At 44.3% G+C, this 71,367-nt stretch overlaps 3 protein-coding genes across 4 annotated transcripts; 1 reads left to right on the top strand and 2 right to left on the bottom strand.

Annotated features, from left to right (window-relative positions):
* Positions 1-8,512: 8,512 nt before the first annotated feature.
* LOC139173891 (kelch-like protein 31) lies at positions 8,513-14,241 on the top strand. The gene is made up of 2 exons (XM_070763773.1): positions 8,513-9,716; positions 13,481-14,241. The coding sequence occupies exons 1-2, from the start codon at positions 8,527-8,529 to the stop codon at positions 14,211-14,213; spliced, it is 1,923 nt and encodes a 640-aa protein (XP_070619874.1). The 5' UTR covers positions 8,513-8,526; the 3' UTR covers positions 14,214-14,241.
* Positions 14,242-20,791: 6,550 nt separating this feature from the next.
* Positions 20,792-35,526, bottom strand: RPL11 (ribosomal protein L11). Of its 2 annotated transcripts, none has more exons than XM_070764754.1 (6): positions 35,443-35,526; positions 30,811-30,964; positions 28,382-28,488; positions 28,172-28,303; positions 23,008-23,118; positions 20,792-20,869 (listed from the first exon to the last, which is right to left on the bottom strand). In XM_070764754.1, the coding sequence occupies exons 1-6, from the start codon at positions 35,446-35,448 to the stop codon at positions 20,840-20,842; spliced, it is 540 nt and encodes a 179-aa protein (XP_070620855.1). In that variant the 5' UTR covers positions 35,449-35,526; the 3' UTR covers positions 20,792-20,839. The 2 variants fall into 2 exon arrangements, with proteins under 2 accessions (XP_070620855.1, XP_070620856.1); XM_070764755.1 differs by having other exon boundaries at positions 35,266-35,446.
* Positions 35,527-40,125: 4,599 nt separating this feature from the next.
* On the bottom strand, positions 40,126-70,348 carry CGAS (cyclic GMP-AMP synthase). Its single transcript, XM_070763799.1, has 13 exons — positions 70,177-70,348; positions 62,174-62,264; positions 61,765-61,931; positions 61,608-61,671; positions 61,248-61,390; positions 60,887-61,023; positions 59,082-59,092; positions 50,945-51,177; positions 46,913-47,199; positions 45,677-45,902; positions 42,551-42,796; positions 42,135-42,234; positions 40,126-40,537 (listed from the first exon to the last, which is right to left on the bottom strand). The coding sequence occupies exons 1-13, from the start codon at positions 70,346-70,348 to the stop codon at positions 40,126-40,128; spliced, it is 2,289 nt and encodes a 762-aa protein (XP_070619900.1).
* Positions 70,349-71,367: the final 1,019 nt, after the last annotated feature.

Genomic DNA, 71,367 nt, shown 5'->3' with positions numbered 1-71,367 from the left:
GAGTAGTTTACGAAAGACAAGGAGGGTGGGGGCAGTTCTAATCTTTGGGGGGAGTTGATTCCAGAGGGCCGGGGCCGCCACAGAGAAGGCTCTTCCCCTGGGGCCTGCCAAACGACATTGTTTAGTCGATGGGACCTGGAGAAGGCCAACTCTGTGGGACCTTATCGGTCGCTGGGATTCATGCGGTAGCAGGCGGTTCTGGAGGTACTCTGGTCCAATACTATGTGGTTAAAGGTCATAAACAACACTTTGAATTGTGACCGGAAACTGATCGGCAGCCAATGCAAGCCACAAAGTGTTGTAGAAACGTGGGTGAATCTTGGAAGCCCCATGATGGCTCTCGCGGCTGTGTTCTGCACGATCTGAAGTTTCCGAACACTTTTCAAAGGTAGCCCCATGTAGAGAGCGTTGCAGTAATTGAACCTCGAGGTGATGAGGGCATGAGCGACTGTGAGCAATGACCCCCTGTCCAAATAGGGCCGCAACTGGTGCACCAGGCGAACCTGGGCAAACGCCCCCCTCGCCACAGCCGAAAGATGATGTTCCAATGTCAGCTGTGGATCGAGGATGATGCCCAAGTTGCGAACCCTCTCTGAGTGGGTCAGTAGTTTCCCCCCCAGGGTAATGGACGGACAGATGGAATTGTCCTTGGGAGGCAAGACCCACAGCCACTCCGTCTTGTCTGGGTTGAGTTTGAGTTTGTTGACACCCATCCAGGCCCCAACAGAAGTGGGTTTTGCCTTTGTGAAATCAAAGCCAAGACTGGCACCTTCCCAATACGTGGGCATTAAAAACCTTCCCGGCCATCGTGGGTGCAGCCTTATCCTTCTAGTAGCAGAGGAAAGCTCTATCCTGCATATCTGGAGGGAGTGATGAAGATTGACACCTGCCAATGCCAGTGTCTCTCCTTTGCCTTAAAGCAATGCTTCTCAATTATTTTCCATTACGCCCTCCACCCAATAAGCAGTAAACATTTCACACACACCCCAACTCTCCGCTGGGACAATTGTGTGCAATATTCAGCATATTTTTGCTGAAAAAAATCAAGGGGCTTATCAGCGTGATTGGGGTGTAATGTGCTTAAGTGACGCCTTAATTTATTTGGCTTTGTGCTCTCCGCTGCCAACACTGGTCTTTCCTCGTCTCTCACCATAGTCACAGTGAAGCCAAGCACTATATACACTTCATCATATTTCTTTGTCTTAGCTTTCAGAAGACTTACATTTGTCTCATCATCTCCGTCTCTCTCCTCCTTTCTTTTCATCCCTGTTAAATATTTTTCCATGGGGTCTCTTATAGGTTTGTTATATGCACTTCATACCTCTTACTGTGTGCTGTGTGCTATTGTTTGGTGCAAAAAACCCCTATTACCTGTGGCAAAAAAAAAATCATGTTTCCTGGGGTCACACGCCCCCCTGGCATTGCTCCGCATCCCCTCCAGGGGGGCCCGCCCCACTATTTGAGAAGCAATGCCTTAAAGGCATAGCTGCAGAGACGAGCAGCAAACATTGGCAATCCGAGCCTGGGGAGGGAAACAGTGATTTACTTCTTGTTCTTTCATCCTGATCATCCTATTCTAAGAATGACGGATTGCTTAACCTTCCAGAAACTTGATCTTTATGTCTAGCCCTGAGTGGGGAATGTGAGGCACAGCTACTTGGCTATTTCTGTCCTGCTACAAACAGGTCTGTTACCCAGTAGCTCAGCAATCTCATCCCTCTGCCTCAGAAGGGGAGGAGGGCACAGGAACAGCTGGGGACCTCATCAGGCCAATGTTTCTCTCTAGAGAGAGAGGGCAGGATTCTCTACATGCTTAGTTTGGGACCAAATGCGGCTTGTCCAAGTTCCCGCGGTCCAGAGACTAAGCAGACTTGAGATAAACCCAGCCGGTATCCATAGCAATTAGCAATTGCATTTAGACTTATACAGTGATATCTTGTCTTACAAACTTAATTGGTTCCGGGACGAGGTTCTTAAGGTGAAAAGTTTGTAAGACGAAACAATGTTTCCCATAGGAATCAATGGAAAAGCGATTGATGTGTGCAAGCACAAAATTCACCCCTTTTGCCAGCCGAAGTGCCTGTTTTTGCACTGCTGGGATTCCCCTGAGGCTCCCCTCCATGGGAAACCCCACCTCCGGACTTCTGTGTTTTTGTGATGCTGCAGGGAAATCCCAGCAGGGAAATCCCAGCATCGCAAAAATGAGCACTTCGCTGGCAACGGAAGTTCGGAGGTGGGGTTTCCCAGCGAAGGGAACATCAGTGAAATCACAGCATCACAAAAACACCCAAGTCCTCAAAACCCCACCTCCGGACCTCTGTGTTTTTGTGATGCTGTGATTTCACTGAGGCTCCCCTCGCTGGGAACCCCACCTCTGGACTTCCGTTGCCAGCGAAGTGCTTGTTTTTGCAATGCTGGGATTCCCCTGCTGGGATTCCCCTGCAGCATTGCAAAAACACAGAAGTCTGGACGTGGGGTTTCCCATGGAAGGGAGCCTCAGGGGAATCCCAACAGCGCAAAAATGGGTGCTTTGCTGGCAATGGAAGTCCAGAGACGGGGCATCCCAGCGGTGGCGGTGGGTTTGTAAGGTGAAAATAGTTTGTAAGAAGAGGCAAAAAAATCTTAAACCCCGGGTTTGTATCTCGAAAAGTTTGTATGACGAGGCGTTTGTAAGATGAGGTATCACTGTATACCACTTCACAGTGCTTTTACAGCCCTCTCCAAGCGGTTACAGAATCAGCATATGGCCCTCAACAATCTGGGTCCTCATTTTATCCACCTTGCAAGGATGGAAGGCTGAGTCAACCCTGCGCCGGTGGTGAGATCTGAACTGTTGAACTACAGCTAGCAGTTAGCTGAAGTAGTCTGCAGCCTTCCCAGGTAGACCAGGCGGGAACCAGGCTGAGAATTCTGGGTGCCAGTTGTTGGAGGAGGACATTAGTGTATGCATTCAGCAGCTGTGTAGCTGTCAATTAATTGCCAAGTTTCTGTCCAAGTGCCGGTTGTGAAATTAACTCAGAAGATCCAGAGCAGCTCAAGACTAAATTCTCTTTAAGGAACCTCTTATCTCTATAAATGTCCATCTTGTTTGTTTGTTTATTTATTTATTTAATTTATTAATTGGATTTCTATGCCGCCCCTCTCTGAGGATTTGGGGTGGCTCACAACATATAAAATATACAATATAATCCAATTAACTACCGGTAATTTAAAAAAAATGTAAAACCCTAAAAACCATACAAACAATCATTCAATTCACTCCACATTCTGTTAAATTTATTATCTGCCCATCTTGCCACATGATAACTCTGAGCAGCTTACAAAATTAAAAGACAGAAGGGTATAACGTATAATAGTATAAATACAATGCTATAAAATTAGCCCGGCTAAAAAGATAGGGAGGGGAAATATGAGGAGGAGAGAGGAAAGAGCTGGGATCCCTTGCTAATCTATCAGCCATCCCCAAGATGTAACTACACGGTGACTACATTGCTAAAAAGGCATTAAGAGTTGTTAACCTAATCTTGCGTAGCTTTTTCTCTGATAATATTCTGCTACTAACTAGAGCAGTAATGGCGAACCTTTTTTTCCTCAGCTGCCAAAAGAGCATGGGCGTGCACTATCGTGCATGCCCGAGTGCCCATACCCATAATTTGATGTCTAGAGAGGGTGAAAACAGCTTCCCTCGTCTCCCGGAGGCCCTCTGGAGGCTGGAAATGGCCTGTTTCCCAACTTCTGATGGACCCAGTAGGATTGTATTTTGTCCTCCCCAGGCTTCAAAGGTTTCCCTGGAGCCAGGGGATGGTAAAAGTGTCCTCCCCCATCCCCCTGGAGGCTCTCTGGAAGCCAAAAACGCTCTCCCAGGGCCACTGTCTGGAACCCATACCACATCTCGGACATCAACACCCTAGAAAATGTCCAAAGATACTTCACCAGAAGAGCCCTTCACTCCTCCACTCGAAACAGAATGCCCTACGAAAGTAGACTATCAATCCTAGGTCTAGAAAGCTTAGAACTACGACGCCTAAAACACGATCTAAGTATTGCCCACAAAATCATATGCTGCAACGTCCTGCCTGTCAATTACTACTTCAGCTTCAACCGCAACAACACAAGAGCACACAACAAATTCAAACTTAATATTAATCGCTCCAAGCTTGACTGTAAAAAATATGACTTTAGCAGTCGAGTTGTCGAAGTGTGGAACTCATTACCGGACTCAGTAGTGTCAACCCCTAACCCCCAACATTTCTCCCTTAGACTATCCATGATTGACCTCTCCAGGTTCTTAAGAGGTCAGTAAGGGGCGTGCATAAGTGCACTAGCCTGCCTTTCATCCCCTGCCCAATTGCCTCTCCTTATCCCATATATCATATATCTTTTCATCCTTTCATATATCTTCTCCTCTACTTTTATATCTTTTCTTTATATATAATACTTCATGTGTATCCTCTTCAATATGTATTGTGTATTGGACTAAATAAGTAAATAAGTAAGTAAGTAAGTAAGTAAGTAAGTAAGTAAGTAAGTAAATAAATAAATAAATAAATAAATAAAAACTGTGCGAGCCATAATCAGCTGGCCGGCACACATATGCACATTAGAGCTGAGCTAGGGCAACGGTTCGCGTGCCAGCAGATATGGCTCTGCATACCACCTGTGGAACTTGTGCCATAGGTTCGCCATCACTGTACTAGAGCATACAAAACATTTGCTAGACCAGTTCTAGAATACATCTCATCTGTCTGGAACCTGCACTGCACACTGGACATTAATACAATTCAGAAAATCCTCCACTCCTCTGTTTGCAACAGAATACTTTATACCAGGGGTCGCCAACCTTGGCAGTTTTAAGACTTGTGGACTTCAACTCCCAGAATTCCTCAGCAAAGTCCAGTTGAAGTCCACAAGTCTTAAAACCGCCAAGGTTGCAGATCTCTGCTTTATACCACCAGACTTGAAATTTTGGGCTTAGACAATTTAGAACGATGCCACCTTCAGTCTGACCTAAATCAGATGTGGGTTCCTCCCAGTTTGGACTGGTTTGCCTGAACTGTTAGCAACCCGCCACATCATCATGATGGCGCCATGGAACCGGATCGGTTGATGCCGCTCTATGGAGGCTGCCATCTTTTTTTTAATTGTTTTTTTTGGGGGGGGGGATTTGGGAGGGGATTTTTTTGTTTTTTTCTCTTTTTTTGTTACTGCGCATGCGCATGTGTACTTTGCATGCACAGCCATGTCGGCACCCATGCAGGAGAAGGCAAACCAGCAGCGAGGTAAATTAGAATCCACCCTGGACCTAAATGTAGTACATAAAATAATCTGCTACAACATCCTACAACTACTTCAGCTTCAATCACAACAATATACAAGCACACAATAGATACAAACTTATGGTAAACTGCTCCAAACTCAATTGCGAAAAATACGACTTCAGCAACAACAGTGCCTGGAACGCACGACCTGACTCTGTGGTTTCTTCTTCAAACCTCCAAAACTTTAACTTTAAACTGTCTATTGTTGATCTCACCCAGTGAGGGGCTACCAAAATTTTTACTACCACACTGTGGGCGTGGCTTATGCATTTTCTTTCGACATCTTTCAGTGCAAATTGGGTGCTTTGGGGTGAAGCTCCATTTTCGCTAGCCCACTGTGTCCCCCGCTCTGTCCAGGCAGTAGCCCACCCCGGATCTCACCCCATTCCTAAGAGGTCCATAAGGGGTGTGCATAAGCACACCAATGTGCCTACTGGACCTGTCCTAATGTTCCCTTTTATTTGTATCCATTTCACGTATTCATTATTATGTTATGATTATACAATCATAATTAAATATATATAATTATAATTATAGCTATCTCATGTAGTCATAATCATGTTTAGACATTCCCCCAGAGATTTGCATTATCTCCTCCCTACCGGTTTTCCGGAAAGCTGTTAAAACCTGGCTTTTCCAGCAGGCCTAGAATTGAGACTGATGGTTGCAAGTATGGTTTTATAATACATGTGATTTTAGTGATGTTTGTTATTGGGTTTTTTACTTATGCAGTGGTACCTCATGATACGAACCCCTCGTCTTACGAACAACCCGAGATACGAACCTGGGGTTCAGAAATTTTTTGCCTCTTCTTTCGAACTTTTTCCTTGTTATGAACCCTCTGCCGCCACCGCCGAGAAACCCCACCGCCCGGCTGTCGCTTTTTGAAACAGCCGGGGGGCTTCTCAGCGTCCTCATGAACCCTAACGCCAAACCAGAAGTTCCGGGTTTAGCATTCGGGAGGCCGCCGAGAAGCCCCCCGGCTGTTTCAAAAGATGACAGCCGGGCAGCGGGGCTTCTCGGCAGCCTCCCGAACGCCGAACCCAGAAGTTCGGCAAAAGTTCTGGTTCGGGAGACCGCTGGGAAGCCCCGCCGTCCAGCTATCACATTTTGAAACAGCCGGGGGGCTTCTCGGTGGTCTCCAGAACGCCGAACCCAGAAGTTTGGGTTTGGCGTTCGGGTTCAGGAGGACGCTGAGAAGCCCCCCGGCTGTTTCAAAAGGTGACAGCCGGGCGGCGGCATTTTTTTGCGTTTTTTTTTTCCCGTTGCATGGACTAAATGATTTTACATTGTTTCCTATGGGAAACAATGTTTCGTCTTACAAACTTTTCGTCTTACGAACCTCCCCCTGGAACCAATTAGGTTTGTAAGATGAGGTATTACTGTATTGTATTTATACCTGTTGTTAGCTGCTCAGAGTCCGCTTGGAGTGATCGGCATCTAAATGCAATCAATCAATATAAATAAATAAATAAATTTCATGTATCCACAATCATGTTTATAATTTTATTTGTAATCTTATATATGCTTGACAAATAAATAAACTAAGCTAAAGACAAAACCCCATCCGTGGAGGCCCAAGCCAACTGGCAGACTCAGGTCTTTACGGAAGGTCAGGTGGGTTGGAGCTGACCTCACATGGGGGGGAGATGGGAGATGTTCCAGAGGGCAGGTGGAAAGGCAGAGAAGACTTTTCCCCTTGACCCCACCTGCCAGAATCCCTGGCGAATGGGGCCAACAGCCATGGGTACGGTCAGGTACACAGAACTGGTAGAAATATTTTGAATTTTCTTTTTTTCCCTTCTGGTCTCTCGGTATGTTTTTCCTATCGCAGTAAATGAGGTTGAATGTGTGTAATTTTAGAAGAGCTGTGTGTGCATGCAGTTTATATAGTAGATAATGTATATTTTTGTGTGCCTGTGTGTAATATGTATGTACAGATATAGCACATATACATAGAATTAAAGAGTATATTTTGGATGTTTGGTAATAGTAAGTAGATAGGGAAATTGTATCTCTTTGGGGCGAGGAGCGACCTGGCACCCTAACCCTAACCCTTGACGTGACACCAAGTTGGCCACCTTTAAGCCAGTCACATGACCTTTAAGCCATCCCTGGTCACATGACCATCAAGCCACTCTCACCTGGTCACGTGGGTGGCAAGCCACACCCGCAAAATAAGCCACGCCCACAGTATGGTAGTAAAAAATTTTGTAGCCCTTCACTGGGCAGATTCCACTCTGCGCATCTGAGCAATATTTTGCTTCTGCACATGCTCAGGGAGCAAAGTCTTGTGAGGGGATGGGCATGAGAGTGATATTTCAGTGATTTCTTTTGCTTTCATGCATGCACAGAAGCAAAAAATCACCAAAATCTCACTCGTTCAAGCATTTCCTTGCAATATTTTGTATTTGTATTTGTATTTATTAGATTTGTATGCCGCCCCTCTCCGAAGACTCGGGGCAGCTAACAACAATATAAAAAGACAATGTAAACAAATCTAATTTTAAAAACAATCTAAAAAACCCCAATTTAAAGAACCAATCATACATACAAGCATACCATGTATAAATTCTATAAGCCTAGGGGGAAGGGAAATTTCAATTCCCCCAGGCCTGACGACAGAGGTGGGTTTTAAGGAGCTTGCGAAAGACAAGGAGGGTGGGGGCAACTCTGATATCTGGGGGGAGCTGGTTCCAGAGGGTCAGGGCCGCCACAGAGAAGGCTCTTCTCCTGGGTCCCGCCAAACGACATTGCTTAGTCGACGGGACCCGGAGAAGGCCACCTCTGTGGGACCTAACCGGTCGCTGGGATCCGTGCGGCAGAAACAAAATCTCACTCAGGCACATGCATGCAAGGGGTGGGGACATGGAGCAGCGCACGCAGCTACACTTTCCCTACCAAAGCTACAGTGGGGCCCGTACTGGTGGGAACGCAATAATGGGTGGGGTAATTGAATGAGCCGGTCCTTGGACCCCTGCCGCAAAGGGCCTTAAAGGTAGCTATCAACAACACCTAACACTATGTTCTGCTGATATCCTACATGCCGCTTTGATTTTTTGTTTATGGAAATGCACAATAACTCTGCCATTAACAAACCTCTCTTGCAGGGCGCAGATTGGAGAAGGCTGGCCTAGGCTGGCTAAGATGCATCTTCCTTGACCAAGGAGCTTTTTGATATCATCTTACAGGCCAACCCTTCGCCCCAATGGCCCCCAAGAAGAAAACCTCCAAAAAGAGCAAGCCGGCCAAGAGAGAGACTCCCGTCAGTGTCACCTTAGCTGAAGATCCTTCTCTTGACCTTGACCAACATCATCCACTGGGCAGTTTGTTCGAAAATGGTTCCGACGGCTTCCTCTGCACCGCCACGGAAGTCACCAATCCAGGCCACGGCGCCAACATGCTGATGGAGATGAGCTCCCTGCAGCAGGAGCTCTTCCTCTGCGATCTCACCATTGCTACCAAAACCAAATCGTTCCGAGTCCATAAACTGGTGGTGTCCTCCTGCAGCGAATATTTCAAAAACCAGCTGAGAAAGGACCCCAACCTTCAGCAAGTGGTCCTCAGCGACATCTCCTCCTTGGGCCTGGCCACCGTCATCTCCTACGCCTACACGGGAAAGTTGAGCCTTTCCCTCTACACCATCGGCAGCACCATTTCCACCGCCAGCCACCTGCAGATGTATGCGCTGCTCAACATGTGCTCGGATTTCCTCATCCAGGAGATGAATGTGGAGAACTGGATGTATATTGCCAATATGGCAGACACCTACAATCTCGGTCGGATTAAAGAGGCCGCCGGGAGGTTTATCCGGGAACGCTTCCTCGAATTCTCAGACACCGAGCAGTTTTTGAAACTCACCTTTGAGCAGTTGAACGAATTGCTGATGGACGACAACCTGGAGTTCCCTAGCGAAGTGATGGTCTTCCAGATCGCCATGAAATGGCTTGAGTTTGACGCCAAGAGGATCAAGCATGGGGCGGACCTCCTCAAGAATGTGCGGTTCGGCACCATCCCGGCTCACGACTTGATCAACTGCGTCCAACCGGTGCCGTGCATGATGCAGAACCCAGAATGCCACAAACTTCTGGTAGATGCGATGAATTACCATTTGCTCCCTTACCAGCAAAATGAGCTCCAGTCCCGAAGAACCAAAATCCGGGGGAGCCAGAAGGTGCTGCTTATAGTTGGCGGCCGGCCGTGTTCTGCGGAGAAGGCCCTCAGCAAAGACGTGAGCTACAGAGATCCAGAAGGCAACTGGAACAAGCTGACGGAGATGCCCACCAAATGCTTCAACCAGTGCGTTGCCGTCATGGACAGCTTCCTTTATGTGGCAGGCGGTGAAGATCAAAACGACAACCGGAACCAAGCAAAACATGCCATTAGCAATCTGTGCAGGTAATAAAAATACAAAAACCGAGATCTTTGGGGATCAGCAAAGAGGTTTAATATGGGAAGCTGACTGAAGGCTGAGCCAGACATTTTACATCACTCAGTCCCAGGGGTGAATGTCTCCCGGTTCGCTCGTGCGTGTTGGTTGTTGGAGAGCCAGTGGCGAAGGGAATGTGAGGCTCCACCCACCCGCCAGGATGCCACCATTTGGGTTTTTTAACCCTCTGTCCATGCACAGAACGCTTATATGCAGAGGGCAAAAACCCAAATGGCGGTTTCCAGGCAGGTGGGCAGAGCCTCGCGCTCCCGATAGGCACAAACAAACCAGGAGCCTTTTACCCCTGCTCTGTCTACTTTATTAGGAAAAGGCCCTTCCAAAGCTCCAAGCAAGAATGTGTTTCTCAGGTCTGGTTCTCCTGCTGCACGTTTGTTTGTTTATTCAGAAATTCGGTCAGGCGGTAGGGAAAGCGAGTAGAATGCTTGGCTGCACAGGTAGAGGTATAGCAAGCAGGAAGAGGGAGATTGTGATCCCGCTGTATAGAGCGCTGGTGAGACCCCATTTGGAATACTGAGTTCAGTTCTGGAGATCTCACCTGCAAAAAGATATTGATAAAATTGAACGGGTCTAAAGACGGGCTACAAAAATGGTGGAAGGTCTTAAGCATCAAACTTATCAGGAAAGACTTCATGAACTCAATCTGTAGAGTCTGGAGGACAGAAGGGAAAGCGGGGACATGATCGAAGCATTTAAATAGGTTAAAGGATTAAATAAGGTTCAGGAGGGAAGTGTTTTTAATAGGAAAGTGAACACAAGAACAGGGGGGCACAATCTGAGGTTAGGTGAGGGAAAAAAGATCAATAGCAACGTGAGAAAATATTATTTTACTGAGAGAGTAGTAGATGCTTGGAACAAACTTCCAGCAGACGTGGTTGGTAAATCCACAGTAACTGAACTGAAACATGCCTGGGATAAACATATATCCATCCTAAGGTAAAATACAGGAAATAGTATAAGGGCAGACTAGATGGACCATGAGGTCTTTTTCTGCCGTCAATCTTCTATGTTTCTATTTGTTTGTTAATTAATTAATTCAATTTCTAGGCTGCCCTTCTCCTGAGACTCAGAATGCCTTACAGCATAAATTACATATTTAACACAGAAATCAGAATTAATCTAAAACAACCCAATCTAATAAAAAACTTAAAAACAGTTTACTCAACCACCCCATCTCGTACATCAATCTATCATGCCAATCATTCGATCAATGGCAGGGGCTGGAATAAGATGAACAGTTCAACAGCCCCAGGCCTCTTGGCACAAATGTGTTTTCAAGTCCTTCCGAAAGGCCGCGAGAGTAGGAACCGTGCGGATCTCCGGGGGGGGGGGGAATTGATTCCAGAGTGTGGGGGCAACTACAGAGAAGGCCCTTCCCTTAGGCCCTGCCAGCCAGCATTGTTTGACTGACGGGACCTGCAGAAGGCCAACTCTGTGAACCCTCCATGTTAGGAGACTGGATGTTCTGATGCTTCCTTTTAAGACCTGCATGAGTTTTGTTTCAAATTACGACCAAAACTATTTGTTAAGATAGTAACACAGTTGTTAAGTGAATCTGGCTTTCCAGATGACTTGTCAGAAGGTCAACAAATTGATCCCATCACCCTGGAACACTGCAACTGTCATATAAACATGCCAGTTGCCAAGTGTCTGAATTTTGATCCCGTGTTCGGGAGAATCCTCTAAAAATCTTCTAAAACGGCCACAAGTCATTTTTTTCCTTAACTCTGAACAATCCTTAAATTAATAGTTTTAAATCGAGGACTGCCTGTGGTTGATTCATGTAAAATTCTGATGAAAATCTAAGCAAACCACATTACATTTTACTATATTATATTAAAGGAACCGGGCCAATGAATGTTTTCTATTATTATTATTATTATTATTATTATTATTATTATTATTATTATTATTAACAATAATAATAATTTATTAGATTTGTATGCCGCCCCTCTCCGCAGACTCGGGGCGGCTCACAGCAACAGCACATGAAATCAAACCATTGCTTAATTGTAGTTTGTTATAGAAAATAATGGCTGTGTCCATCTATTAGATTAAACCAGCAGCACTTGTCAGGGCCAGTGAATGCAAAAGAAAGAGAAGATGGTCACTGACCAGCCTCTAGGACAGTGGTGGCGAATCTATGGCACGAGAGCCACAGATGGCATGCAGAGCCATATCTGCTGGCATGCAAGCTGTTGCCCTAGCTTAGCTCCAACATACATGTGTGTGTTGGCCAGTTGATTTTTGGCTCACACTGAGGATCTGGGAGGGCGTTTTTGGCTTCCAGAGAGCCTCCAGGGGGGTGCGGGAGGGCGTTTTTACCCTCTCCTGGCTCCAGGGAAGCTTTTGCAGCCTGGGGAGGGTGAAACACAAGCCTACAGGGCCCACCAGAAGTTGGGAGACAGGCCATTTCCGACTTCCAGAGGGCCTCCGGGGGGGGGGGGGGGAGCTGTTTTTGCCCTCTGTGGGCATTGAATTATGAGTGTGGATGCACCCGAGGGAAAACAGGTTCGCCATCACTGGTATAAAGTGTGGCAGGCCTAAGATGGCTTTGGCCTGAGAGCAGACTTCAGTTCCCAGAATACCCCAGCCAGGATAACTTCAAATGGAGTCGAAGTCCACACATCTTCAACCTTTTAAGATTGAGACATTGGTGCCTTGCTTTGCTTCTGGTTCCTAATGCATTGGGCATTATGCATCCAGAAGTATCTGGGAGGGAAGGCAAATCAAATTATTTATGATTGATTTATCAAATCAATCATAATAATTTATTTATTATTGACAAATCAAATTATTTATTATTGATTTATTATTATTATTGATAAATTATTGATAGTATAATATATCTCCGAGACCACCTTCTGCCGCACGAATCCCAGCGTCCGGTGAGGTCCTACAGACTTGGTCTTCTCAGGGTCCCGTCAGCCAGACAATGCCGGTTGGTGGGACCTAGGGGAAGAGCCTTCTCTGTGGGGGCACCAGCCCTCTGGAACCAGCTTCCCCCAGAGATTCGCACTGCCCCCCCCTCCTTGCCTTCCGAAAAAGTTTTAAAACTAATCTTTGCTGCCAGGCTTGGGGTCATTACATCACTCCCCCCTGACCAAGGAGTGTTTTTAGCGTGATCTATTGAGTGAATGATAATTGAATGTTTTAAAGTATTTTAGGATTTTTAAAGTTTTTAAAAATTGCATTAATTGGATCAATTGTATTACTATATTTTCTATATTTGCTGTGAGCTGCCTCAAGTCCACGGAGAGGGACGGCATACAAATCCAATCAATCAATCAATCAATCAATCAATCAATCAATAAATAAATACTTGGTTAGATAGATAGATAGATAGATAGATAGATAGATGGATGGATGGATGGATGGATGGATGGATGGATGGATGGATGGATGGATGGATGGAAGGAAGGAAGGAAGGAAGGAAGGAAGGAAGGAAGGAAGGAAGGATGGATGGATGGATGGATGGCAACCTTCAACAATGCAACCAAAGCTCGATCCTCTTTCATGTGCATTGCAATGCACATCAAAAAGGACTGGATTTGTCTGCATAGTTGTTCTGTATTGACATTTTTATCCCTGCATCCTTCCAAAATCCTAGCATCAGAGCTCTCCTCCTTTCTGCCAGCACTCCTGTGCCAAGTCTCACGAGTCCCCAAATTGATTCCACCAAATCCTCAAGAACAACCCTCCTCTTTCTCCGCAGGTATGACCCACGGTTCGGCACTTGGCTGCACCTGGCTAACATGACCCACCAAAGGACTCACTTCAGCCTCAGTGCTTTTGACGGGCACCTCTACGCCATCGGAGGCCGCAATGCCAAAGGCACCTTGGTCTCTATCGAGTGCTACCTCCCTTCGGCCAACAGCTGGCAACCCAAAGCCAACATGGAGCTGCCACGCTGCTGCCACGCCAGCGTGGTCCTTGACGGGAAGATCTTGCTGACCGGTGGCTACGTGAACAACGCTTACTCCCGGACCGTCTGCAGCTATGACCCGGCCCTGGATTCTTGGCGGGACTGTAGCTGGCTGAGCAGCCCTCGAGGCTGGCACTGTGCTGCCACGTTGGCTGGCCGGGCCTATGTCCTGGGGGGCAGCCAGCTGGGCCCCCGCGGGGAGAGGGTCGACGTCATTCCTGTGGAGTGCTATAACCCCTCCACTAACCAGTGGAGCTTCATGGCCCCCTTGACGACCGGCCTGAGCATGGCAGGGGTGGCCACACTCGGCGGGCAAATCCTCCTGGTTGGGGGATGGAACGAAAGCGGGAAAAAATACCAGAAGATGGTTCATGCCTTCAACCCCGATCTGAACGAGTGGACCGAGGAAGGGGAGCTTTCAGAAGGCACCGTGGGAGTGTCCTGCTGCACCATTGCTCTTCCCCATGCAAACACCCGCAGCTCCAGAGCTAGTTCGGTGGCCTCGGCCTCTGTGAGCATGTAAACGGAGCTGGGTGAGATGGACATTGGCGTTCTGGTGGCTTCAGAGGTGGGCTGCTAAGGTGGAACGGTGACGTGTGCTCGCCCCCGTGGCTCTGAGTGCTAGCGGAGTCCAGCGCAATTCTGCCGCTGCGCAGGTAGCGAAATCACACGCGGACACGCAGGGGTGCCACCGCGACAAAATTGCGCTGGACTCTGCTAGCACTCAGAGCCACGGGGGCGAGCACACGTCACCGTTCCACCTTAGCAGCCCACCTCTGGGTGGCTTGCAGAATCAGGAGCTTCAGAGGAAGGGGTGAAGGCTGTGTTGTGTTTGCTGAAGAGAGTTCTCATTGCACAGGTGTGGTTGTGGGCTTGCGGTTCGTGTCCCAATAATAACACACTTTTTTTTTGGATGCTCGGATTTGCCCGTAGACCTTTCTACATAACTCTTTTGGGGAACTGAAAGCTGAAACATGCCCAGACCTGATTCATCGGATGTTAATGCGTTTCAGTTCTGCAAGTGACCCTTTCTTCCTCGTTATACAATTTGAACCTTCCTCTGTCCTCACGACACAATCTGAAATCTTCACCCTTCCTCCCAAAACCCTTAGCCTTTTTTTCCTCGGGTGCCAAAAGAGTGCACATGTGTGCCCACAGCCATAATGTAATGCCCTTCCTCGTGCATGCACGCACAATCTCTCCCATTTTCCCCACCACGTGCCCGCAGGCAGTAATGGGCAGCCAAATTTTTTACTGCCACACTGTGGGTGTGGCTTATTTTGTGGGTGTGGCTTAATGGTCATGTGACTGGGTAGGAGTAGCTTGCCGGCCATGTGACCAGGTAGGAGTGGCTTGAATGATCATCATCGTTCAAGTGAACTGTTAAGTCCTCGACTTACAACCTCACCAGTGTAGCTCGCTGATTTGACAATTTGCTTCGTGTTTCCCGCGCTCTCCTTCCTGGGTTGCCCCCACCACCTCAGGCTGTGTAGTTAGGCGAACGGGTGCTGCCAGAAGCATAAATGCTGCCAGCACCACCTCCACCCGTGCCTTCTGCTTGCATCTCAGGCAGGAGGTGGCGACGTGAGGCTAGAGGGGAGCCGGGCAGGAGAGAGGGAAGCTCGTCCGAGGCCAGGAAGGAGGAAAGAGGAAAAAAGCAAGGAGCGCAGACGCAGCAGCAGGGAAAAAAAGAAGAACCGAGCCAAGACCAGTAATCCAGGAAGTGACAGCCGCCAATCAGCTGGAGCTGCACACGCATCTTCATTTCCGCCGATGGAACTGCGTTCCACTCCGTCCTGCCTGCTACCCACCCCTGCCCGCAGGCCTTACTAAAGCCTCTGGATTTCCGATAGACCCATTGGGCTGTTTTTGCCCTCGTCAGGCTTCAGGACCCTGTGGATGATACATACCTTCAACCCCAATTTGAATGGACCGAGGAAGGGGAGATTTTGGAAGGCCCGTGTGTGTTCACACAACTTCTGAATCCCTCTAAGCAGTTAGGAATGGGTGCCAGCATCCTCCCAGTGACCTGGTTCACTGTTATGTTTGCTGCTGAACCTGTAAATCCAAAGTAAAGAGGTGCTATTGTTCTGTAGTAGGAACGTAATTTCAACCATAAGATCATAATCACATCTTTATTCACCTAGTCTCCTTAACCAGATTGAGCCACGAGCTTGCAAATAATAAATATAGTCAGGATTAACGTGGTTGATTTCGTGCAATTAGCTCATTTGCCTATTTTATGGATCAATGTCATTTGCAAGCCCAGAGTAGCTGATTTGGGATGTTTTGTGAACGGAATCGCTATCATATTAATTAGAAATGACTAATATCCTGAATGAGGTGTTGAGCAAACCACAAACCACAAATAAAGAAAATAAAGCTGGTTAATGATTCTCATTAACCAAGCAGAGAAGTTTTGATGTCCTGTGAATTCGCAGCCTCCTTTATTTGCTTCTCTGCTTGAATAAACTAGGAATTATACATTATTTCTACTTTTTGGTAAACTGCAGATTCCAACAAGCCCAACCACATGGCCACTAATGAGACATGTTGACTTTCACTTTAGCAACATCTGGAGGGCCATAGGATCCCCACATCTGGTCTAGGAGAAACAATGCTTCAAATACAAGCACTAGAACTGTACAGGATTACAAAGTATTGTCCATTTATACAATCTTAGCAGCTGGTTGTGACTCCCAGTTTAGCTAACCCTTACTCCAAGCAAAGCTTTCTCCATCCCAGATTCCCTATAAAGCAGTGGTTCTCAACCTGGGGGTTGGGACCCCTTTGGGGGTCGAACGACCATTTCACAGGGGTCGCCTAAGACCATGGGAAAAGACAAATTTCCCATGGTGTTAAGAACTAAAGCTTCTCTTCTTAGAACATATTTTTACAATCCAACCAATCAGGTGTTTACAGTGGGGGTGTCCCTCTGACCTTCTTGCCAATCAGCTTAAAGCTCTGTTGGGAGAATTGGCACTTGACTTATGGTTGGGGCTCACTACAACATGAGGAACTGTATAAAGGGATAGCAGCATTAGAAAGGTTGAGAACCACTGCTCTAAAGCAGGGGTCTCCAACCTTGGTAATTTGTGGACTTCAACTCCCAGAGTTCAGGGAGTTGAAGTCCAAAACTCCCCGAGAACTCTAGGAGTCGAAGTCCACAAGTCTTAAAGTTACCAGGGTTGGAGACCCCTGCTCTAAAGATACTGGGATTAACACTTTTGTTATAAACACGTATAGGGGCCAGTTTGATTGGGGAGTGGGGCAAGGGTCTTAAACCACACAGTAAATACACTAATTCAAGGGACTTAGCAGGATAGGTGAACTTGGCTTGGGGCTTGAAAATATCTTCCAGTCCTTAAATTGGGGTAGGGTGGATAATGGCTGGATTTATGTGTTGTTTTACTTGGATTTTACTAAGCCATAAGGGGCCGGGTTCACTTTTAACATTGTGAAAATAAAACTTGATTACAGTGGCATTCTGTAACCAGCACTATTTATTTATAATACCACAAGGTGGCAAACATACTTAATACTCCTTCCCAATTTGCCACAACAATGCTGAGTTGGGCTGAGAATCACTAGCCCAAAACTACCTGGTCAGCTTTCATACCTAAGGTGGGGATAGAACTTTGTTCCAGTTTGTAGCCAACTGCTCCATTTACCATTCTACATGGAGACAGCTGTGATGGTATCAGTACAAGAATTTTTTTAAAAAGCAACACTAAGTATTGGTAAATTTTAATGGTTGTGTTCATGCAGCCTGGATATCTAAAGTTGACCATGGCTTAAGTCAATTGTCCTGTTTTTTTGTGGTTTTGCATCAAATGATGTAAAAAGAACCTGTTTGGAACAGGTTGGCAGAATACACTTATTTATTATTAATTAATTAATTAATAATAAATAAGTGTATTCTGCCAACCTGTTCCAAGCAGGTTCTTTTTTCATTTTAAATCTTATTAGAGTTTTAAAAAGTTTTTTAGTATATTAGTTGGATTTGTAGATATGTATATGGTATATTGTTTTTGACATATTGTGAGCCGCCCCAAGTCCTTGGAGAGGGACGGCATACAAATCTAATTAATTAATTAATTAATTAATTAATTAATTAATTAATTGGATTTGTATGCCGTCCCTCTCCAAGGACTTGGGGCGGCTCACAATTAATTAATTAATTAATTAATTAATTAATTAATTAATTAATTAATTAATTGGATTTGTATGTCGTCCCTCTCCAAGGATTAGCTGCAGCTCACAATATGTCAAAAACAATATACCACATACATATCTACAAATCCAATTAATATACTAAAAAACTTTTAAAAACTCTAATTAAAGATTTAAAATCATTCATTACCATTCACACAGCAAAACTTACTACACTCATTGGCCAGGGGGCTAGGGTCTAATGTACCCAAGCCTGGCGGCATAAGTAGGTCTTTAAGCTTTTATGGAAGGCGAGGAGGGTGGGGGCAGTGCGAATTTCCGGGGGGGGGGGAGCTGATTCCAGAGGGCCGGGGCCACCACAGAGAAGGCTCTTCCCCTAGGCCCCGCCAAACAACATTATCAAGTTGACTGGGCCTGGAGAAGGCCGACTCTGAGGGACCTATGGTCGCTGGGACTCATGCAGCAGAAGGCAGTCCCGGAGGTAATCTAGTCCGATGCCTTGTAGTGCTGTATAGGTCATAACCAACTTAGAATCGAGGGCTACACTTGATAGAGGTCTCTAATTTGTTATTTGTGATGTAGGAGCCCTGTGTCCCATTTTTAAGGATAGCCTCATTTCCCCCCCAATTCTAAGATTCAGCCTCAGAAATGCTAGCTACACACAAAGGCAGATTGTTATATTTGATCCTTAAGCATCTCACTCACTTTTATTAGTTAGAACAAATGTAAGTTTCCCACTTTCCTGTTAGTTCATTAGGCCTTTCATCACCTCAAGTTAAAAAAAGATCACACCCCCCCCCCCCCAATGGACACCCAGAGTTCATTTGGAATTGGGCGGCATATAAATGCTACTAATGAATAAATAATAAAGAAATAAATTTAACCACGGAATCTGTCTCTCAAAGCTGGCTTTTATCAGAACATGGAGTTATCCTTCTTTCGTTGCCATGTTTTTCGTGCCCATTTTTGAGTCAGGGGCGTTGCCAGAGGACCCACCAGGAAGGCAGGCCCAGCACAGCAAATGTACTTTGCACGCGCATGTTTTTGTCCAAATTGAACACAAGGGGATAACACGTGCAGCCGAGAGAGTCTATTGTTAAGCTCAAGGCTGGTCTTGAGAGGTTGGTTGTCAGGGAAGGAAGCTTTTCCTCAGAGTTAAGACAAGCCTGGACATGTTTTTAGGCAGACGAGCCTTCAAAATTACCAATCCAGGCGATTTCCTTATATAGCATAGTCCAGTGATGGCTAACCTTTTTTTCCCTCAGGTGCTGAAAGCGTGCGCATGCCCATTCATAATGCAGTGCCCCTCCACGCATGACACACACCCCATGCTTCATTTTGGGCCTAGCAGGCCTCCCTGAAGCCTCCAGAGGCTGACTTCTGCTAGGCCTGTTTTTCGTCCTCCTCAGGCTCTGGAGCAGCGTTTCTCAACCTGGGCCTTTTGAAGATGTGTGGACTTCAACTCCCAGAATTCCCCAGCTGCTCCAGAGGCTTTCCTTCCTCTGGAGGCCAGAAATGGATTGTTTCCGGACTTCCAAAAGGCCAATTTTTTACCCTCCCAAAGCCTCTTTGCGAGGCCTGTACTTACTTGGCATCCAAAATGGGCTGCATACTCTTGGGAGTGGAAGGGCCAGCTGAAAATCAGCTGGTCAGCACATGCACGCTAGTTGACCTAGGGCACTGATGGCGAACCTTTTTTCCCTCAGGTGCCGAAAGCGTGTGTGTGCTATTGGGCCCACCCCCATAACTCAGTGCCTGGATATGGCAAAAATGCCCCTCCCACACCCCACCGAGGCCCTCTGGAGGCCTAAAACAGCATTTCCTAATCTCTGGTGGGCCTGGTAGTCCCATTTTTCACCCTCCAGGCTTCAGAGGCAAAAAAGGCCTCCCCTATCCCTCTGGAAGCTGAAAATGCCCTCCTAGAGCCTCTGGGTGAGTCGAAAATCAGCTGGCCGGCACACATGCCCATTGGAACTGAGCTAGGATAATGGTTCATGTGCCAGCAGATATGGCTCCACATGCCACCTGTGGCACCCGTGCCATAGGTTTGCCATCACTGACCTAGGGCAATGGCTCACATACCTGCAGAGATGGCTCTGTGTGCCACCTGTGCTATAGGTTCGCCCGCACGGACATAATCTATCAACTCCAGCAAGAGTCAAACTTCTATGCTTGTCTAGTTTATGAATTCACCTGTCTTGAAGAGGATTGTACTGGAGGAATGGTACAATGCAGAGGTGGGTTGCTAAAGTGAAACAGAGACGTGTGCTTGCCCCCATGACTCTGAGTGTTAGTGGAGTCCTTCGCTACCTGCCCAGGTGCAGTAGCAGAATTGTGCTGGACTCCGCTAGCACTCAGAGCCATGGTGGTGAGCACACACCACCATTCCACCTTAGAAGCCCACCTCTGGTACAATGTGGCCTTCGGGATTAAGGAAGAAAAAAAGTAGGAATTTCTCTTAAGAGAAAACTCAGAGAGAAACAATTCAAATGATGCAGCTTAGAAACATTACAAATTTCTGGCTGTTTTGATGAGGGCTTTTTTTTTTTTTTTTGGAGTAGGAATGAATTTAGTTTGCGCCAATTCTGCTGTTGTATTTGGAACAAAAGCACTGATCTAGGGAAAATGGCTTAATGAAAACTGGATATATTCTAAATTGTTCAAAAGATAAAAAAGAAAACGAATGGTAGTATTTTGCATTTTTATTAATGTCTTTAATATCAAACCTGACTGGATCACACTGGTGGCTTCTGGATGCCAACAAAAACTACCAAACCCAGATGAATAAAAATCAACCTCTTAAGAAACTTTCCCTATGTTCCCACCCAATGCAGCACTGGTGCCTCTAAATAGTTTACACAAAGCTTGGCTTTCTTTCCAAAGAGTGAAATTCAAATACCCATGGAGAAAAGAATACACAACAGTAAATTAAACAATGTATAATTTTATTCACACTTATTTCCAAGTGGAAATAATTTATTTGCCTGGAAGGATGATGCCATCATACTGCAAAGAGAAGAAAGAAATTGGATCAGATATAAGCAAGGCAAGCTCTACTTTAAACATGCAAGTTCCATCACATTTAATTTTTCTCAGATTTATAAGCTATGTCTGAATCCACAGCCAGCTCAAGCCAGTTCAAAGTTCACACATCCCATCCCCCACCTCCCAAACTTCCACGTATGTGTGAATGTACAATAATATCACAAAACAGACTCAAAAAGGTTGAAGCTTGGACAATATTTTACGGACACTTTATTCGGGACTGTGGCCTAAAAGAATGAATAAAATTAGGGACTCTCTTCAAAGGCTCTATTTATTCAACGCATGCAACCCCGAGCCTATTTTAAATTTTGCTTATGCAATTAGATTGCTGGAAAAAAAGAGGGTCTCTTGAATGACGTGCATTAAAGAATCCTTGGAGAGGGGCGCCATATAAATCCAATTAATAAATAATCAATCAATCAAAGAACAGTCTTCTCACATGAAAGCACATTTGAAATGCAATGTTCCTGGATATTCTATACCATTTATATAATGCATAATAAAAACTATTGTATTTTTCATAATATAAGATGCACCTTTCCCTGCCCTATAAATGGGTGAAAATTTAGATGCATCTTATAGACCAAATACAGGTGTTTTGGGGTTCCCAAGCATTTTCGCCCTCCCAGGCCTCCAAGAATACTCTGCAGGCCGAAAACAGACTCATTTTTTGACGAAAACAGGATGTGTGGAGCACTGCAGTGTGCTTCTGGGGGCTGGTGGTTTGAAAAACTGACGCGCAGAGGTCCCAAACTATTTTTTCTTGTTTTCCTTCTATAAATTTAGGTGTGTCTTATAGTCCAAAAAATATGGTATTCCAACTACAATCTGCTATAATATGTGAAGCATACACTGCTCTCTTATATTTGTTTCAATAGACCTCTCTTAGTTAAGGATTGATAGATACTAACAATTCAAGATAGCCCTCCAAAACAATCCAATCCAACAAAACCATCATAACAGAAATTGAGCACCCAGTTCTACTGAAGTATAAAAAGACAGGTGATCTTCAACTTATGATGGCAACTGGGACCCGATTTCCATTGCTAAGCACATTAGCAAAATGGGACCGCATCACTGCAGTCCTGGTTGCTCCCTCAGTCATAAAGCAAAGCAAATTCCTGCTGGCTTCCCACAACCAAAGTCAGTGGAAAAGCCAACATAAAATTGCACGTCCTAGGCAGGCAGGTACCTGGCTACTGCCAAGTTGGGGGTGGGGAAGAGTGAGGGAGTGTGTGAGGGGCTAGAGAGGTGTGAGACACCCCCAACAATGTGTGATCTTTCCTGCTAGGATCCTCACTGACTTTTTGGGGAAGCTCTTAAGGGAAAGTAACCAACGGCGATCACAAGATTGCCAGGCATTGCAATTGCTTGTAAATGCAAAGTGCCTCCAGATCAAGATCTGTGTGGATGTTGGCAGGGTCAGAAATCTGAAGATTGGTCACAACCGCGTTCCCCCTCCACTGTTTAGCACGTCCATAACATACATGGAGAACTCCCTATATACTTTTGGCATTCCTCACTAGGATAGGGGAGAAAATGTATTGAAGTGATGGTGAACTTTTTGGTGTGTGGTGTGCTAGCATGAGTCTAAGTGCCCACACTCCTTCACTCCTCCCATGTATGCGCACCCCTGTGCTGCCCCTGCGCATGCACACAATCCCCCCGTTTCCGCACAGAAGTCTGGGATGGTGAAAAAAACTGCCCAATGGGCAAACAGGAAGTTTGGAAAACACACTTCTGATTTGCCCATTGGGCGTTTTTTTTTACTACGGAGGGCGAAACGGCTTCCCCCAAGGTCAAAGATCAGCTGGCCAGCACACCCATGCACCCTCCAATATGGCTCTGCATGCCACATGTGGTACGCATGCCATAGGTTTGTCATCACAGATGGATGAGAGATGTGCCTCCTAAACACCTGGAACTATAATCCCCAACATTCTCGGGCAGCATGAATCTTTGGGGATTCTCAAGAGTTGCACTGCCTCCCTCATGGCAGGCACCAGGTGGAGAAGGCTCGTTTAAGAAATGCCAACAGAGCAGAGCAGCCACAGTACTTAAAAGCTTATTTGAGGTGGTTAAAAACCGTGCCAATTTACCTTTTGCTGAAACCAGCGCATGGCTTCCTCTTTGCTGATTCTATGCTTGGCCCCGATGCTGCCAGTTCGGCGCTTCTTGTCAGCAATGCTGAACCCTGGCCGTCCCAGAACCTGCAGTGCAAGTAGTAACACACAAAAGCATGGTTAACTCCTAAAGGCAGGCTCCGGGAAAGCCTTTGAGACATGCTCCTGGTTTTTCAAAGGGACCCACTGTGATAACTAGCAAATAGCTGAACACTTGACTTAGCACCAGAAATTTTAAAGACCAGAGATTAATCAACATGGGGGTCCTTGAGATTTTCAGAGGCTGAACCTGTGGGTCCCAGCATTTAGAGGAGGGATGTCAAATTCATGTTGTCACGTGACGTATCGCAACTTTTCCCCTCTTCGCTAAACCGGGCTTGGCCAGCGCATGATGCATATGGCCTGGAAGTTTGACAGCCTTGATCTAGAATGTTCAGCCTGGCACCTGGGATATAGGACATCTACGGCTTTAAGGAGCTTAACAATGAGAGTCCTTGGAGAGGGTCGGCATAGAAATCCAATTAATAAAATGAAGAAGTGAAAGGCTAGATCACAAGTCTTCAAGCCTGATAACTTTAAGACTTGTGGACTTCAACTCTCAGAATTCTCCAGCCAGCATAGTCTTAAGTTGCCAAGTTTGGAGATCCCTGGGTTAGGCACTAATCTATTTAACAATTATGGCAAAGCTTAATGCTCTAAGGAAGGAAGAAAAATTATAAACACTCCCAAATTTATTTATTAGATTTGTATGCCGCCCCTCTCCGAAGACTCGGGGCGGCTAACAACAATAAAGAAAACAATGTAACAAATCTAATATTAAAAAATAATCTAAAAAAACCCAATTTAAGAGACCAATCATACAAACAAGCATACCATGTATAAATTCTATAAGCCTAGGGGGAAGGGAAAAAAATTCAATTCCCCCATGCCTGATGACAGAGGTGGGTTTTAAGGAGCTTGCGAAAGGCAAGGAGGGTGGGGGCAACTCTGATATCTGGGGGGAGCTGGTTCCAGAGGGTCGGGGCCACCACAGAGAAGGCTCTTCTCCTGGGTCCCGCCAAATGACATTGTTTAGTCCTGGGGTCCCCAACCACCGGGCCGCGGACCAGTACCGGGCCGCAGGGCATGTTGCACCGGTCCGTGGAGTCAGCAGCTGCCGGCCCTCATGCCGCCACCTCCTCCCTCCAGCGCTTCGCCTCCCGCCGGGCAAGAGGCCTCGGGAGGCAGGTTCTGCCGGCCACAGGACGATGGATGGGACAGAGGGGCGGGAAGGACCGAGAGGCTCAAGCCTCTTTTGGCTTCTGCCCGCGGGGCGCTTTTGCGTTTTTGGCTGGGGGGAGGCAGGAGGGCCAGCCTGACCCCCTCTCTCCAGCGCTTAGCTCCCACTGGGCAAGAGGGCTTGGGAGGCAGGTTCTGCCGGCCACAGGACGATGGCGGGAAAGAGGGGCGGGGAGGACCAGCACCCCCATGCTTAATCCTGCCCCCAACCACGCCCCTTTCCGCCCCCACTGGGCCATAGAAAAATTGTCTTGCTGAAACTGGTCCCTGGTGGAAAAAACGTTAGTCGACGGGACCCGGAGAAGGCCAACTCTGTGGGACCTAACCGGTCGATGGGATTGAATGAATTGAGCTCTTCACCGGTTAGTCACAGGTCAGAATTCAATTCTTATTAGGTTTTCTAAAACATTCCACAGATTTAACCCATTCTCTTTTCAATGTGGTGAAAAAACGATTCACGTGACAAAAAGCCTGTCGATTGTAAAAAACAAAAACCTGGAAATGAAAGCTATAAATGTCATAGCTAGGAAACGTGTATCAAGCCTCCTATAAATATCTTTTAAAAAAACAGCACACATATCAAAGGTAAACCAGGGTCCTCCGGATGCTATATTGTGACTGATAGAAATTGGGAGTTCCAAATACTTGCAAAGCACCAGGCTGTTTACAACTGCAACAGTCCTTCATTCAATACACATGCTGGTTTCATTCTCAAGTGAATCAAAATCATGAACAAAATGAAACCAACAAACTTCCAATTATTCTACAAATTGATTCAAGCTGCTTTCTTTGGTGCAATAGTACTAATGACACTCTTCTTGGTCATACTTCTCTGTTTATAGGTATACAGTGTTCCCTCGATTTTCGCAGGTTCAAACTTCGCGAAACGTCTATACCACGGGTTTTCAAAAATATTAATTAAAAAATACTTCGCGGTTCCCCCCCTATACCACGTTTTTTCCTGCCCGATGACATCATATGTCATTGCCAAACATTCGTCTGCCTTTAAAAAGCATTTTTTAAAATAAACTTTAATAAATAAACATGGTGAGTAATAATCTAAATGGTTCCCAAGGGAATGGGAAATTGTAATTTAGGGGTTTAAAGTGTTAAGGGAAGGCTTGGGATACTGTTCATAGCCAAAAATAGTGTATTTACTTCCGCATCTCTACTCCGCGGAAATGCGACTTTCGCGGGCGGTCTCGGAACGCATCCCCCGCGAAAATCGAGGGAACACTGTATTTGTCAGGCCACTAAACCCCAAATGTAAAATCCCAACTGAACTAACTTACTGCTTCTGCCTATGCACAGAAATCTACTCAAAGCACTATTTTGATCCGAGGTAAGGATTAAAGGAGTTCAAGAGGGCCTCCCATTCTGCCACTGATTCCCCTACAATATTCCCCGTGATACACACTCCTGACTCAATTCTCACAGGATATTAGGTTGGGACAGAATTCCTCAAGACCAACTTTGGTGGTAATAAAATAGAAGATCCAAAGCTTTCTCCATGCAGCAGCAAATAATGCACTTGGGGAAAAGGAATCCTCAATCTGAGTATTGTATTGGCAGTTCTGTGTTAGCAAATACTTCAGAAGAAAAGGATTTAGGGGTAGTGATTTCTGACAGTCTCAAAATGGGTGAGCAGTGCAGTCAGGCGGTAGGGAAAGCAAGTAGGATGCTTGGCTGCATAGCTAGAGGTATAACAAGCAGGAAGAGGGAGATTATGATCCCGCTATATAGAATGCTGGTGAGACCACATTTGGAATACTGTGTTCAGTTCTGGAGACCTCACCTACAAAAAGATATTGACAAAATTGAACGGGTCCAAAGACGGGCTACAAGAATGGTGGAAGGTCTGAAGCATAAAACGTATCAGGAAAGACTTCATGAACTCAATCTGTATAGTCTGGGAGACAGAAGGAAAAGGGGGGACATGATCGAAACATTTAAATATATTAAAGGGTTAAATAAGGTCCAGGAGGGAAGTGTTTTTAATAGGAAAGTGAACACAAGAACAAGGGGACACAATCTGAAGTTAGTTGGGGGAAAGATCAAAAGCAACATGAGAAAATATTATTTCACTGGAAGAGTAGTAGATCCTTGGAACAAACTTCCAGCAGACGTGGTTGGTAAATCCACAGTAACTGAATTTAAACATGCCTGGGATAAACATAGATCCATCCTAAGATAAAAAAGAGAAAATAGTATAAGGGCAGACTAGATAGACCATGAGGTCTTTTTCTGCCGTCAGACTTCTATGTTTCTATGGTGCTGTAAAAAAAGATTAAATCAGTATTTTTCAACTTCAGTAAATTTATGATGTGTGGCCTTCAACTCCCAGAGTTCACCAATCAGCCATGGGGAAGGGGCTGCCTAGGGAATTCTGGGAGTTGAGGTCCATGTATCTTAAAAGGTTGAACCCTAAAAGTCTTCTCTAAGGATATTACTGGAAAATGCATGAAGCCGGAAGGTAAGAAAATGAGTTGTTTAATACTAGAGAGGTATAGCAATAGCACTTGTACACCACTTCATCGTGCTTTACAGAGCCCTTTCTAAGCAGTTTAGAGTCAGCATATTGCCCCCTACAATCTGGGTCTTCATTTTACCTCTCGGAAGGATGGAAGGATGCGTCAACCTAGAGCCAATGAGGATCAAATTGCTGAACTGCCACCAATAGGCAGTCAGAAGAATTAGCCTACAATCCTAGAAACATAGAAGACTGACAGCAGAAAAAGACCTCATGATCCATCTAGTCTTCCCTTATACTATTTCCTGTATTTTATCTTACAATGTGTATATGTTTATCCCAGGCATGTTTAAATTCAGTTACTGTGGATTTACCAACCACGTCTGCTGGAAGTTTGTTCCAAGGATCTACTACTCTTTCAGTAAAATAATATTTTCTCACGTTGCTTCTGATCTTTCCCCCAACTAACTTCAGATTGTGTCCCCTTGTTCTTGTGTTCACTTTCCTATTAAAAACACTTCCCTTCTGAACCTTATTTAACCCTTTAACATATTTAAATGTTTCGATCATGTTCCCCCTTTTCCTTCTGTCCTCCAGACTATACAGATGGAGTCCATGAAGTCTTTCCTGATACATTTTATGCTTAAGACCTTCCACCATTCTTGTAGCCCGTCTTTGGACCCGTTCAATTTTGTCAATATCTTTTTGTAGGTGAGGTCTCCAGAACTGAACACAGTATTCCAAATGTGGTCTCACCAGCACTCTACATAGTGGGATCACAACCTCCCTCTTCCTGCTTGTTATACCTCTAGCTATGCAACCAAGCATCCTACTTTTTTTCCCTACCACTCGACCACACTGCTCACCCATTTTGAGACTGTCAGAAATCACGACCCCTAAATCCTTCTCTTCTGAAGTTTTTGCTAACACAGAACTGCCAATGCAATACTCAGATTGAGGATTCCTTTTCTCCAAGTTCATTATTTTACATTTGGAAACATTAAACTGCAGTTTCCATTGCTTTGACCATTTATCTAGTAAAGCTAAATCATTTACCATATTACAGACCCCTCCAGGAATGAATATCAACCCTATTGCACACTTTTAGAGTCATCGGCAAATAGGCAAACCTTCCCTACCAAACCTTCCCCTATGTCACTCCTGCATTCTAACCACTGCGCCACCATGTACCATTTCTCAGTTTTGGTTCATGTGTTATTCAAGTACACCAGCGGCAAAATGTTATCAGTTTTTCCCTTTTTAAAAGACACTAATCTCTTTTCACTTTATGAGAACAGGACAAGCATCTCTGCTGTCATTGCAGTGTCCAAATTAAAGAGAGATACAATATAAAAAATTAAGAATGTAGAAGTTTAAGTTAAATATACAAACCACATAGAAGTCCAAGCCGTAGATGCCAATACTGGGATCATATTTAATTCCCAAGTCAATGTGTTCTTGGATCCCAAATCCAAAATTGCCAGTGTCGGAGAAGTTATTCTTTCTCAACTCATATTCTCGGACCTGAAATAATAACATTAGTTTTAATTTTGCTCCCTTCCAAATTCCATGTGTTAGAAAAGTGATCAACAGCTGCTTTACCTTCAATCCTTTCTCCAAGATCTCTTCAGCTTTTGCTCCACGTACGGTGCAATGGACAGCGATCTTCTCATTTCTCCTAATTCCAAAAGATCGGACAGTGTATCGAGCTGCAAAATATACCCGGTTTCATAAGGTGACTTTGGAATTAGAAAAATAAGCATAAAACAAACTTCAAGCAAATACACAAAAACAAAACAGGTTTTAGAGCAAATCCCAAATTCAAGTATTGATTGAGACTTCCCAAGTCCACAGCTCATATCAGCCTTGAGTCCACAGCCTTCCAAATAGGATCTTACTTCAAATACCACCCACTGGGATATCTATCACTATACTTCAGTCAGTTCAACACATTTGAAAGGCAGCAGGTTGGGGAAGGTCTTGGGCATCCCCAGATAATGGCCCATTTCAAGGCTTCAAAAGAAGCATCAAGTAATTAATTAAGTGTTTTAAAGCTGAGACAGGAATTATTTCCAGCTCAATTGCCACAGGGAAACAAAGGAAAACTGGTATATTTTTGAAGTGACATGAGATTGTAGGCTTAGGTGGCAAAACAATAAAGGCTGAGGTTTGATTTTATTTTATTTTTTGCATTTTTGTCATTAGACAAATAACTGACTGGCCCATTCATTCCCTGCTTATTCTCAGTGGCTCAAAGTCGGTAGAAGTAAATACAACAGTTCAGTGGCAAATTTATTTTAAAGAAATTAGAGCACATGATACAGAAAAGCCTTCTTTTAGGTGCTATCTTCAATAATCCAAGTCAGATGGATTAAATCATGCTGCCATTTTTAAAGGGTTCAAGCCCTCATTGTTCAAAAGATGTCTGAAAATAGGACTGGCAGTTAAAAAGTATCCTTGGTTTGACTCAGGCCGCCCAATATTCTTCAATCAAAATGATTTACACTGCCTTTTGGAATAACAATTGTCCCAAGGCATGTGACAAGCTACATATACAATTGCGAAGCTGTAAAATAGTGTTTATAGAGTTAATTTAAGAAAATAGAAACCGGGCATTGTATAAAATAAATGCAACACATGGATTCTAATAAATTAACCCAATTTGGAGGTATACAGAGCTCTGAGGTACTTTAGCCCTTTTTTGATTTTTGACAAAGAAGTTTACTAATTTGACCTTAGGTCAAAAGCTTTATTTGCACCAGATCATGATGCTAAACAAAAGTCCTCACAGCATGAGGATGCTCATATTTAGTGGGGCTGTGCGCATGCACTGTGGCCCATGGCCCATAATCATTCTGGAGTCATTTTTAAGACTCTTTGTTCAACAACAACAATAATAATTAAAAAAAATTAGACTTGTATGCCGCCCCTCTCCGGAGACTCGGGGCAGCTCACAACAATAAAAACAATATAAGTACAAATCTAATTATTAAAACTATGACTAAAACCCATTATCTTAAAAAACAATCGATATTACACACTCAAATAATCAATATTAACACACATAACTTTTAATGGTCCGAAGGGGGGGGGCATATGCTAGCTGCCCCACGCCTGGCGACATAGATAGGTCTTAAGGTTCATGTGAAAGGCGGGGAAGGTGTGGCCAGTCCGGTTTGTTGGGGGAGCTGATTCCAGAGAGCAGGGGCCGCCACAGAGAAGGCACTTCCCCTAGGCCCTGCCAGATGACATTGTCTGGTCAACAGGACCTGGAGAAGGCTGACTCTGGGGGACCTGATCGGCCACTGGGATTTGTGCGGCAGAAGGCGGTCCCATAAGTAATCTGGTTCGATGCCATGTATGACTTTATAGGTCATCACCAACATTTTGAATTGTGCCCGGAAACCAATCGGCAACCAATGCAGGCCGCAGAGTGTTGACGAAACATGGGTATATCTGAGAAGATCCATGACTGCTTGTGTGGCCACATTCTGCACGATCTGAAGTTTCCAAACACTCTTCAGAGGTAGCCCCATGGAGAGAGCATTGCAGTAGTTGAACCTCGAGGTGATGAGGGCATGAGTGATCGTGAGCAGGGACTCCCTGTCCAAATAGGGCCGCAACTGGTGCACCAGGCGAACCTGGGCAAACGCCCCCCTTGCCACCGCCAAAAGGTGATGTTTTAAAGTCAGCTGTGGATCGAGGACGCCCACAGTGCAGACCCTCTCTGAGGGGGTCAATAGTTCCTCCCCAGGGTAACGGATGGACAGATGGGATTGTCCTTGGGAAGCAATACCCACAGCCACTCCGTCTTGTCAGGGTTGAGTTTGAGCTTGTTGACACCCATCCAGACCCTAACAGCCTCCAGGCACTGGCACATCACTTCCACTGCTAATCTTCCCCAGGGCAGTGCTAAATCAAAGCTCCTACTACCAGCTTGGCAAAGGCTAGTAATTCAATGGAAGCTGGTATTGGCCCGAAAAGGAGGCTGGTATTCTTGTAGTTCAATCAATGCCTTTGTCCAAATTTACCTTTTGAGAAGACGGGGGTTTGTCCTGTGAGCTGCTCCAACACTTTGGCTGCTCGAGTGAGCCTGTCCCCACTCTCTCCAACGCAGATGTTCAAGCAGAGTTTGCGAATGCGCAGCTCCCTCATAGGGTTTTCCTTCTCACCCTGGTCTTGCTGCTACAAAATGGTAGGGGGAGAAAAAAATGTTGTGGTTATGGGAAAAAAAAGCCCAGTCTTATTCTCATCATGTGTAGTCTAGAACAAAGAGCAACACTTGGAGCTGAGACTAGATTTCTTGAGATTGGCAAGGCTACTTTTTTTGGTTTTATGTTACAAAATCCAGCATAATACCATAAATGCTTCCAACTGGTTACCCTACTCTATCCTGCAATAGTTTCGAGCTATCGATCCTGATTGCAAGTCTTCCCTGTTTTTGACATCTCCAGCTTCATTCAATCTGCCAATCTACCGTTAAAGGAGCAGGGAATCACCAGAGAACCAGGTAGTTTTTAGAATAGTCCAATGATGGCGAACCTTTTTTTCCCTTGGATGCCAAAGAGTGTGGGTGCGCACTATCGCACATGCGCAAGTGTCCACACCCATAATTCAATGTCTGGGGAGGGCAAAAACAGCTTCTCTCACCTCCCGGAGGCCTACTGGAGGCTGGAAATGGCCTCTTTCCCTACATCTGATGGGCCCAGTAGGCTCGTGTTTTGCCCTCCCCAAGCTCCAAAGGCTTCCTTGGAGCCGAGGGAGGGTAAAAATGCCCTCCCCCATCCCTTGGGAGGCTCTCTGGAAGCCAAAAACACCCTCCTAGGGCCTGTGTTAGCCAAAAATCACCTTGCCAGCACACACATGTTCAAACTGAGCTAGAGCAATAATTGCTTGCATGCCAGCAGATATGGCTCCGTGTACCACCTGTGCCATAGGTTCGCCATCATTGGTATAGTCAATTCAAAATTGCATAGCAACCCCCATTTCTTTGCCTGCAGAAGACGCAGTCTTGCATCTCATTGTCAGAATGTCTGTCAACAGCATGCACAGCAGACTTAGGAGAACCACACAGAATGAAGAACGTACTAAACAGCTCCTAAACCTTGACGCTCCAGTTTCAAAAACTGACTTTCTATTTGATTTGCTGGCGGGTAATTAAAACAGGATTTTCATCCACCACTAATTTTTACCTCTACTTGTAAGTCAGGGAGCTACGGCACATTGGCCCCACTGAGCATACCTTGAATAACAAAAACGATCACAGTGCTGTGTGAAAATTCACAAAGTCCCCAGTCTATCATTAGAGTACAAGCTACGGTTTAGCTTATACCTAAACAGAAACACCACAGGATATGGGGCAAGCTAAAAGACGCACGAGTGAAAATATTCTTCATAACTAGTAGTATTAACACAATTATATTCTTCAAAAATAACTCATTCGCTCACAGATGAATGGACTGATATCTCAGTTGCAGAAGACATGTTTTGGATGCAGAAGGCCCTGAATTCAATTATTGACATCCCTTAACTTTAAAAAGTACAGGCAGCACTTGACTTAACAAGTTTGTTTTAATGACCATACAAAGTTACAACCACACTGAATGAAGTGACTTACGACCGTTTTTTCACACTTGCAAACATCGTGGTACCTCCTTGATCACGTGATCAAAATTATGATGCTTGGCAACTGGTTCATTCCTATGATGGCTGCAGTGTCCTCTGGTCATGTCACCCCCTTTTGTGACCTGATAAACAAAGTCAATGGGGGAGGGGATCCAGATTCATTTAACAGCCTTGTTTACTAACTCAGTATTTCCCAACCTTGGCAACTGGAAGATACTTGGACTTCAACTCCCAGAATTCCCCAGCCAGCATTTGCTGGCTGGGGAATTCTGGGAGTTGAAGTCCAAATATCTTCCAGTTGCCAAGGTTGGGAGACATTGTACTAACTCAACAACTGCAGCAATTCACTTAACAACGGTGACAAGAAAGATAGTAAAGTGGGGCGAAACCCACTTAACATCTGTCTCACATAGCAACCGGAACTTGGGCTCAATTTTGAGGTAAGGCAAGGACTACCTGTAGTATCTGTTAGTAACTCCTCCTGCTTGGAGAACTGCTAATAATCAGAGTTTGCACTAAACAACGCAGATGAAAAAGTCTGAGCTCTTGAAATATTCATTTCAACACCCTCCAAATCTGTTTCACATTAAAAAGTGATATGCAATTATGAACAGCACAGAAGCAAAACATTCTGACCAAATACAGCATACAATAAAAACATATGCTCTTTACTTTAGGTCGCCCTTATATTTCTGTCCTTATATAGCACCTTTTATTCAGTATATTAAGAAACCAGAACAATAGTGTCTTATGTTATTATTAAGGTTGGGCTTGATCTTACCTTAGCAGAGATTTTTTTAAAAATTGCATTTCTACAGTGCTGACATTAAAATGTTTTGGTGTGATACAGATTTAATAATATTCTTAACATCAGACTGAGATTATAGTTACCATGGGAGTGGGAAATTCATGCTGTGGCTACATCACAGATGGCCATTTGAGATTTAATTTAATGAACAATACTTTCCCAAGGCATGAAATAAGAAGTGCATTTATGACTGTAACCATGTTGCTTGCATCTTTCCAAATTTATATTGTTTTGTTTGTTTCCTAGTATGACTAGAAAACATACAAAAGTAGTATGACTTGATCACTTATTAGAAACCTATGGCTATCACTACGTGTTGTACCTTGGTTATTTTTTTGTAATTTTTTTTAAATTGTCCACAATTTCCATTTATATATCAATACACATACCTTAAAGCAGTGTTTTTCAACCAGTGTGCCGTGGCACACTAGTGTGCCGCGAGACATGGTCAGGTGTGCCGCGAAGCTCAGAGAGAAAGAAAACAAGAGAGAGAGAAAGCAAGAGAGAAAGCAAGCAAGAGAGAAAGAAAGAAAGAGAGAGAGAAAGAAAGAAAGAAAGCAAGAGCGAGAGAGAAAGAGAACAAGAGAGAGAGAAAGAAAGCAAGAGAGAGAGAAAACAAGAGAAAGAAAGAGAGAGAGAAAGAGAGAGAAAGAAAGCAAGAGAGAGAGAAAGAGGGACGGAAGGAGAGAGAAAGACATAGAGGGAGGTAGGGAGGGAGCGAGAAAGAGCAAAAAAGAGAGGAAGGAAGAGAAAGAAAGAGGGATGGAGAGAGAAAGAAAGAGGAAGAAAGGGAGAGAAAGAAGGAGGGAGAAAGAAATACAGTGATGGGGAGGAAGAGAGAGAGAATTTTTTTGTCCAAACTTTTTTTTAGCCCCCCCCCCCCTCTGCTCAATGTGCCCCAGGGTTTCGTAAATGTAAAAAATGTGCCGCGGCTCAAAAAAGGTTGAAAATCACTGCCTTAAAGTATATCAACAACATACATATTCATACATTTTTATTCAATCAAAAATCAATGTCCTATTTTGCACCTATTTTTAACTCCTGTTCATAGTGCTTTTCTTCATTCTGTTACACTCCCCTTCCTCAATCTATCTCCTCCTTCTACCTTCTTACTCCTCCTCTCCCCCTACTTCCCTCCACTTCTCCTCTCCCTTTACCTTTCTACTTCCCTTTTCTCCCTCTTACGATTCTTGATGTATTTTATTTTTTCTCTATGTACATTGAGAACATATGCAAACAAAGATAAGTTGCTTACATATCCAATCACACATGGCAAATAAAGAATTCTAATTTGGATTATCATAAAAAAAGAGCCAAAGAGGAGCAACCTGGGAAGTAGCCCATCAGCAGGTCATATAAAGCAGTGTTTCCCAACCTTGTCAAGTTGAAGATATTTGGACTTCAACTCCCAGAATTCCCCAGCCAGCGAATGCTCCTGGGGAATTCTGGGAGTTGAAGTCCAAATATCTTCAAGTTGCCAAGGTTGGGAAACACTGATATAAAGGCTTCACACACCAACCTTTACTGAATATAAATACTGAATATAACCTTTTTTTTGGACTTGCACGCAATCCCCTAAATCAGAGGTCTTCAAACTTAGCAACTTTAGGACTTCAACTCCCAGAATTCTCCAGCCACTATAGCATAGCACATAGTTGGCTGGGGAATTCTGGGAGTTGAAGTCCACACGTCCTAGAGGTGCCAAGTTTGGGAACCCCTTTCCTACATCAAAGGTCCTGAGAATTCACCTAACCCGTATTGCTAATCAAGAAAGACACAGACAACCCGATTAAAGTTAAATAAAATAAAGACACACACACACACACACACACAACCCGATTAAATAAAAGTTCAGCATGTCGTGGGAACCCAACCATAGATGTCCTGAAAAAAAAGGCACAGATAGGCCCAACAGGTTTGGAAAGAGGAAGCAGCAGCTCTTTCGCGGAAGATGGAACTCCAAAAGAAGGCAGAGATGGAGAATAAAATCTAATTTAGCCGGCCTGGAGCAGGGCCCGCGCTTGACAACAGACAGGGCCGGTCGTTTTTCTACCCCGTTTCATCCGGGCGGGAATCTCCGCTGATCGCTTCTCATAAACGCCTCAAAGAAGGCCCCGACGCGGCCCCGACCCACTGGCGCAAACCCCTCGGCCAAAAGGGCCTCGGATCCACGAAGATGGAGACGGATTTCAGAGACCCAGGAGCCGCTCGGGCAGAATATACTACTCACCGCCATTTTGGAGGCGTGGAAAAAGAAAGCGAGGCCTCCGGAAGAGGATCTTAATGCGGCCGGTCGCACAGAACTGCCATAGAGTCCGAGTCAAGGCCGTGTCTTTCGTACAGAGAGGCTTCGCGGAGAGGAGAAATCGACACCCACGGTGCCGCACTGCCCTCTGAAGGCAGGAAGAAAGCACTGCCATCCTGCCCGTTCTTTAAAGCCCGGGTAATAAGAATCTTAACTCTGGAGCAATGTTCCCTCTAATTTTTTTTCGGTGTGGGCGGAAAACTATAGTGTCTGAGCGACAGTCCCTTTGGGACTGGGCGGCATAGAAGTATAACTAACTAACTAACTAACTAACTAACTAACTAACTAACTAACTAACTAACTAACTAACTAACTAACTAACTAACTAAATAAATAAATAAATAAATAAATAAATAAATAAATAAAAAATTTCCTTCTTTTTTTATTAAAAGAAATTAATAATAAAACAAAACCAAAATCTATTACTATTATTATCTTCTCTTCTTTTTCCATTCCTCCCCGTGTGTGTGTGTGTGTGTGTGTGTGTGTGTGTGAGAACTCTTGAACCATTTCCAATTAGAGGTGAGCTATTGGAAATGGTTCAAGAGTTCACACACACACACACACACACACACACACACGGCTGGGGTTTTTTTTTTCTCTGTTATTATTTGGGTGCTTTTTACCATATGCTTTAAATCAAGAGTCATTTCTCTCTCTTTCTCTCTCCCCCTCTTGCTCTCTCTCTCTCTTTCTCACTTTCTCTCTCCCTCTCTTTCTCTCTCTCCCCCTCTTGCTCTCTCTCTCTTTCTTGTTTTCTTTCTCTCTCTCTATTGCTTTCTTTCTCTCACTCTCTCTCTATTGCTTTCTTTCTCTTCTCTCTCTTGCTAACTCTCTCTCCCCCCTTTCTCTCTCTCTCTCTTTCTCACTTACTTTCTCTGTCCCTCTCTCTCTGTCAGCGAGGGGGCTGCGAGAACGCCTGCCCTGCCTCTACTGCAGCCCCCTTGCTGAAAGTCCAGGATGAAAGCGCTCCCAGCGAAGGGGCTGCGAGAGGGGCGGGGCGGGCATTCCCAAAGCCCGCGGAGAAAGCCCTCTCTCGCAGCCCCCTGGCTGGGAGCACTTTAGTCCCGCAGCTGCCACCGCTGCGGGAGAAGTCGCGCCCCAAGGCAGGAGGCGGCAGAGGAGGAGAGGGGGCAGATCGGGCGGGCGGGGGGCAGGGCCGAGAGGCCAGGGGCGTGAGGGGGCCGGAGGCACCGTGGGGAGGCAGGGGCGGCCGTGGCTCCCTTTCCTCCTACTGCTGCACCTCCCGCCCCCCCCCGTGGGCTGGCAGGGGGATGGGGAATGCGCGCCCATGGAAAAGGGTGCGCGGGGGGGGTATTTTGGGGCGCATGCGTGCAGCTTACGGGGAACGCTGCTCTGGAGAATTTAAACTGTGTGTACATGGGTAGGCAAAGTGGCTCGTCTATTGCTTGTGGACTTCAACACCCAGAATTCCTGAGCCAATCATTCTAGCTCAGGAATTCTGGGAGTTGAAGTCCACATGTCATACAAGAGCCAACATTGCCTATCCCTGGCATAGACCAACTCCCAGAATACCCACAGCCAGCATAGAGCATTATAATAGGCGGAGGGCATTACTAGCTGGGGAATTCGGGAAGTTGAACTCTACTCAGTTTAAAGTTGTCACAGCTGAGAAACATTGTTCTAGAACTGGGGCCTCCAACCTTGGCAACTTTAAGACTTGTGGACTTCAATTCCCAGAATTCCTCAGCCAGCTGAGGAATTCTGGGAATTGGGGCTAGGCTTATGGTTTGGGATCACAGCAACATGAGGAACTGTATTAAAGGGTCACAGCATTAGAAAGGTTGACAACCACTGTTCTGCAACCGGGGTCTCCAATCTTGGCAACTTTTAAGACTCGTGGACTTCCATTCACCCAACAGAGCTTTAAGCTGATTGGCAGGAAGGTCAGAGGGACACCCCCACTGTAAGTGTGTGATTGCTCGGATTGTAAAAATATGTTCCAAGGCACCAGAATGGAAGCTTTAGTTGCTAACACTGTGGGAAATTTGTCTTTTCCCATGGTCTTAGGCGACCCCTGTGAAACGGTCATTCAACCCTGAAAGGGTCACCCAGGTTGAGAACCACTGTTCTAGAAAGATATTCAAGTTTCAAGTTTTATTGGATTTATATGCCGCCCCTCTCCGAAAACTCGGGGCGGCTAACAACAATCATGAACAATATACAATAAAATCCAATACTAAAATATTGGTGGACTGCAAGGCTAAGCATCTATTTTTGTTGTTGCCTGCTTTTGATTGGAGCTACCATGAAATTCCCTGGGTGATCTTGAGCTGGTCACCATCTTCTAGTCTTGCTTTCCAGGGATGGCCAACATTTCAGCAGTCTGTTTGGGCTTTTTTTGAAAGTGAGAATGTACAGCTTTGTTTCTCAATGTCCATCAAATTGGGCAGGGGAAAAGAAATCCACCCACCCTGTTGTGGTTAGCTCTGGCCCAGCTCCTGCCCCAAGGACTGTGGATGTGGGGGAGACATCCACATGCTGCAGGCCTGTTTTGCCCCTGGTGGAATCTGCTGATGAAGGCTCCTGTGACCAAGAAGACATGAGTGACAGGGAGGAGGAGAGTGTGGCAGACAGCTCAGAAGGAGATCAATTATCTAGCTCCTCCTTGGATTCAGAACAAGAGTTAATGATACAGCCACGCATGCGGAGAGCGATGCATAGGCAGCAACAACTGAGAGATTATTATCAAAGAAAATGAGGCCACCTGTGGTTGGGTGGGGCTGTGGTCATTAGTGAGGCTGCTATAAAGAGCAGCCTGGGGGTTTGGCCATTGTGGAGGATTACCTGATCCTTGTGTTTCGTGACTGCTTTACTGACTTTGACCTTTTGTGTGCTGATTTTTCCCCGCTTTGAAACTAAACCAGAGCAAAGTGTGTTTCACTTTGTGAAAGAAGAAGGACTGTGAATTGCCTCACAGCTGCAAGCTAAGTATCACAGAACTGATAAGGGACTTGTACAAATTACCAGTTTGTTTGGAGACCAGTGCTCTTTGCTTTACCAAAAGAGGGCTTGGTTTAAGTGAATTTTCATTATAAAGAACATTGTTTTGAATTTTCAAACACGTGTGTGTGTCTGAAATTTGTACCTGTGAATTTTTGGGAGGATTCTACCAGAGAGCCCGACAGAACACATCCACACTTTTGCACTACCCCAAGGTGGTACTTTTCCAGAAGGCTGGAAGACAAATTTGATATGAGAAGAAAAAGAAAACAAGGTTGACTCAGCCTTCCATCCTTCCGAGGTGGGTAAAATGAGGACCCGGATTGTGGGGGCAATAGCCTAGCTCTGTTAAAAGGTGCTATTGCTAACATGTTGTAAGCTGCCCTGAGTCTAAGGAGAAGGGCAGCATAAAAATCGAATAAATAAATAAATAAATAAATAAATAAATAAATAAATAAATAAATAAATAAATAAATAAATAAATAAATAAATAAATAAATAAATAAATAAATAAATAAAACGATGAGCAGTTTACATCTGTTTGAACGTGTTGGTAGAAAGATTGCAATGGACAAAAAAACACAACTGCCAGTTCAGCTTTTGGGGAGAAAAAAAAGTATATTTTCAAACGGGGAAGGGAAGAATGGAACAAATTTCTTTAGAACACAAAACTTTTGCAGCAATTCACATCGAAAACCACAACAACAACATGAAAAGTAAACGATGTGCCTCTCGTTAACTTGGTTATGCCACCAAACCAGGAAAACAAATGAACAAACCAAAGAAACGATCTAAACCAGGGTTATCCAAACTGGGTAACTTTAGGACTTGTGGATTTCAATTCCAGAATTCCTCAGTTAGCCATTCACACATCTGCAAATCTTGCTGTTGGTATTGGTGGTGGTGGTAGTAGTGATGATAATGGGGTAGAGCTACTTGAATATACAGTGTGCGCCCACCCTTGTAAAAAACCAATCAGCTTAAAATTCAAGATTCAAAAGAAATACAGACTTCTAGATTAGTACAGCCTGATATAATAAATAATAAAGAATAATAAACGGATGCATTGTTTTGGAATAGGGAGGTTCAAAGTATGTTTTGTCTTTGCCTATTTTTATGAATTAAACTGTAACGGGAAATCCTACCATGGTCCTTTTCCACCTTTGAGTTCAACTCTCAAAAGCCACTTGCAGAATGGGCAGCCGCCGTGAATGATGGGAACTGCAATTTAAAATATCCAGAGAGTTTGCCTGCGGTCATCACTGGAGATATAACATTTGGCCTTTTATGGGATGAGTGTTAATCTCCCCGCAGGCAACGTGACTGGAAATGAATGGGAAAAGATTGGTGGAGGTCAATAAAGAATGCTTCTTAGGACCTACTGCCCATTGCAAAACCTGTGAAACACCTGGATTGGTTTAAATGACTTGGTCACTAACAAAGAAGGTGCCCAGTTTTTCCAATGGAGCTACAGGTCTCTTTAGATCAGGAGTCCTCAAACATGGCAACTTTAAGACTTGTGGACTTCAACTCCCAGAATTCTCCAGCCAGCATAGCTGGCTGGAGAATTCTGGGAGTTGAAGTCCACAAGTCTTAAAGTTGCCATGTTTGAGGACCCCTGCTTTAGATTATTAAACTGCCACACTAAGGAGAACAACTGAAAGCAGCCTGGAGTGGCCGGGTCATGTCAGGACGCCCAGCCAGAGCAGGATAGCTTTTCTTGTGGGATGTCTTGGTAGTGGTTTCTTTCTCTCTAAGATGAGAGCACAAGAACTTCAGTTTAGTGGGCGGGAAGAGCTTTGCTGTAAACAGATTGCATGTAGGGAGAAAGAAATGGCTCAGGTGACCAGAGGCCACCTCCTGGGTGAAATTGCCCAGGGCTCTCTTGAAACAGTGAGCGACGTCCGAAGGTTTCCACTCGGTGTCCGCCTTCCACTTCCAAAGCGTGTGCAGAAAGGACGTCTGGATGTGATAAGGACTCAGAGGAGACAACATCAGTGGGTGTTTCTTCTTAAGATAATCCGCCAGGTCTTGTAGCATCTGCAGACAATCGTTCCTGGATCATTAAGGAAAAGAAAAAAGAAAACCGTCACAATTTGAGCCTAATTGTAGTATTCCTTGTGTAGGTCTCAGGTCACATGGTTGGGCAAGCCCAAATATGCCCATGTTATACCAACACTCCGCAGTCTGCATTGGTTGCCGATCAATTTCCGGTCACAATTCAAAGGGTTGGTTATGACCTATAAAGCCCTTCATGGCACCGGACCAGATTATCTCCGGGACCGCCTTCTGCTGCACGAATCCCAGCGACCAGTTAGGTCCCACAGAGTGGGTCTTCTCCGGGTCCCGTCAACTAAACACTGTCGTTTGGCGGGATCCAGGGAAGAGCCTTCTCTGTGGCGGCCCCGGCCCTCTGGAACCAACTCCCCCCAGAGATTAGAATTGCCCCCACCCTCCTTGCCTTTCGTAAGCTACTTAAAACCCACCTCTGCCGTCAGGCATGGGGGAATTGAGATCCTCTTTCCCCCTAGGCCTTTACAACTCTATCCATGGTATGTATGTATGCATGTTTGGTTTTTTATATTAATGGATTTTAATCGTTTTTAGTATCAGATTACTATTGTACACTGTTTTATTGTTGCTGTTAGGCATACAAATCCAGTAAGTAAGTAAGTAAGTAAGTAAGTAAGTAAGTAAGTAAGTAAGTAAGTAAGTAAGTAAGTTACAAAGCCACACCTGGATGCTCAGTTCACATTATGCTGTTAGCATAAGTTAGCATGGGTTTTGAACCCTAGTCTTTACAATCGAAAACGTCCAAATATATTTCACCAGAAGAGCCCTTCACTCTTCCACTCGAAACAGAATACCCTACGAAAATAGACTATCTATCCTGGGTCTTGAAAGCTTAGAACTACGGCGCCTAAAACACGATCTAAGTATTGCCCACAAGATCATATGCTGCAACGTCCTTCCAGTCAACGACTACTTCAGCTTCAACCTCAACAACACAAGAGCACACAACAGATTCAAACTTAATATTAACCGCTCCAAACTTGACTGTAAAAAATATGACTTTAACAATCGAGTTGTCTAAGCGTGGAACTCATTACCGGACTCAATAGTGTCAACTCCCACCCGCCAACATTTCTCCCTTAGACTCTCCACGGTTGACCTCTCCAGGTTCCTAAGAGGCCAGTAAGGGGCGTATATAAGTGCACTGATGTGCCTATCGTCCCCTGTCCAATTGCCTTTCCTTATACCATATATCATATATATTCTCTCCTTATCTCTCTCTCTCTCTATATATATATACATATATATATATATTATATATATCATATATATTCTCTCCCTCCCATCTACTTCTCTTCTTTTTTACTTTCTATCTTTATATATATTACTTAATGTCTATTCTCTTCCATATGTATTGTATATTGGACAAAGAATAAATAAATAAATAAATAAATAAATAAATAAATAAATAAATAAAATGGCATAGCACTCCTGAATGATGCCATGTTGGGCAAGAGTCAACTTGACTATCATCCCATCAGAGTAATGCAATCAAAACAATTTTTTTTATATGACTCAAAGGTACTTAAAGCAAAATTCAGGCCAACCTAGACTACGTAAAATAATCTAGACACGCATACCTGCAGCATTTTGATCCATGGTGCCTGTAGCATGCTGGAGGATTGCTGTGGTGGTACAAAATCTCTTTTTCCATGTGAGAGAAGGAGATTCTCCATGTTGCTGAAATATGTGCATATGTTGCATATAAGGGGAGAGAGACGGACAGTGTTGAAATCTATACAATCACTCAACAACTGCGACAAGAAAAGTCAAATGGGCCACAAATTGCTTAACAACAAAACATTTTTGGGCTCAATTGTGGTGGTACGTCAATGACTACCTCCATTTCATTTTCAACTCTCTCTCACTTTATTTCCCCACCCCACCGCCTGGGGCAAGCTAGCAACATTTCTCTGGCATATTTACAAAAACTATTTTATTGGATGAAAACAAAACTCTTTGCTGAGCACCAACTCGGGTCCCAGGGATTTGTTACCTTTACTATATCTCCCTGGAGTCAGTTCGGCAATGAAATAAAACTTCTCCGTCAGATCCGTCACAAGGTTGTCCTCCATCAGTTCTCTGGCCTGTTTTGTACCTGGCCACTGGCCGGTGAACTCCAGAAGAAGGACGAGGTTCGCGATCATGTACATGGTGCCACCGTCATCCAGGACAACCAGGTTAAACACGGGAGAATTATGCTTCTTTTTCCCCAGCCTCACCTGCCAACCTGGGAAAGGCACTGAGACAGCAGGCAGATAGTTGAGGAAACGGACTGTTTCCAAATTTCTGGTGGGCCCAGTAGGCTCATGTTTCGCCAGGCTCCAAACGCTTCCCCCATCCCCCCGGAGGTTCTCTGGAAGCCAAAAACGGCCTCCTAGAGCCTCTGTGCAAACCAAAAATCAGCTGGCCGTCACACACATGCAGGTCGGAGCTGAACTAGGACAACAGCTCACGTGCCAGCAGATATGGTTCCACGTGTCACCTGTGGCATCACTGCCCTAAGAGATTGCAAGTGGAGCAAAATAGATGAGTCTCCACCCTGTTGTGATTCAGTCTGAGGCTCCTCAGGGAACGGCTGGAACTCTGCCGGCTCCATGCTCAGAGGGGGAGGACGAGGAACAGGAGGAGGAGGAGGACCAGGCAGACGGGAAAGAGGAATGTCAGGACGAGGAGGAGGGAGAACAGCCTGAGACCCCCGGCGGGGAGCTCTCCCCAGCGAGTAGCCTGGAGTCATTAGATGAGAACGCACAAGCCATCATAGATATGAGGCAGAGAAGGGCAGCACAAAGAAGGGGACAATTAGCCAGGTATTTCCATCCCTAATAGGCAACAGCTGGGTTTGGGTGTGGTTCTCCTCAGAAAGGTTGAAAAGGCAGGCCCGCCCTTCCTGTATTGTGGAGAGTTATCTTTTGGGAGTCCTGTGACCTTGCTTCGATCCTTGGCGTCTCTGATTCTGGCTTGTGGCCTCGAAGGCTGAAAACTTGGGGGAGGCGTGGGTTTTATTATCTACAGTGGTGTGTGTGCCAGCAAGAAGCCTGTTGTATTGTCTGGCCGTCGTGACTCTTCTGTGAAGCTTCATAGCATTCCAGTTTGTAAGAACAGTTTTTGTTATCTGTGTTTGTTTTCAAAGATATAAAATGACTTTGCTTTTTACCAGCGTGTCTGGATACTCTTTTTAGTTGGTGTTGACGTCTGGGGGAACCCAGACAGAACACACCCCAGGTAAAGTGTGTGTGGATGTGATGTAAACAGTGATGGGCTTCCAACGTTTTTCCTGCCACACTGTGGGGGTGGCTTATTTTGTGGGTGTGGCTCGATGATCATGTGACCGGGTAGTAGTGGCTTGCCAGCCATGTGACCAGGTGGGAGTGGCTTGACAATCATGTGACTGGGAGTGGCTTAAAAGTCATGTGACTGGGTGGGAATGGCTTACCGACCAAGATAAGTTTTCAAATAGGCGCTTGGACTCTTTTTCATTGATTACGTCACATTATTTGAATAGCCACAAAAAGGACACATGATAGACAGCATTATTTGTTGAGAAGCACAGTAAAATTTTAAGGTTTTGTACTGAACCCACAACAATCTTCAGTATCATAACAGATTAGCCAAATTGCTCAATTTTCTTTCATTGCTATAAAAGTTCAGTTCTAGATAATAATAATTATTATTTTTTATTATTATTTCTTAGATTTGTATGCCGCCCCTCTCCGTAGACTCGGGGCGGCTTACAGCAATGATAAAAACAATATATAATGACAAATCCAATAGTTAAACTCTAAAATAACAATAATACATTTAAAAAGTCTAAAAAACAAGAAACACCTATATATAAAAAGCATATATACAGTCATATCATACACAGAAAACTACATAGGCAGGGGGAGATGTTTCAGCTCCCCCACGCTTGACGACAGAGGTGGGTTTTAAGGAGTTTACGAAAGGCAAGGAGGGTGGGGCAGTTCTAATCTCTGGAGGGAGCTGATTCCAGAGGGTCAGAGCCGCCACAGAGAAGGCTCTTCCTCTGGGTCCCGCCAAACGACATTGTTTAGTTGATGGGATCCGGAGGAGACCAACTCTGTGGGACCTAACCGGTCGCTGGGATTCGTGCGGCAGAAGGCGATCTCGTAGATGATCAAAGCCTTTATGGGTAAAAGCACACTATTTAATTATTTCCTATTTTAAAAGCCATTAAGGATCATGCTAAGGCACTAGAGAAGGAAGGACAATAAAAAACTATTAAGTATTGAATAAATAGTGCATAAACCAACCAGATTGTTGTGAGCAATATCTTACAACCTGTAAGCCGCTTAGAGAGGGCTGTAAAGCACTGTGAAGCGGTATATAAAGTGTTCGGAAACTTCAGATTGTGCAGAATGCAGCTGCGAGAGCAGTCATGGGCTTACCTAGGTATGCCCATGTTTCACCAACACTCCGCAGTCTGCATTGGTGGCCGATCAACTTCCGGTCACAATTCAAAGTGTTGGTTATGACCTTTAAAGCCCTTCATGGCACTGGACCAGAATATCTCCGAGACCGCCTGCTGCCGCCCGAATCCCAGTGACCGATTAGGTCCCATAGAGTGGGCCTTCTCCAGGTCCCGTCAACTAAACAATGTCGGTTGGCGGGCCCCAGGGGAAGAGCCTTCTCTGTGGCGGCCCCGGCCCTCTGGAACCAACTCCCCCCGGAGATTAGAACTGCCCCTACTCTCCTTGCCTTTCGTAAGCTCCTTAAGACCCACCTGTGTCGTCAGGCATGGGGGAACTGAGACATCTCCCCCGGGCATATACAATTTATGAATGGTATGTTTGTATGTATGTCTGTTTAGAAAATGGGGTTTTTAAATGTTTTTAGTAGAAATTTAGATTTGTTGTAAATTGTTTTTCACTTTGTTGTGAGCCGCCCCGAGTCTGCGGAGAGGGGCGGCATACAAATCTAAATAAACATAAACATAGACATAAACAAACATATAAGTCTAAAGGCTATTGCTATTGTTTGAAATTACAATAAACCTCTGTGAAGATGCTTATGACCTTGGCAACAGAAATTTGGGGCTCGGTGGTGGTTTTAAGTGAAGGACCACCTGCATTCCCTTTGCTGTCCCACCTGGAAACCTCACCTGAAGTGTCAATGAAGGTATTGACCTGCTTCCAGAATTCCTCTGTGACGTTCCTTGGGGATATGGTTTTTTCATCTTCCAGGAGAAAAGTTGGTGGGAAGGCATGGGGCTTCTTCAGGAGGGACAAGGTGTAGAAGAGGCCTCTGTAGCCTTCTATTTCCACATATTGGGTGTAATCCGGAAGGGGGATGGTCAGAAGGACCTCAAACTCACCTGGACCTAAGAACTAAAGGCAAACCAATAATTCAGAGAAGGTCTCTTAGAAACATAGAAGACTGACGGCAGAAAAAGACCTCCTGGTCCATCTAGTCTGCCCTTATACTATTTCTTGTGTTTTATCTTACAATGGATCTATGTTTCTCCCAGGCATGTTTAAATTCAGTTACTGTGGATTTACCAACCACCTCTGCTGGAAGTTTGTTCCAAGCATCTACTACTCTTTCAGTGAAATAATCTTTCCTCACGTTGCTTTTGATCTTTCCCCCAACTAACTTCAGATTGTGTCCCCTTGTTCTTGTGTTCACTTTCCTATTAAAAACACTTCCCTCCTGGACCTTATTCAACCCTTTAACATATTTAAATGTTTCGATCATGTCCCCCTTTTCCTTCTGTCCTCCAGACTATACAGATGGAGTTCATGAAGTCTTTCCTGATACGTTTTATGCTTAAGACCTTCCACCATTCTTGTAGCCCGTCTTTGGACCCGTTCAATTTTGTCAATATCTTTTTGTAGGTGAGGTCTCCAGAACTGAACACAGTATTCCAAATGTGGTCTCACCAGCGCTCTACATAGCGGGATCACAACCTCCCTCTTCCTGCTTGTTATACCTCTAGCTATGCAGCCAAGCATCCTACTTGCTTTTCCTACTGCCCGACCACACTGCTCACCCATTTTGAGACTGTCAGAAATCACTACCCCTAAATCCTTCTCTTCTGAAGTTTTTGCTAACACAGAACTGCCAATGCAATACTCAGATTGAGGATTCCTTTTCCCCAAGTGCATTATTTTACATTTGGAAACATTAAACTTAATCTTATTGAGATTAAGTAGAATTAACATGACTCCTTCTTGGGTATTTAATCATTTAAGAAGGGCGGCATACAAATCTAAATAATAAATAAATAAATAAAAATAAATAAATTTTTTTAAAATAAAAAAAGTCAGGTTTGGCTACTGTTGTGAGGCGTTTGTAAGACGAGGTATCACTGTACTTTATTGATAGTTGCTGTCCATACCTCTTCGTACGCATAATTATCTCCTGGGATCAGTTCTCTGGTATCCTTGAAGTCAGGTCTATCTGGGCATTCATGCAGGTAAGCCAGAAAGTGGACTATGAAGTCCTCAAGGACATCCAATGCTTTGACTTTATCCGGATGCCCCAGGTGCAAAGCCTTGGCCTTTTTCACCTTCGCAATGTCTTCAGCCTTTTGCACTTGGTGGTCTCCACTTTTCACAGATGCGGCTGCCAGTCTGTCCGATTGTTTTATGGAAGTGGTGAAAGAAAGCTTCCTTCCTTCACCTGCTGGAATAAAAGTGGCGTGAACTCCAAACGTCAATCAACAAATGCTCTGTTTTACGCATCGGCAATAAATAAATAAATCAGAACACAAAATACAACCTGGGCAGACAACAGCCTCACAGACGACCCTCACTCTGTCAAGGACCTTGGAGTACTCACCTCAAATGATCTACCGTATTTTTTGGAGATAAGACGCACCTTTTCCCCCCCTAAAAGAGGCTGATAATTTGGGTGCGTCTTATACTCTGAATGTAGCTTTTTTCCCAGCCCTAACTAGCTACTAACAATCTTCCCAGCTCTTACCTTGCAGGCTCTTTCATTGTTTCTCTCTGTGAATAATGTTTTCCAAGCCCTAAGTGTTTGCAGGGTTTTTTCCATTGCTCTAACTTGCTCCGAATAAGTTTCTTTCCAGCCCTAACCAGGTGCTAACAATATTCCCAGCTCTTACCCGCTTGCAAGCTGTTTCATTGTTAACTCTCTGCAAAGAATGTTTTCCAAGCCCTAAGATTTTGCAGGGTTTTTTCATTGCTCTACTTGCTCCGAATGTTTCTTTCCAGGTGCTAATGATGTTCCCAGCTCTTACTGGCTTGCAAGCCCTTTCATTGTTACTCTCTCAGAATAAAGTTTTTTTTAAAGCCCTAACTGTTCTGTCTGGGTTCCCCCAGACCTCAACACCAACTGGAAAAAACAGCCAGACACTCTGGTAAAAGCAAAAGTACTTTATAGCTGGAAAAAATAAACACAGAGGAAAACCTGTTCTTCCCAACAGACAGGCTATAATACTTTACAGCAGAGTCCTGATGTCCAGACAATACAGCAAGCTTCTTGCTGGCACACCCACCCCAAGGTTTCAGTAGTCAAAGGCACAAACCAGGATTCCAAGACGCCAAAGTTCACAGCCAGGTCCCAAGACTCTCAAAGATAAAACTCCACAAGCCAGGAAGGGCGGGTCTGCCTTTTAGCCTTTCCAAAGAGCACCACACCCAAACCCAGCTGTTGCCTCTTTAATGCTGAAAGTACCTAGCCAATTGGTCCCTTCGCTGTGTAGCTCTTCTCTGTCGCAGATCAATTATGGCTTGTGCATTTTCCTCTAAGGAATCCAGGCTGCTTGCTGGGGAGAGCTCCCTCTGGGGGGACTCTGGCTGTCCTCCCTCTTCTTCAGCCTGGGATTCCTCCTCCTCGTCTGCCTGCACCTCCTGTTCCTCATCCTCTCCCTCTGAGCTGGAAACCGACAGAAGATCAGCCGTTCCCTGAGGGGCCTCAGACGGAACCACAACACTAACCAAGGGATAAAATAATATCCTGAAGCTGACCAGACCCAGGACGCTAGCCAGATGATTACCCTGTAAGCAGATTCTTTTCCCTATTTTTCTTTCCCAAAACTAAGGTGTGTCTTATACTCCAGTGCGTCGTATACTCTGAAAAATACAGTAAATGCCAGATCTCACTGAAACAGCATTGCCAAAAAGGCATTAAGAGTGGTTAACCTAATCTTGTGAAGCTTCCTCTCGGGTAATATTGTTCTGCAAATTAGGGCATAGAAAACCTTTGCCAGACCAATTCTTGAATACAGCTTGTCTACCTGGAACCCCCCCACTGTATATCGGACATTAATACAATTGAGCGAGTGCAGAGGTATTTCACGAGAAGAGTCCTACACTCCTCTACTCCCAACAGAATATCTTATCCCACCATGGTTGAAGACAGTTTATAACTTTGCCGTCTTCAGTCTGACCTAAGCATAGTTCATAAAATGATCTGCTACAATGTCCTTCCTGTCAATGAATACTTCAGCTTCAACCCCAACAATACAGGGACACACAATAGACACAAACTTAACATAAACTACTGCAAACTGGACTGCAGAAAATATGATTTCAGGAACAGAGTATTCAATGCCTAGAATGCTCTGTGGTTTCTTCCTCTAACCCCACAAACTTTAGACTGTGTCTACTGTTGACCTCACCCCATTCCTAAGGGGATAAGCGCATAAGCGCACCAGCGTGCCTACAATTCCTGTCCTAATGTTCCCTTTTATTCGTATCCATTTCATGTATTCAGAATTATGTTTATATTTGTTATCTAATACAGTGTTTCCCAACCTTGGCCACTTGAAGATGTTTGGACTTCAACTCTCAGAATTCTACAGAGGAATCATTGAGTCTGTCATCTGCACCTCTATAACTGTCTGGTTTGGTGCTGCAACCCAACAGGACCGACACAGACTTCAGAGGATAATCAGAATTGCAGAAAAAACAATTGCTGCCAATCTGCCTTCCATTGAGGACCTGTATACTGCACGAGCCAAAAAGAGGGCGGGTAAAATATTTACTGACCCCTCGCATCCTGGACACAAATTGTTTCAACTCCTACCCTCAAAACGTCGCTACAGAGTACTGCACCCCAAGACAACTAGACACAAGAACAGTTTTTCCCCGAACGCCATCACTCTACTAAACAAATAATTCCCTCAAAACTGTCAGACTTTCTACTAAATCTGCACTTCTATTCTACTAGTTTTTCTCATTATTCCTATCACCCATTTCCTCCCATGTTGACTGTATGACTGTAACTTGTTGCGTATATCCTAAGATTTTTATTAATATTGCTTCTTCATTGCTTATTTGACCCCTATGACAATCATTAAGTGTTGTATCACATGATTCTTGACAAATGTATATTTTATTTTATGTACGTTGAGAGCATATGCACCAAGACAAATTCCTTGTGTGTCCAATCACACTTGGCCAATAAAAATTCTATTCTATTCTATTCTGGGAGTTGAAGTCCAAATATCTTCAAGTGGCCAAGGTTGGGAAACACTGATCTAATATATACCTGATTAAATAAATAAATAAAATAAAATGTGTCAAAAGAATTGAAAAAATAAATACGGTAAATTATGGCATAGACAGGTTTCCCATCGATGATGGAAAGATCCAAGAGCAGATCGTTGTGCTTGCAATGGGAGCATCCTTGGGGATGAAAAGTCCATTTTAGGTTTGGATTCACCTGCTTGGGGGTTGGAGAGAATGTGCAGACAGACTCAGCTAGCCTTCCAGGTAGAATTAGGAGTGTGAGAGAGAGATGTGGGGAGGGAGAGAGGGCGAGAGAGAGGGAGGGAAGGAGGGAAGGAGAAAGAAGAAAAAAGAAAGGAAGGAAGGAAAAAGGAAGGAAGATGGAAGAAATGAAGGAAGAAAAAAGAAATAAATAAAAAAGAGGGAGGGAGGGAGGGAGGAAGAAAGAAGAAAAGAAGAAAAAAGAAATGAAAGAAAAAAAGAAGGAAGGAAGGAAAGAAGAATGAAAGAAAAAAGAAAAGCAGAAAGGAAGGAGAAAGAAGAAAAAAGAAAGGAAGGAAGGAAAAAGGAAGGAAGATGGAAGAAAGAAAGGAAGGAAGAAAAAAAGAAAGAAAGAAAAAAGAGGGAGGGAGGGAGGAAGAAGAAAAGAAGAAAAAAAGAAAAAAGAAATGAAAGAAAAAAAGAAGGAAGGAAAGAAAGAAAGAAGAATGAAAGAAAAAAGAAAAGAAGAAAGGAAGCAGAAAGAAGAAAGAAGAAAAAGAAAGGAAGGAAGGAAGGAAAAAGGAAGGAAGATGGAAGAAAGAAAGAAAGAAAGGAAGGAAGAAAAAAGAAATAAAGAAAAAAGAGGGAGGGAGGGAGGAAGAGAAGGAAAGGAAAAAAGAAAGAAAGAAAGAAAAAGAAAGAAAGAAAGAAAGAAAGAAAAGAAAAAGACCAAGGCAAGAGATACATACCTATGGGCTTATGGCTGAAGTTGTGCTTGGACCAAGGAACAGGTGTGAGAGAATACTCTGAATGGTCTAGCTTCGAGGTGGAAGGCATTGGAGGACTTTGCCAATTCCCATCATTAGGCCTTTGAGCTGGAAGCAATGGAGTGTGACCGCCATTTTCGTTCGTCTCTGGGACCTTGCTACACACTTCCCCTTGGTTCTTATCCTGAAGCTTCTTCTCCATCTTCAGGTCCTTCCTGATCGGGGGGGGGGGGGAGGAGGACAAAGGGAGGAAAATGAGACTAGAACTTGCATAATTTGGGAGGAAGAGGATTGACAGATACAAAGCCGTTGTGAGAAGACAGCCAGCATGATTGATTGATTGATTGATTGATTTTATTTATTTGTTTATTTGTTTTGTTTAGTACATAATGAGTAGAAATAGAGCCGGGGTGGCGCAGCAGGTAGAGTGCTGTACTGCAGGCCACTGAAGCTGACTGTAGATCTGTAGGTCAGCAGTTCAAATCTCATCACCGGCTCAAGATTGACTCAGCCTTCCATCCTTCCAAGGTGGGTAAAATGAGGACCTGGATTGTGGGGGCAATAGGCTGGCTCTGTTAAAAAAGTGCTATTGCTAACATGTTTGTTTATTTGTTTATTTGTTTATTTGTTTGTTTATTTATTTATTTATTTATTTATTTTTTATTTATTCATTCATTCATTCATTCATTCATTCATTTATTTATTTATTTATTTATTTATTTATTGGATTTGTATTCCGCCCCTCTCCGGAGACTCGGAGCGGCTAACAGCAACAATAAAACAGTATACAATAGTAATGTAATACTAAAAACGATTAAAAACCCATTAATATAAAAACTAGACATACATACATACATAACATGCCTAGAATTGTAAAGGCCTAGGGGGAAAGAGGATCTCAATTCCCCCATGCCTGACGGCAGAGGTGGGTTTTAAGTAGCTTACGAAAGGCAAGGAGGGTGGGGGCAATTCTAATCTCTGGGGGGGAGTTGGTTCCAGAGGGCCGGGGCTGCCACAGAGAAGGCTCTTCCCCTGGGTCCCGCCAAGTGACATTGTTTAGTTGATGAGACCCAGAGAAAGCCAACTCTGTGGGACCTAACTGGTCGCTGGGATTCGTGCAGCAGAAGGCGGTCCCTGAGATAATCTGGTCCGGTGCCATGAAGGGCTTTATAGATCATAACCAACACTTAGAATTGTGATCGGAAACCGATAGGCAACCAATGCAGATGTTACAACCAATGTTGTAAGCCGCTCTGAGTCTAAGGAGAAGGGCAGCATAAAAATCGAATAAACAAACAAAGAAACAAACAACATATCAATATACATGAAAATGGGTTAGAAAAACATTGGAAGTAATAGAGAAGGAAATAGTCATTGAAATAAAGGAGTTCATATCCATGATGCTAGTAAAACATAGATACTTGGACAGGGGACGGAATGCACACTGGTGCACTTATGCATGCCCCTTACTGACCTTTTAGGAATCGGGAGAGGTCAACAGTGGACAATCTAAGGGTAAAGTTTTAGGGGTTGGGGGATGACACTACAGATGTGGAGCTGAACTGAAGGAGTCCCAAACCAAGGGACCAGAGGAAACAGAAGCAAATCTTAGAAGCACAAAGACCTTCGCACGGTGTGCTTATAAAGGGTTAAATCAGGACCTAAACTGACTGGCTGAGAAATTCTGGGATATGAAATCCACACACCTTAAAGTTGCCGCTTTTGACAAACACTGGGTTAGATTAACAGTTCAATGCTGCCTTTATTTATAAGAAGGATTTCAAATCCTACTGCAACCTCCAAATCCTCCAGACAAAATTAAGACGGCAGCTGTGGTTGTGCAATTGACACGTCAACTTTACATTGTTGTAAAGTATGTACATTATAAAAGAGGGTGTGCGCGTGTTGTACTTTGAATATACAAACAGTCACTTTGACTATTTTGACCCCCTGTGAGGTCCTGTGATAAAAAAACAACCTGTACAAATACCTACTATAAGATCCACAAATGTCTTTCTGTTTGGCCTCCTTTGCAATTTAGAATCATTTTAAATGATTCTATTCTAGAACTGAATATACAAGCTGAACTTTTAATTGTTTTCATGGTCTTAAAATATTCTTTTTATCAATATTGTTAACTATTGGAAGACTGTTCTTTTTGTCTTTGCGCATACTTTCAGCTTCGGGGAAGAAAAAGCAGTTACAAGATAAATTAGGATGATACGGATAAATAACAACTTGCCATAGAGCAAGGAGCTTTGCTAAGCCTAATTGTATTAAGTGCTTAAAAGTTCCAGGGTTTAAAAATATTAAATCAGCTGGGATCTTTAATCTATGTTGTAGTTCTTACTGACCTCTCGCATCCTGGACATAAGGAGTTTCAACTCCTATGCTCAAAATGTTGTTATAGAGCACTGCACACCAAGACAACTAGACACAAGAACAGTTTTTCCCCCAAATGCCATCACTCTGCTAAACAAATAATTCCATCAACACTGTCAAACTTACTAAGTCTGCACTACTATTACAGTACTACTAATTTTTTCTAATTCCTATCACCCATTTCCTTCCACTTATGATTGTATGACAGTAACTTGTTGCTTCTATTCTAAGATTTTTATTAATATTGTTTCCTGATTGCTTTTTTGACCCCTATGACAATCATTGTATCACAATTCTTGACAAATGTATATTTTATTTTGTGTACACTGAGAGCATATGCACCAAAGACGAATTCCTTGTGTATCCAATCACACTTGGCCAATAAGGAATAAAGAGAGAAAGAAGCAAGATAAGGATGTTATCTTGTAAGGCAATAAATAAAAGATTGGGAGGCTATTAACACCCATTAATGTACTTATTCCTATAGAGGGGAGATTGCTCCAGGTCTTGGGTTCTTTGGCGCTCTAGATCGGTCTAAATCCTCTTGGACAGGTGATTTGTCTTTCAAAATCCAATGTGCATGTAAGGTACAGCTGCCCTCCTGCACCAACCGCCTCTCCAACTGCCTCTTTTCAACAGACACCCTCCTCGAACCCCTGAGAATTTTTGGGAGTAAACATTCTACTTCAACCATCAGGAAATGGGCAAGGTTGCCTCCATTTTGACCAAGGGGCTGATTTCACAGATTGCACTACTAAGCCATCCTGCCCACCTTCCAATTTGGCTTGGTTTAGCATGTGGAATAAATTGTGTCTTTGACGAGAGCCACACATCGCTTTGGGTTGTACTCTGGGATTAACCAGCCTTTCCTGAATTAATTCTACCCCCCCCCCCCAAATACTATGTTCTGTCGGGCTCCCTGGTAGACTCCTCCCAAAAATTCACAGGTACAAATTTCAGACACACACACGTTTGAAAATTCAAAACACTGTTCTTTATAATGAAAATGCACTTAAACCAAGCCCTCTTTTTGGATAGCAAAGAGCACTCGTCTCCAAACAAACTGGTAATTGGTACAAGTCCCTTATCAGTTCTGTGATACTTAGCTTGCAGCTGTGAGGCAATTCACAGTCCTTCTTCTTTCACAAAGTGAAACACACTTTGCCCTGGTTTAGTTTCAAAGCGGGGGAAAATCAGCACACAAAAGGTCCAAGTCAGTAAAGCAGTCACGAAACACAACGATCAGATAATCCTCCACAATGGCCAAACCCCCAGGCTGCTCTTTATAGCAGCCTCACTAATGACCACAGCCCCACCCAACCACAGGTGGCCTCATTTTCTTTGATAATAATCTCTCAGTTGTTGTTGCCTATGCATCGCTCTCCTCATGCGTGGCTGTATCATTAACTCTTGTTCTGAATCCAAGGAGGAGCTAGAGAATTGATCTCCTTCTGAGCTGTCTGCCACACTCTCCTCCTCCCTGTCACTCATGTCTTCTTGGTCAGAGGAGCCTTCATCAGCAGATTCCACCGGGGGCAAAACAGGCCTGCAGCATGTGGATGTCTCCCCGACATCCACAGTCCTTGGGGCAGGAGCTGGGCCAGAGCTAACCACAACATACTATAAACCAGTGATGGGGAACCTTTTTTGCCTTGGGTGTCGAAAGAGCGTGCGTGCATGTAATCACGCATTCACAAGTGCCCACACCCATAATTCAATGCCTTCCCCCACCCCCTGGAGGCCCTCTGGAAGCTGGAAATGGCCTGTTTCCCAAGTTCTGGTGGGCCAGTAGGCTCATGTTTTGCCCTCCCCAGACTCCAAAGGCTTCCCTGGAGCAGGGAGAGGGTAAAATGCCCACCCCTATCCCCCTGGAGGCTCTTTGAGAGCCAAAAACACCCTCCCAGAGCTTCTTGCAAGCCAAAAATCAGCTGGCCAGCACACACATGCATGTTGGAGCTGAGCTAGGGCCACAGAGCGAGTGCCAGCAGATATAGCTCTGCAGGCCACTGTGGCACCTGTGCCCTAGGTTCGCCATCACTGCCATAAACCATGGTTCACAAGTCTGTACGAACTCTGCCACAGGGGATGGCTTTCGTCTTTATGGTTTCAGGGGACAGAATATCCCAGAGGAATCCAGAATCTTCTGGGCTTCTATTGCTTTAACATTCTTCCTTCTCTAGAATCTCATTCTTACCCTGGGCAGCTTGCAAAGTTGTTTCAGATGATGGGAAAATTCAATTCAATTCAATTCAATTTATTAGATTTGTATGTTCGAGTCTCCGGAGAGGGGCGGCATACAAATCCAACAAACAAACAAACAAACAAACAAACAAATAAATGTCGCCCCTCTCCGAAGACTCGGGGCGGCTCACAACAGTAATAAAAACAGTATAACAATGGAACAAATCTAATAATAAAATATATAAAAACCTCAACAATTAAAAACCATACAGCACATACACATCAAACATGAAATATAATAAGCCTGGGGGAGATGTCTTAGTTCCCCCATGCCTGGCGATATAGGTGGGTCTTAAGTAACTTGCGAAAGACAAGGAGGGTGGGGGCTGTTCTAATCTCCAGGGGAAGTTGATTCCAGAGAGTCGGGGCCACCACAGAGAAGGCTCTGTGAAAGTTTTGGGTTCAACCCAACAAGTTACAAAATGAATACAACATCAATCTTTTGCTTGATATTTTTACAACCTTTTGAGCCATTTTTAGAATTACAAAACCGTTCTAATAATCAAAACTTAAAGTCAAAAGTTTCAGGTGGTTTCCCCCCCCCCCAGTTTTGGAGTAAAAAAATCCAGAAGGATTCTCTACCCTCTTCTATTGTAAATCAAGAGAAAAAAAACTAGATAAATTATTTTCTTTAGTGAAACCAGTCAGTTTTGCCATCTCTGTCAACTGTACCACTATCATTAGGACCTGAGACCTAGTGAGAGAAGGAGGATAGCAGACGTTTGGTAGCGATAGGGGTTGTTGGTTTTCTTGCTAAGTATAGTACTTGTATTTCAATAAATTGTTAAGATGCCTGACTTGGTGCAGTTTAACACTTGTTTGGCTGTTGTGTTCTGTCGTACCTTGTGGAACTTGGTGACCAACACGGAAGGAATCTGCCCCTTTGAAGTCTGCTACAGGTGAGGTTATCCAGGACAGAACGAAGCAGATGACAAGGTAACTGCCAAGTGTGTCCAATCACACTTGGCCAATAAAGAATTCTGTTCTGTTCTGTTTTGTTCTTTGAACGGCATTGAGTGCATGCCTGTCTTAGAAAAGCTTGACAGTGAGCCAATCTTAGAGAAACTTAGAGAGCCTTCTTTGTGGTGGCCCCGACCCTCTGGAACCAGCTCCCCCTGGAGATTAGAACTGCCCCCATCCTCCTTGCCTTTCATAAACTTTTTAAAACCCACCTCTGCCGTCAGGCATGGGGGAACTGAGACATTTCCCCCGGGCCTATACAGTTTATATATGGTATGTTTGTGTGTATGTTTGCTTTTAATAATGGGGTTTTTAGTGTTTTTTTAAATTATTAGATTTGTTTTTACATTTTATTTATTTATTTATTTATTACTTAGATTTGTATGCCGCCCCTCTCCGAAGACTCGGGGCGGCTCACAACACGTGGAAACAAATCATAAATAATCTGACAATTTAAAATATTTAAAGATTTAAGACTAACAGACATACACACAAGCATACCATATATAAATTAAACATGCCCAGGGGGAGATGTTTCAGTTCCCCCATGCCTGACATTGTCTTTATTATTGCTGTGAGCCGCCCCGAGTCTACAGAGAGGGGCGGCATACAAATCTAATAAATAATAATAATAATAATAATAATAATAATAATAATAATAATAATAAAATTCTGTTCTGTTCTATTCTGTTCTTTGAACGCATTGAGTGCCTGCCTGTCTTAGAGGAGCTTGACAGTGAACCAATCTTAGAGAAACTTAGAGAGCCTTCTCTGTGGCGGCCCCGGCCCTCTGGAACCAGCTCCCCCCGGAGATTAGAACTGCCCCCACCCTCCTTGCCTTTCGTAAATTTCTTAAAAGCCACCTCTGCCGTCAGACATGGGAGAACTGAGACATCTCCCCCGGACCTATACAGTTTATACATGGTATGTTTGTGTGTATGTTTGCTTTTAATAATGGGGTTTTTAGTGTTTTTTAAATTATTAGATTTGTTTTTACATTGTCTTTATTATTGCTGTGAGCCGCGCTGAGTCTGCGGAGAGGGGCGGCATACAAATCTAATAAATAAATAAATGAATGAATGAATGAATGAATGAATGAATGAATGAATGATAATAATAATAATAATAATAATAATAATAATAATAATAATAAACTTCTGCTGTATGAATCTCAGCGACTGATCAGGTCCCACAGAGATGGCCTTCTCCAGGTCCCATCAACCAGACAATGTCGCTTAGCAGGGCCTAGGGCAGAGCCTTCTCTGTGGGGGCTCCAGCCCTCTGGAATCATATCCCCCCTGAGATTCGTACTGCCCCCACCCTCCTTGCCTTCCCTAAGAGTCTTAAGACTAACTTATGTCGCCAGGCCTGGGGCAATTAAATCTTTGCCCCCTGGCCAATGAATGTTATGTATGGTTGAGGTCTGAATGTGTACGATTGATGGGCATTTTAGGTTAGTTATCTAATTTAATTAATTGGATTTGCCATTGTATTTTATTGGCTTTTGTTATATGTTGTAAGCTGCCCCGAATCTTCGGAGAGGGGTGGCATATAAATCCAATCAAACCATCAATAAACAAACAAACAAACAAACAAACAAACAAAACCCAGCTCTGGACTCCCTCGCCTCTCAGGAAAGATGGTATTGATGTTGGTTATGACCTATAAAGCCCTTCATGGCATCGGACCAGAATATCTCCGGGACCGCCTTCTGCCGCACGAATCCCAGCGACTGGTTAGGTCCCACAGAGTTGGCCTTCTCCTGGTCCCGTTGACTAAACAATGTCGTTTGGCGGGACCCAGGAGAAGAGCCTTCTCTGTGGCAGCCCCGACCCTCTGGAACCAGCTCCCCCTGGAGATCAGAACTGCCCCCACCTTCCTTGCCTTTCGTAAAGTTCTTAAGACCCATCTCTGCCATCAGGCATGGGGGAACTGAGACATCTCCCCCAGGCCTATACAGTTTATACATGGTATGTTTGTGTGTATGCTTGCTTTTAATAATGGGGTTTTTAGTGTTTTTTTAAATTGTTAGATTTGTTCTTACATTGTCTGTTATTGTTGTGAGCCGCCCCGAGTCTATGGAGAGGGGCGGCATACAAATCTAAATAATAATAATAATAATAATAATAATAATAATAATAATAATATCTCTGCTGAAGTTCTGAAGTGCTGAAAAAGGATCCTCCGCACAAAACTACATGCAATCTTCTGTCTCTGTTGGAGGGAAGGTGGAGTACCAAAAGGACATGAAGGATGCAAATATCATCACACTATATAAGAACAAAGGTGACAGGCAGTAATGGGCAGCCAAAATTTTTACTGCCACATTGTGGGTGTGGCTTGTTTTGTGGGAATTCTGGGAGTTGAAGTCCAAATATCTTCAAGTTTTGTTTTATTTTATTTATTTTGTCCAATACACAATAATACACAATGAAGGTTATGGAGGATATAGTAGAGAAGAAATAAGAGATATAGGAGAGACTATAGGACAGGGGACGGAAGGCACTTAGTGCGCTTATGTACGCCCCTTACTGACCTCTTAGGAATCTGGAGAGGTCAACCGTGGAGAGTCCAAGGGTAAAGTGGGTGCAGCGTTCCTGGTGTGGCCTTCCCAGGGCCTTCGGAAGCGGCACCATGGATTGTTTTCATATTATATGATGGATAATATTAACACAGTACTATTGTTTCCTGGTTGCTTCTTTGACCCCGATGACAACCATGAAGTGTTGTACCTCCTGATTCTTGACAAATGTCTCTTTTCTTTTATGTAGACTGAGAGCATCTGCACCACTGACAAATTCCTTGTGTGTCCAATCATAGAAACATAGAAGTCTGACGGCAGAAAAAGACCTCCTGGTCCATCTCGTCTGCCCTTATACTATTTTCTGTATTTTATCTTAGGATGGATCTATGTTTATCCCAGGCATGTTTACATTCAGTTACTGTGGATTTATCTACCACCTCTGCTGGAAGTTTGTTCCAAGGATCTACTACTCTTTCAGTAAAATAATATTTTCTCATGTTGCTTTTGATCTTTCCCCCAACTAACTTCAGATTGTGTCCCCTTGTTCTTGTGTTCACTTTCCTATTAAAAACACTTCCCTCCTGGACCTTATTTAACCCTTTAATATATTTAAATGTTTCGATCATGTCCCCCCTTTTCCTTCTGTCCTCCAGACTATACAGATTGAGTTCATGAAGTCTTTCCTGATACGTTTTATGCTTAAGACCTTCCACCATTCTTGTAGCCCGTCTTTGGACCCGTTCAATTTTGTCAATATCTTTTTGTAGGTGAGGTCTCCAGAACTGAACACAGTATTCCCAATGTGGTCTCACCAGCGCTCTATATAGCGGGATCATAATCTCCCTCTTCCTGCTTGTTATACCTCTAGCTATGCAGCCAAGCATCCTACTTGCTTTCCCTACCGCCTATCACTTGGCCAAGAAATAATTCTATTCTATTCCATTCCCTATTCTATTCATTCTATTATTCTATTCTATTCTATTCTATTCCATTCCATTCTCTATTCTATTCTATTTTACTGACACCTCACCCGATCTCCCTTCTCTCCCTCTGGCGAGGCAGCCTTGGGTCATGTGGGCTTTTTTGATGGCTCCTGTTTAAGTGATTGTCCACTAAGCCTCTTCAATCCCGCTGGCAGTGGCTGCTCTTGAGCCAGGGAGTCCCACCTATTCATTCATTTAATTTTAATTGTTTTAAACTGTTTTTAGTGTTTGGGAGGTTTATTTTTGATTGTGAGCCTCCCAGAGTCCTTCGGGGGTGGGGGGCATAAAGATCAGATAAATAAATACATAAATTCTCTACCCGGTGATTTTTGTTTTAAAAAAAAATTTTTTTTATTGCCATTTTCCAATTAAAGACAAAAACAACAATAACACAAACATACCAACCAAACAAACATGTGCTGTGCACCATGTATCTTTCAAATATACCTCCCAGTGGTAGCCCAGCGGCAGATACGAGCTCACAGAGCCCAGAGTCCTTTGGGAGTTGGGCAGCATATAAAAACTACAAACAAACAAACAAATAAATAACCGTTGATTTTCATTCACCGTCCAACGATGTTGACTGTTGTTGACTGTTCTCAATCTCAGTGTTCCAGTCTCTAAGTCCACGGAGAGGGGCGGCCTACAAGTCCAATATATAAATATTCCAGTCTGTTGCGGCCATCCAGGGCGAACCACAAGAACCAAAGCTCATTCTTATAGATTGGGGGTTGGGCTACAAGACTTTCAAGGTCCCTTCCAGCCCCAAGGGAGTCTATCCCTCCTATTGGCCCAACCAGGATTTTTTTGGGGGGGGCTTTCCAGGGCGCCAACTCTCTTGGTTGTGGTGACGCCATTACCCCGATCAGGAGCCACTAATTTGCAAAACCGCCATAGGTGCCAGAGACAGATGAACAGGTAAGCCACAAGCATCAGAATCGTGACAACGAAAAACCTCTCATTTTCCATGGCTGAAAGAGAAAAGGAGGGGGGAGAAGAGTAAATTTCTGTTCTCCGTGGTTGGTGCTTCCCCACCAAGATTAAATATCCCAAGGTGGAACTCCCATGGAAGGAAAAAAAATTCCCGGGACCAAAAATCAAGTCCTGCTTCCCACTCGGTCTTTCTTTGTGGCTGTGGTTCTTCCTCTTGCAGGGCCAACACCTCTTGCCACTTCCCCGATCAGGAGCCACTTACTTGCAATAGCACAAAAGGTGCCAGACCAAACAAACAGGTAGGCCACAAAGATAGTAATTGTGACAATGAAGATTCCATCTTTTTCTGGCTCCATGGCCACTCCTCTGATCAGGAGCCGGTTATTTGCAATAGCACAAAAGAAACTATGGGCACAAAAATGTGTATGTAACAAGGACCAAAGGTGGCTTTAAAGGCTGGGTCACTTGGTGGATCCTTAGCTGAAAGAGAAATGGGGAGGGGGAGAAGAGTAAGTTTCTGCTCTCCATGGATGATGCTTCCCCACCAAGATTAAATATCCCAAGGTGGAACTCCCAAGGAATGGAAAAAAATTCCCGGGACCAGAAATCAAGTCCTACTTACCACTCGGTCTTCCTGTCTTTGTGGTTCTTCCTCTTCTTTGAAGCACCCCTGTCCAAAACAAGAACTGCAAACCCGCAGAATGCGTGAAGAATTAAAGAACAACAATATATTTCAAACAGAAGAATAAAGAAAAATTGACGACGAAATTAGTGCAAACACTTATCAACCATCACATTGTCGTGTATTTCAGGAGGAGGTCTGACATCCTCCTCATGAATCAGGGAGAGGTGGGGATGGGAGGGGTCGGAGATGTAGGGTGCCACGGAAATGATGTGGGCCTCCACATCTTCACTTTGTGGTTCCAGTGATACTTGCTCCCATCTTCTGTGGATTGAAAAGAACAAAATACCAGTGAGTGGTCCATTGCTTTCTCCACAAGGATAACAAAGCTCATTCTTATAGATTGGGGGTTGGGCTAGAAGACCTTCAAGGTCCCTTCCAGCCCCAAGGGAGTCTATCTTTCCTCCTATTGGCCCAACCAGGATTTTTGGGAGGAGGGGGGTTTCCAGGGCGCCAGGCCTCCCTCGGTTGTGGTGACACCACTACCACGATCAGGAGCCACTTACTTGCAATAGCCCAAAAGGTGCCAGAGACAAATGAACAGGTATCCAATCATCATAAGAATCGTTACCACAAAAAACCTCTCGTTTTCCATGGCTGAAAGAGAAATGGGGAGGGGGAGAAGAGTAAATTTCTGCTCCCGGGACCAGAAATCAAGTCCTACTTAACACTTAGTCTTTCTGTCTTTGTGGCTGTGGCTCTTCCTCCAAGACCAACATCTCTCTCCTTCTGTATATTCTCACACAAACCACTAAAAGTGAGTAACCGAAAAGAATCCCAACAGAATATAGGTATCCAGGTACCCTAGAGATCAAACAACATGTCTGTCCCTACTCAACATTTGACCCCTCCCTGCCTTGGAATCCCCCCCCCCCCTTCAGCTCACAAGGGAAGGTTAAGAGTTGAGTGGTGCTCAGCAGAGGGTGATCCACGGGGTCCTGCCTAAGCGGGGGGTTGGACTAGGAGACCTCCAAGGTCCCTTCCAACTCTGTCATATTCTGCATAATTCTGCCCCCCCCTGAAACCGCCAGCAACCAGCCCTGGCAGTCAACGCACAGATCCCCCCCCTGCTCAGGGATGGAAGGTCACGAAGCAGAGCCCCGAATGTGGACCCTCGGATGGCCAGGCTCTGTGGGGCTTCCCCAGAAGTGACCACCCAAGCCTTGGTTCAATCCCACCTGTGTCCATGCACTAGGCCGGGGTCCCCAAACTTTTTACACAGGGGGCCAGTTTACTGTCCCTCAGACTGTTGGAGGGCCGGACTATAAAAAAACCCTATGAACAAATCCCTATGCACACTGCACAAATCTTATTTAAAGTAAAAAACAAAATGGGAACAAATACAATATTTAAAATAAAGAAGTAATTAAATAATTAAGTAATAAAGTAATTTATACTTCTTTATTAACAAGTAAATTTAAACTTAAATCAACAAACTCCCTCCATTTCTCCTTCCTTCCCTCCTTCCTCTCCATTTCTCTCTTCCCTCTCTCTTTTCTTCCTTCTCTCTCATTTGTTTCATTTTCCTCTCCCTCATTTTCTCTCCATCATTTTCTCATTTTTCTCTTTTCTCTCTCTCACTCTTTCCATCTATCCCCCTTTCTCTCTTCCTCTCTATTTCTCCCTCTTTCTCTCTCTCTTTCTTTCTCTGTCCCTCTCTCTCTTTCTTTCTCTCACTCATTCTCTTTCTCTCTCCCTCTTTGTATCTCTCACTCTTTCTCTCTCTCCCTCTCTCTCTATCTTGCTCCTATCCTCCCCGCCCCTTGCCTCTGTACCACCTCCTCGCTCAGCAGCAGATCGCGGTGAGTTGACAGGAGATTCGGGAGCTTATAATATCTATTGATAAAATCTCGTGGGCTGCCGCGGGCTGGATAAATTGCCTCAGCGGGCCGCATCCGGCCCCCGGGCCGTAGTTTGGGGACCGCTGGACTAGGCCATCCAATCATATCCACCCCCCATGGCAAAACCTGAATTCCCCCCAAGCAGGCCTGGCAGGTTCACCTCCTATTTGCCAAGGGAAGCTCAGGCCCCAGACCTGAGGAGCAGCTGAAAAGAACGGCTCTCCCCCTTCACCCCTTTTCCTTCTTCAGGGACGGGAGGGACCCCAGAAGCCCCATTCAGCCCAGATCCCAAAGGGGCTTTTCAAAAAGCAGCCGGGATTTCTTGGGTTTTTTTCCTCTTGAAAACGTTTTACTTCTCATTTGCTTCTTCAGTTCTGACTGAATGGTGGGGAATGGAAAAGTTTATCCTCTTTGCAGAGTGGTTGGGTGGTGAGCATTGGGAAGATTAGTTGTGAGCTCTCTGGGAGGCCTTGAGGCCCCCTGGGGGTTTATCTGCACCCTCTGGGTCACCTGAATCCAGAGAGCCTTTGGGGAGAAGCCTTTGGAGCCTGGGGAAGGCGAAACACGAGCCTACTGGGCCCACCAGAAGTTGGGAACAGGCCATTTCCAGCCTCCAGGGGGCCTCCGGAAGGCAGGGGAAGCTGTTCTCGCCCTCCCCAGGCATTGAATTCTGGGGGTGGGCACTCGCGCATGCACAATAGCACACGCCTTTGGCACCCGAGGAAAAAAAGGTTGGCCATCCCTGCCCTAATCCATCATCCCCAATGAAGGGAAGCCTTGCCAGATGTGTCCACCTCTCCATAGCCTGGCAAAGCTTTCCTGTGGCTTCTCCCTGCTGGGCAGCTCCTCCTGGGCCTCCCAACTCCTCTTTAAGGACGAGTAGGAAAGATCTGAATGGGGCCTCAACTTCAGCAGCATTTGCTGGCACCTCCAGAACTCTGGTGGCAGAGAAGAAAGTAGAATGTTAGTGGGGGAAGGGAAAGTGGGCATACCAGTAGGGAGGTCACAAAAGTCAAGAAGACCGCCACACCTGTGCCACCAAAACGTCGATGCAATTTTAGCGATGCAATTTCAGCGATGCAAGTTTGGTGCATTTAAGGCTGAGCCGGAAGAATAGCAATAGCATTTAGACTTATCTACCGCTTCCGAGTGCATTTACATCCCTCTCTAAGCGGTTTACAGGGAGTCAGCGTCTTGCCCCCAACCATCTGGGTCCTCATTTGACCCACCTTGGAAGGATGCAAGGCTGAGTCAAATTGAAGGAAAGAAGGGAGGGAGGGAGCGAGCGAGAGAGGCAGGGAGTGGGGATGAATGGATGGATGGAAGAAAGGCTAGATGGAGGGAGGGAGGGAAAGAAGGAAGTAGGGACGGAGGGAGGGGGATGGAGGGAAGGAAGGGTACTTAGACTTATCTACTGCTTCCTAGTGCTTTTACAGCCCTCTCTAAGCGGTTTACAGACTCAGCCTCTTGCCCCCAACCATCTGGGTCCTCATTTGACCCACCTCGGAAGATGCAAGGCCGAGTCAACCTTGAGTTAGCTGAAGGAGCCTACAATGCTGCATTCTAAGCACTCTGCCCCGCCAGCTCTTAGGATTGAGGGCTGTTTAGTCATAACTGCCATTTGGACTTACTAGCCGCCCTCCCAAAGATGCCGCTGCACAAGGTACTCAGGTGCGTCCTGTCTGGAGAGGACCAAAGGTTAAGGTTACATTTTTAAAATGTTTTATGCCTGGAATGTTTCACTTGTACATCACCCAGAGTCCCTCTGCAGGGAGTCAAGAGATACTTGGAAGATTCCCATTCCCAGATTTCATTCAAGGCCTCCCGATTCAGGGAAGAAAAAATCTCCCCATAATCCACCTGAAGCCTTTGCAGCTCGAACAGCTTTGAATCAGCCATGAAAAGCCCCCCCCCCCTCCAGACCGACACCCCAGGAATCTCTCCTCCAATTGAACTGCCCAAATCACGGACAAATGGCCAAACCAGCCACTCTGGGCAGGGAATTCAGGCAAATAGACATTTCCAAAGGCTGACTCCACAGATCATATTCTAACCTTGGGTTCCCCGACATAAAACCAAAATAGGATAAAGATTAAGAGCGCAGAACAAGTCTACATATGTAGACTTGAACTCCCAGAATTCCCTAGCAATCAAGGCGGACTGGAGAATTCTGGGAGTTGAAGTCCACCCATCTTAAAGTCGCTGAGGTTGAAAAACACCAGGGCCCATTTCTAGTGGAAAAGTAACTTAATAACAACAACAACAGAGTTGGAAGGGACCTTGGAGGTCTTCTAGCCCAACCCCTTGCCTAGGCAGGAAACCCTACACTACTTCAGACAGATAGTTATCCAACATCTGCTTAAAAACCTGCGGTGTTGGAGCATTCACAACTTCCTCCCATGTTGACTGTATGACTGTAACTTGCTGCTTATATCCTAAGATTTTTATTAATATTGCTTCTCCATTGCTTATTTGACCCCTATGACAATCATTAAGTGTTGTACGACATGATTCTTGACAAATGTATATTTTATTTTATGTACACTGAGAGCATATGCACCAAGACAAATTCCTTGTGTGTCCAATCACACTTGGCCAATGAAATTCTATTCTATTCTATTCTATTCTGGAGGCAAGCTGTTCCACTGGTCAACCGTTCTGACTGTCAGGAAATTTCTCCTTAGTTCTAACTAGCTTCTCTCTTTCCACCCATTGCTTCTTGTTCTACCCTCAGGTGCTTTGGAGAATAGGTTGATTCCTTCTTTGTGGCAACCCCTGAGATGTTGGAAGGCTGCTATCATGTCTCACCTAGTCCTTCTCTTCATTAAACTGGACATGCCCAGTTCTTGCAACCGTTCTTCCCATGTTTTAGCCTCCAGTCCCCTCATCATCTTTGTCACTCTTCTCCGCACTTTTTCTATCGTCTCAACACCCTTTTTGCATCGTGGTGACCAAAACTGAATGCAGGATTCCAAGTGTGGCCTTGCCAAGGCCTTATTGTATGTAAATATGCTTCTTGTAAAAGGGGAAAGACCAGTTTTACATATTCTCTGTTGATTGGCTGCTGAGTTTAGGCGGGAAAATGCAGCCTTGTCAATCTGAGCCTGTTGCTGAGGGAAGATAGTATAGTTAGACACGCCCCACTTTACCTCAGAAATTTCCTGCCTAGAGTTTGTTAGCTTCCTAGCGTTTAGAGACTGCCCTTTGTCAGCAATAAAAGACTGCTAATTCAATCAGTCTGAGTCTGAGACTTTATTACACTTATAAAGTGGTATTAACCCTTCACGTGATATTGATCCTCTCCCTCTGTTAATGCAGCCTAGATTATAAGGGGACCAGATTTTAACATTGGTAGAGTGGGACATCATTGATGGGGGGGGGGGAGGGTTCCTTGATTAAAAACTCGGTCTATTCAACAAATAAACAAACAAACAAACAAATAATCTAAAAAGAGGGCTTTTGTTCACTGCTGAAATCCATATTTTATTACTATCTGTTCTGTGGGCATGGGTTGGTGGGCATGGAGTGGCTTGGTAGATATGGCAGGAGTAGGATACTTCAAAATCCTCATTCCCCCCTCACTCTGGGGCCAGACAGAAGAGAGATTTGGGGGTTCTCCAAACTATTCAATATTTCTGCTAGCAGTTCTACAGAATTTGTCAGAACTGGCTGGATTTTACCCCTGCTTTTGTTCCTTTTTTGCTCTCCGGTGAGTTTAAATAAATGGCCGTTTATTTCATCTGTCCTGATCTCACAACCAAATAGGGTTAGGGTTAGTGGTTGATAAATAGAGGTTTTGGTACCTGCACTGGAGTTACAATGACATCATTCCAATTGTGGTCACTTCAACGATTATATTATTGATGTTCTGCTCTTCATTGGGTGTATTTAAGCAAAGGCCAATTGTCTGAGGTAATATAGGAATTTGGATTCCCAGACTACTGAAGTTCATTTCTTAAACTGTCTAAGTTTCTAAGTTTCCTACTTTATCTTATTGAAGTTTCTAAGTTTCTTACTTTGTCTCATTGAAAATCCATCAATTGTTGGAAAAGTATATGAGTAACACTCTGACATCCTCCATCACCATCCCACCCATTTCCCAGATAAGGTTTTAAAACAAAACAGCATCTTTTATTTGTCTTTCGGCCCCATTCATGATGTGATTGTGTATTTCAATCTTCTCCTCCCCAGTGTGTTCCAAATAAGCTGAGATAAAATCCCAGTCACCCCATTCAGCTTTTGGGACAGTTTGTTGTGATCCAACATAATTATAAGGAATTTGACATGGAAAAAACATGCAGAGCTAAAATTAAGCGCCTACGCCTTTAATTAACACACAGCCTGACTTTTCCTATTAAGTTGCAGAGCATTTTGGTAGCTGTAGTTTCTTGTCAACTCAAAACAATCGTGGCCTCAGGACATTCAAACTACAATTCCTAGAAGCTAGGCCTTGGAGCGGCACTGGCTCCTTGCGAGGCCACGCTCTCTCAAAAGAAAGCCCGATTATGTGCACCAAAGTAAAGGTTATTCTTTCAAAAAATCAGGACTTTTTAAAAATGCAGCGGGACAAATAGTTAAAAATCATGGTCACCTCATATTTGTGCCTATCTTCTGGAGTGTTGGCTATCACTGCTAACCCTAACCCCAACACTTTACCCTTAGATTATCTACAGTTGACCTATCCAGATTCCTAAGAGGTCAGTAAGGGGCAAGTACAAGTGCACTAGAGTGCCTTCCGTCCCCTGTCCTATTGCTCTCTTATATCTCCTATACCTTTCTTCTATTCCTATATCCTTCTACTCTTTCATTGATATGTTCTATTACTATATCTTCTTTTCTATTATTTCTTAGATATATTTTACTATGAGTATCTCCCCTATAACCTTCATCATGTATTTTACTATGTGTATATAGATACATACCCACTAAAACCCTCATTGTGTATTGGACAAAATAAATAAATAAATAAATAGTTGGGTGTCATCTGCAAATTTGATATCCCCTCGTCTAAGTCATTGATGGAGATGTTGAAGAGTCCTGGGCCCAAAACAGAGCCTTGGGGATTGGGGGACTGGGCCTAAAACTTCAGGTTCTCCCCTACGGGGTGCCCTGGCTGAGCCGATGCCCAGGAAGCAAAGAAGGGCTGGAGAAGTCGAGAAGGGAAGGCAGGAAAGGGAGGTGGGCACCCTGGGGAAATCCAAAGTATGCAGCTAGGAAGGCCAGCTCTGGCTTTCCCGTGGTGGCCCCCAGAGGGAAAAAGAGGAGCAAGGGAGGCCCAGGTCAGGATGAGCTGCCCCGGAGGAAGGATCAACAAGGAAGCTTTGCCATGCTATGAAGAAGTGGACACAGCTGGCAACGCTTCTCTTGTAACCGTATCAAAGGCTTTGCTGAAGTCCAGAGAGGCAACATCCACGGCACCACCTTCATCCAACATCTTTGTGACATAGTCAAAGAAATCAATGAGATTAGTCTGACATCTTTCCATGGTTTGGGTCCAATAAGCTATTGGATTTAGATGCTGATTTATCCTCTTTTTGAGTTATTTATTTTTCACCACCTTCACAAATACAGATTCCACAAATAAAGTATATACCTTCCAGTATTGCATGCATCATATAAATTTCATAACTATATTTTTGCCCTTTATTCATAAACCCCTATTTAATTAAAAAAAAATGGTTAAACAACAGCAGTTTGGAATTGTATGGTTAAGATGAGGCATTGCATTATGTACTTGAAAATATCATAACAATTTTAAAAAATTATATTATATATATATAATATTATCGAACAATCTTATTAATCTATCGATCTATCAAAATATCTACCACCTATTTAATATTGAATATTCTACCTAAGCAACAAAAACAAATCTATAGTCAATAAGAATAAATGCAGAAAAGGATTGTGGAAGGAACAGAATCCAGCTGGAAAAAAAAATCCACTGGGATGATAGAAAACAACAGTCTAGCAAGGAGGATCGCTGACATTCTTTTTTTTTTAAAAAAGAATTTATTAAATATATACACATTAAAATAAGACATTGCATAATACATCATTTTTTTACATACTTATTTAAATTTGCTATTTATATAAAATGTCTTAAAGGGGACAAAAAAACCTCCACAACAAAACATATAACATTTCTCCCCCTCCTCTTATACATTTCTACGGCCTATAACACCAGCGGTTGTACTGCGGTTTTATGTGTAACCAAAGTTATACAATCTTTCACTATATCTGATTTAGACATATGTTTAAATGTTTTTTATAATCTCAAAACATAAATTTCTTATATACAGATATTGTCCCTATTTTCTCTTATCAACCCAATTGTAAAATTCCTTCCAAACCTCATAATAACAAGATTCATCTTTATTCCTCAATTTTTGTGTTAGCTTATCTAGCTCTGCACAATCATATATTTTTTTGATCATAACTCTCTCTGTTGGTGTTTCTCCTTTTTTCCAATTTTGACCTATGCATATCCTGGTTGCCGTAATGATGTGTAGGATCATTCTCCTAGCAATCCACAGCAATCTCAGAATATATTGTTGTTCTGTCTGGTCTGTTGTGATCGGCCTACAAGTCCAATATATAAATATTCCAGTCTGTTGCGGCCATCCAGGGCGAACCCAAGAACGTCCCTGGAGATCCTGGACAGTGACCTTGTTTGTCGTTGGGGTCTGTGCCTGCCTTGGTCTTTGCCTTCAAGGGGTTGCAAGTGTCACCAGATCCAGTGGGTGAAGATGAGAAGGCAGCCCCCATCACTCGAACCCCCATCCCGGAAGACATCAATTCCCACATCTCCTTGCTTGACAATGTCATGGTTGCCGCCATCCTCATTTTGGCATCTTTCTACGGGTTCCCACAACATTTTTTATTTATATTTTTAATGTCTCCTTTGTTCTTGTTTAAAAACCACGCTTGGTGGCCAAGACACTCCCCTTGTTTGTCTCCCCTTTGCCCCCCAACAGCACAAGCCCCTGGGCTGGGAGAGGGACAGGGGAGGGCTGGCCCAGAGGAGGGGGCTGCTAAGGGGGAAGGGGGAGGTGGGCTCGCCCCTGGGGCTCTCTGCTTCTGCACCTGGGCCACGGGTGCACCTGCGTGTCTGCGCACGATTTCGCGACCTGCCCAGGTGCAGTAGTGTAATTGTACTGGACTCCGCCAGCACTCAGAGCCACGGGGGCGAGCACACCTTAGCAGCCCCCCTCTGGGTGACATCCTTTTCAAGCCAGGTCCTGGCACCTTTTTGTTTGGATTTTTTAAATTTTTATTTTCAACAGATATCCATACAAATGTCAATGCATATATAACAAATAGTACATTAGTCTATATTTTCCATTTCTATATCCTTATTTATTAAATCAGAAACTGAATAAAAACTATTTACAATTTATGGACCCCCTTTCCCCCTTTCCCTTTTTAACATTTGAAACTATATTTAAATTAAATTAAAAACTATTTACATAAAAAAGAAGGGGTTGCAACTGTCACTAGAACCAGCAGGTGAAGATGAGGCGACAACCATCAATTTTGATCCTCATTCCGGAAGCCTCCAATTCCCACATCTCCCTGCCCGACAATGTGATGGTCGCTGTCATCTGACCCTGGGCAAAAAAAGCACAGATTGAATATTATAGTAATGAAGAAAGAAACAAAAGAATAAATAAAACCGAGCAACCAAATTCACATTAAAGGCTCCTATTTTTCTTTCCCGCTAGCTTCCATCCTCCAAGCACCCCTACCCAAAACAGGAAATGCAAATGCACAAAATACTGGGAGAATTAAATAACACCAACAATAAAAACAGAATAAATTTCAGATAGAAAAATAAAGAAAAATTGACAACTAAATTA

This window comes from Erythrolamprus reginae, chromosome 11, assembly GCF_031021105.1.
Source record: "Erythrolamprus reginae isolate rEryReg1 chromosome 11, rEryReg1.hap1, whole genome shotgun sequence".
Classification (NCBI taxonomy): Eukaryota; Metazoa; Chordata; class Lepidosauria; order Squamata; family Dipsadidae; genus Erythrolamprus; species Erythrolamprus reginae.
This window is presented reverse-complemented; position numbering and strand designations above follow the sequence as displayed.

Excerpts from the sequence above, each read along its gene's own strand:
- LOC139173891 (XM_070763773.1), top strand. The coding sequence starts at position 8,527 with ATGGCCCCCAAGAAGAAAACCTCCAAAAAGAGCAAGCCGGCCAAGAGA. Across the intron at positions 9,717-13,480 it reads GCCATTAGCAATCTGTGCAG|GTATGACCCACGGTTCGGCA; the intron begins GTAATAAAAATA and ends CTTTCTCCGCAG.
- CGAS (XM_070763799.1), bottom strand. The coding sequence starts at position 70,348 with ATGGCGGCAACCATGACATTGTCAAGCAAGGAGATGTGGGAATTGATG. Across the intron at positions 42,235-42,550 it reads TCCAGGGAGATATAGTAAAG|CAACATGGAGAATCTCCTTC; the intron begins GTAACAAATCCC and ends CACATATTTCAG. Across the intron at positions 40,538-42,134 it reads CATGGATCAAAATGCTGCAG|GAACGATTGTCTGCAGATGC; the intron begins GTATGCGTGTCT and ends TTAATGATCCAG.
- RPL11 (XM_070764754.1), bottom strand. Across the intron at positions 28,304-28,381 it reads TCTTGGAGAAAGGATTGAAG|GTCCGAGAATATGAGTTGAG; the intron begins GTAAAGCAGCTG and ends TTATTATTTCAG. Across the intron at positions 20,870-23,007 it reads TGCGCTGGTTTCAGCAAAAG|TATGATGGCATCATCCTTCC; the intron begins GTAAATTGGCAC and ends TTCTCTTTGCAG.